A 72,089-nucleotide genomic window follows, 5' to 3' on the forward strand; every position below is an offset into this window, starting at 1 on the left:
TTTAAATTCCTCTATGAGTTTTGTTTAGTTTCCATTTACTTATCTATGTATTTGTTGTATATTGGGGTTGTGCTGCAGAGCATCATGGGGGTTTGTATGTGTTGAGATGATCACGTTCCAGATAAATGGTTGAACTGATTCCTGTCTCCTGTCTCATCATTATTGAATTGTTATACTGACGTGCTTATGAAACCAATGAGACATAACAAAAGATTGGCGCTGAGTAAGTCTGAATCTACAGGTACTATTCTGTCTGGAAGAACTGGGTTTTTACAACTGTTTAAAACTATTATTTTCTGTGGTCCAGTCTAGGCTAATGTTAGCACAGTGTATTGCTAGCAGAGGCAAGTGCATAGTCGAGCTAGCTAAGAGAGAGAGTTAACATCGTCATGGACGGCAGAAAAGGTCTCGAGACGGACGTCGGAGTGGGAAAACAACTTGATTAAAAAGGGAGGAATATACAGTGATTAAAGGAAAGGACATTTATTCAACTGTGAAGACAAACCTTTTAATTAAATCTGCTAAATGAGCGAATTTAGGAGGAAACGTCAGTGAGTGAAGTGAATGAAGATCATGTGACTGAGGAAAATATTGCTGTGGTTGAGGACAATATTGAAGTGAGTGACAATCAGGAGCCTATTGAGAAATGAAAAATGGCTGGAATTGTTGGAAACATTGGACAGTTTGATGAAAGTATTGAGCAGTGGAGCTCATATACAGAACAGTTTGAATATTTTGTTCTTGTAAATGACATGGATGAGGACAACATTGTGCCTCCATGTTTTAGTGTAATGGGGCCAAAGACATTTAATTTACTAGGCAGCCTGCTACAGCCAGACAGAACAGGTAATAAGACGTATTGGGATATTGTGGAGATAATTAAAGGACATTTCTCACCAGAACCACTAATTAATGCTGAAAGGTTCAGGTTCCACAGGAGACATCAGGAAAAGGGAGAATCAGTAACAATGTTTGCTGCTGCATTAAAGAAACTACCAGAACACTGAGTTTAATGCTGTTCTAAATGACATCATTAGAGACAGACTAGTATGTGGGCTACGGAGTGAAGCTACACAAAAGAGACTGTTGACTGAAAGTCATCTGACCTTGGCAAAGGACATTGAAATCAGTGTGTCCATGGAACTAGCTGCTAAAGAGGCTCACCAGTTGAGTTCATCAGGAATTTGTCATCTAACAATCCTAATGACCATTAAAATATGGATAGCTGAGAACTCTTTCTAAAAGGGTAAACAGGTTTACAAAACAGTTGTTTTAAATAAACACCACACACGCTCACACACACAACCCAAAGAACCAGTGGCTCTTGTGTAGAGAGAGGGAGAGAGAGAGAGAGAGAGAGAGAGAGAGAGAGAGAGAGAGAGAGAGAGAGAGAGAGAGAGAGAGAGAGAGAGAGAGAGAGAGAGAGAGAGAGAGAGAGAGAGAGAGAGCGAGAGAGAGAGAGAGAGAGAGAGAGAGAGATAGATAGAGAGATAGGGGAGGGATGGAGAAAGAGAGAGAGAGCTGTAATTCATTGAAGGTAAATACAATTTTCTTTCAAACCTTTTATTTTCTTCTAAATTGTTACTTCAGAAATGTAAGCATACATATACAAATTATTAATGTTCACTTTACAATATTGAATATTAAACTATGACACTAATGTTTACTACTAAACCTATGTATCATAAACATTATTATTACACAAAACTACACCGTACTGAACAATAAATGTATAATTATTATAATAATGTTTTTCTTAGAAAAAAAACAGAATCAGCATTTTTGATTCATGAAGGACACAACACACCTAGAATTGGTCTAGGAGACATGTTTTCTGGAGTTTTCTGTTGTTCATCTCTCTTGAGGTTTCTTGTCACTCGTAGTGTTCACAGGACAAGTCTAACACTTACTTATACTCAGGCAGACCTACCCAGAAATTACTTTTTCATTCTACAAGGGGTCACAAGCTCACTACACAGCAGCTCCATAAGTTCACTACAAAAATTCCCAACTGTTTCACATTTTTCAAACAGTTCAAACTGTAAGTTCAACTAGGTCAGTACACGACACATCAATCACCAGGCCAGTACTTTGTATTTCAAACATGTTGTAGAGGGTTCGTTACACAGTGCTGATATTCTCTTATTCTTAAACAAACTTTAAACTTTAGAAAATGACACAGACAACGGCTTCTGAGTATATGTAAAATATCCTTAGTTATGCAATTGCAGGCAGAAGTTAATACAGAGTCAACAGGATTTGTATAGCTCTTCATAAGGTCTGCAAATTGTCCAAAACAATCTCTGCTTTTCATCCAAGCACGCCCCTCCCTGGCAGATCAGGAGCCACCATGTTTTCTTCTTGTGGCTGTGTGGAAGCAACGAGAAATTGAAACAATCCAGGTCTATCTGTTCCTCCAGTTGATCTCTATCCCATGTCCTTGACTACACGCCCAGACCAGCTGCAGGGAGCTACCAGGTCTACCTGTTCCTCCAGTTGATCTCTATCCCATGTCCTTGACTACACGCCCAGACCAGCTGCAGGGAGCTGGAGGGAACCATCCTTACCAAAAGCACAGCATTGGTAGTTCAGAAATGTCTCTACTATTGATAAGCACATTCATTGTTAACTATTAATATTTAACAAATCAGGTAAATATGTGCTCTTTCTCTCACAGCATAATAGATCACATATTCCTCATCAATGTAATACATTTGATAAATAGTATTTATAGATGTGATTAGTAATAGAGTTATAGTCAGTAATACAGTCCAGTAACAGCTTATTTTTACAAAGTAAAACGTAAAAGAGAATTATATCAACCCGCAAAGCTCACGGTCATATTATTTACAGTAAACATGAGTGCCAAAGCTGATAAATAGTGCGTAAACAATTGGAAAGGTGAATTACATAAATAAATATCGGTGAAAAGATATCCATGAAAAGATATGAAAACCAGAGTAATTTATTGATTGTATGGGACCCTGTATTGTGGCCTTACCCGTGTTTTAACTCATGAATCAATCTCATGAATAATGCTTCAGTTCGGCTGGCGCTGAACTCTGCTAGCCAAACCCAACGAGTGTTCTAGTATACTCCCTTAAAAAGACCTTAAAAGACCTTCGCTTGAAAATCGTGAAAAAATAGAAAAAAAGAGGCAGTAGTCCTATTTGTCCCTTTTGAGATGCCGTAGCCAGTATACACTCAAAATCGTCTGAATTAATTAAGATAACTCAAGCAATCTTGGCAAAATGGGTAAAATTGCAGGACATTTGCTTTAAAACTGCAATAATTCTCTCTGCCCCATGGCAAAATATGTAGAATTGCATGAAATTGGTTATAAAATGGCTACATTTTCTCTCCACCCCAATGCAAAATGTGTATAACTGCAGAATACTTGCTTTAAGATTGCAATATTTTCTCTACACCACATGGCAAAATGTGTAAAAATAATTAGACCACCCACAACACCCACAATTCTTCATCATCATTACACCATTGTTCTAAATTAAATTCACCCTCTTCACCCTCCTCATCGTTGTCACGATCGTCTAGGAGCGACGGAGACCAAAGCGCAGCGTTTTGAGCGAACATGACTTTATTTAATAAAGCAACCACAAAAAAACAACAAAACAAATGACGATACGTGAAGTCCAAAAGTGACAATGACTGAACAGGAACATGGAACAATGGAACAAAAACCCACAAACACAAGGTGAAAACACACAGTTTAAATATGGCTCCCAATCAGAGATAACGAGCCGACAGCTGACACTCGTTACCTCCGATTGGGAGTCATTGAAAACAAACAAGGAAACACAACCACATAGACTACCCAACCAAACAGAACACAACGAAACGAACACACCCTAAACCCAACCTAACCAAAACAAAACCCCAACAAAACGAATACACCCTGGCTCAACTACAAGTCCCGGAGCCAGAGTGTGACAGTACCCCCCCCTAAAGGCGCGGACTGCGACCGCGCCTCAACTAGGGCTAACCAAGGGAGGGCTGGGTGGGCATACCTCTTCGGCGGTGGTTCAGGCTCTGGTCGTGATCCCCACCCCACCATAGTCACTACCCGCTTTCGTAGCCTCCTCCAACTGACCACCCTCCAAATTAACCCCACCGGATTAAGGGGCAGCACCGGACTAAGAAGCAGCACCGGACTAAGGGGCAGCACCGGACTAAGGGGCAGCACCGAGCTAAGGGGCAGCACCGGACTAAGGAGCAGCACCGGACTGAATGGCGGATCCTGGCTGGCTGGCTCTGGCGGATCCTGGCTGGCGGGCGGATCCCGGGCTGGACGGCTCTGGCGGATCCCGGCTGGACGGCTCTGGCGGATCCCGGCTTGGCGGATCCCGGCTGGACGGCTCTGGCGGATCCCGGCTGGACGGCTCTGGCGGATCCCGGCTGGACGGCTCTGGCGGATCCCGGCTGGACGGCTCTGGCGGATCCCGGCTGGACGGCTTTGGCGGATCCCGGCTGGACGGCTCTGGCGGATCCCGGCTGGACGGCTCTGGCGGATCCCGGCTGGACGGCTCTGGCGGATCCCGGCTGGACGGCTCTGGAGGATCCCGGCTGGACGGCTCATGGCTGGCTGACGGATCTGGCTGCTCATGGCTGGCTGACGGATCTGGCTGCTCATGGCTGGCTGACGGATCTGGCTGCTCATGGCTGGCGGACGGATCTGGCTGCTCATGGCTGGCTGACGGATCTGGCTGCTCATGGCTGGCTGACGGATCTGGCTGCTCATGGCTGGCTGACGGATCTGGCTGCTCATGGCTGGCTGACGGATCTGGCTGCTCATGGCTGGCTGGACGGCTCTGGCGGATCCCGGCTGGACGGCTCTGGCGGATCCCGGCTGGACGGCTCTGGCGGATCCCGGCTGGACGGCTCTGGCGGATCCTGTCTGGCGGAAGGCTCTGGCTGATCCTGTCTGGCGGAAGGCTCTGGCTGATCCTGTCTGGCGGAAGGCTCTGACTGCTCCTGTCTGGCGGAAGGCTCTAGCGGCTCCTTTCTGGCGGACGGCTCTGAAGGCTCATGGCAGACGGGCGGCTTTGCAGGCTCAGTACAGACGGGCAGTTCATGCAGCGCTTGGCAGACTGACAGTTCAGACGGCGTTGGGCAGACGGGCAGTTCAGGCGCCGTTGGGCAGACGGGCAGTTCAGGCGCCGTTGGGCAGACGGGCAGTTCAGGCGCCGTTGGGCAGACGGCAGACTCTGGCCGGCCGAGACGCACTATAGGCCTGGTGCGTGGTGCCGGAACTGGTGGTCCCGGGCTGAGGACACGCATCTCAGGGCTAGTGCGGGGAGCAGCAACAGGACGCACATAAGGCCTAGTGCGTGGTGCCGGAACTGGTGGTCCCGAGCTGAGGACACGCATCTCAGGGCTAGTGCGGGGAGCAGCAACAGGACGCACATAAGGCCTAGTGCGTGTTGCCGGAACTGGTGGTCCCGGGCTGAGGACGCGCACCGTAGGTTTGGTGCGAGTGGCAGGAACAGGCCGGGTCGGGCTGGCGACGTACACCGTAGGCTTAGTACGTGGAGCAGGAACCGGCCGGGCTGGACTGGCGACGCACACCGTGGGTCTGGTACGTGGAGCAGGAACAGGTCGGGCTGGGCTGGCCACGTACACCGTAGGCTTAGTACGTGGAGCAGGAACCGGCCGGGCTGGACTGGCGACGCACACCGTGGGCTTGATGCGTGGAGTAGGAACAGGCCGGTCCGTACTGGGAACACACACCACTGGCCTTAACCGGGGATCAGGAACGGGCCGGACCGGACTGGTAACACACCTCAGTCTCTTACGCCGTGCCTCAACTGCTTCCCTCCCTCTACTCGCCAATGGCTCCCGTAAACCGGTAGCCTTCTCTCCACGTCTCCCTGTGGCAGCCTCCTGCTGCCCAGCCGCCCAAGCCATGTGCCCCCCCCAAAAAACTTTTTGGGGTTTCCTCTCGTCCCTCCGACGATGGCCCTGCTGACGCCGTTGCTCCTCTCTCAGTCGCCTCTCCACTGTTTCACACCATGGCCGTCGATCCATCCCATCCAGGATTTCCTCCCAAGTCCAAGACCCTTTACCTTCCAAAATCTCCTCCCATGTCCAGACCCTTGGCTCCTGGACACGCCGCTTGGTCCTTTGGGGGTGGGTTTTTCTGTCACGATCGTCTAGGAGCGACGGAGACCAAAGCGCAGCGTTTTGAGCGAACATTACTTTATTTAATAAAGCAACCACGAAAAAACAACAAAACAAATGACGATACGTGAAGTCCAAAAGTGACAATGACTGAACAGGAACATGGAACAATGGAACAAAAACCCACAAACACAAGGTGAAAACACACAGTTTAAATATGGCTCCCAATCAGAGATAACGAGCCGACAGCTGACACTCGTTACCTCCGATTGGGAGTCATTGAAAACAAACAAGGAAACACAACCACATAGACTACCCAACCAAACAGAACACAACGAAACGAACACACCCTAAACCCAACCTAACCAAAACAAAACCCCAACAAAACGAATACACCCTGGCTCAACTACAAGTCCCGGAGCCAGAGTGTGACAATCGTTCAGTTCACCCTGCTGAAGACGTTGGAAGAACTGAGAGACCTATGGCGTGGGTGTTGTCCTTGGCCACCTGCTGACAAGGCTGACAAGATAGGACTCTTTTGTCCATTGTTATAGGATAAGAACAGCATTGATTGAAAACAAACGCCCAACACAAAATGGGTCATGCACAAGATTTTAGTCAGACCAAGCTATAACATTATATATTTACTACGACAGTACATTCAACCAAAAGCTAATATAACAAAGGCATCAGAGATTATTTATAATCTGTCACAGAAACTGGAATCCATCTCCCCAGATCAGTCAATAAATGCTTCTGGTATTGACTTATATGCTGCCCCTGTCTTCATGTTGTTGCTGGACATATCTTTTTTAAAATGTGTGTAGGTCACCTAAATCATCAGAAAAATTGCCCCTCCTGAGAATTTTTTCAGGAGCCGCCACTGTCTGCGGCACAATTCCAATACACAGCAAATACATAGATAAGTAAATGGACACTAAATAAAACTCATAGAGGAATTTAAATGTTCAGTTGTAGAAAGTAGGGCCATGGAATAGGGTCAGAAAGGTCAGTATGTTTGATAACTGGTTACAGAGGTGACATAACAAGCATAAGGTCCATTATAACACAGTGAAGTAGAGGTGGGAGCTAAAAGCAGACATGGACAGTGAGACGGTGTGAGGAGGTCAGGGGTGAAACACTAGATCAGGACAGGTAGAAATGGCAGGGCTAGAAATATACACAGAGACACATTCTGATCATGGCTCAGACCTGACCTGAGACACCCAAACAGAAGATGCCATAGCAAAGTCCTGTCCAGTAGGCTATATGGGATTTCCTTTCATCAAAATACAACACATGGAAATGTGTCCAGTGTGTGTGTGTCCAGTGTGTGTGTGTGTCCAGTGTGTGTGAGTGTGTGTGTCCAGTGTGTGTGTGTGTGTGTGTGTGTGTGTGTGTGTGTGTGTCCAGTGTGTGTGTGTGTGTCCAGTGTGTGTGTGTGTGTCCAGTGTGTGTGTCCAGGGTGTGTGTGTGTGTGTCCAGTGTGTGTCTCCAGTGTGTGTGTGTGTGTGTGTGTGTGTGTGTGTGTGTGTGTGTGTGTGTCCAGTGTGTGTGTGTGTCCTGTGTGTGTGTTTGTGTGTGTGTCAGGTGTGTGTGTGTCCAGTGTGTATGTGTGTGTGTCGTGTGTGTGTCCAGTGTGTATGTGTGTGTGTGTCGTGTGTGTGTTTGTCCAGTGTGTATCTGTGTGGGTCCAGTGTGAGTGTGTCCTGTGTGTGTGTGTGCGTGTCAGGGGTGTGTGTGTGTGTGTGTGTGTCCAATGTGTGTGTGTGTGTGTCCAGTGTGTGTGAGTGTGTGTGTGTCCAGTGTGTGTTTGTGTTTGTTTGTGTGTGTGTGTGTGTGTCCAGTGTGTGTGTCCTGTGTGTGTGTGTGTCAGGTGTGTGTGTGTGTGTGTGTCCAGTGTGTGTGTGTCCTGTGTTTGTGTGTGTGTGTGAAGGTGTGTGTGTGTGTGTGTCCAGTGTGTGTGAGTGTGTATGTCCAGTGTGTGTGTGTCAGGTGTGTGTGTGTGTGTCCAGTTTGTGTGAGTGTGTGTGTCCAGTGTGTGTGTCCTGTGTGTGTGTGTGTGTCAGGTGTGTGTGTGTCCAGTGTGTATGTGTGTGTCCTGTGTGTGTGTTTCCAGTGTGTATGTGTGTGTGTCCAATATGTATGAGTGTGTGTCCTGTGTGTGTGTGTTTGTCCAGTGTGTGTGTGTGTGTGTGTGTCCAGTGTGTGTGTGTCCTCTGTGTGTGTGTGTGTGTGTGTGTCCAGTGTGTGTGTGTCCAGTGTGTGTGTGTTCATTGTGTGTGTGTGTGTGTGTGTCCAATGTGTGTGTGTGTGTCCAGAGTGTGTGTGTGTCCATTGTGTGTGTGTGTCTAGTGTGTGTGTGATCAGTGTGTGTGTCCTGTGTGTGTGTGTGAGTGTGTGTGTCCAGTGTGTGTGTGTGTGTGTCCAGTGTGTGTGAGTGTGTGTGTCCAGTGTGTGTGTGTCCAGTCTGTGTGTCCTGTGTGTGTGTGTCAGGTGTGTGTGTGTCCAGTGTGTATGTGTGTGTCCTGTGTGTGTGTTTTAAGTGTGTATGTGTGTGTGTCCAGTGTGTATGAGTGTGTGTCCTGTGTGTGTGTGTTTGTCCAGTGTGTGTGTGTGTGTGTGTGTGTGTGTCCAGTGTGTTTGTCCTCTGTGTGTGTGTGTGTGTGTGTGTGTATCCAGTGTGTGTGTGTCCAGTGTGTGTGTGTTCAGTGTGTGTGTGTTCAGTGTGTGTGTGTGTCCAGAGTGTGTGTGTGTCCATTGTGTGTGTGTGTCCAGTGTGTGGGTGTGTTTGTCCAGTGTGTGTCCAGTGTGTGTGTGTGTGTGTGATCAGTGTGTGTGTTCTGTGTGTGTGTGTGTGTACAGTGTGTTGATCAAGTGTGTTTGTGTGTCCAGTGTGTGTGTGTGTGTGTACAGTGTTGATCAAGTGTGTTTGTGTGTCCAGTGTGTGTCAGTGTGTGTCCAGTGTGTGTGTGTGTGTGTGTCCAGTGTGTGTGTGTGTGTCCAGTGTTTGTGTGTGTCCAGTGTGTGTGTGTGTATCCAGTGTGTGTGTGTCCAGTGTGTGTGTGTTCAGTGTGTGTGTGTTCAGTGTGTGTGTGTGTCCAGTGTGTGGGTGTGTTTGTCCAGTGTGTGTCCAGTGTGTGTGTGTGTGTGTGATCAGTGTGTGTGTTCTGTGTGTGTGTGTGTGTACAGTGTGTTGATCAAGTGTGTTTGTGTGTCCAGTGTGTGTGTGTGTGTGTACAGTGTGTTGATCAAGTGTGTTTGTGTGTCCAGTGTGTGTCAGTGTGTGTCCAGTGTGTGTGTGTGTGTGTGTGTGTCCAGTGTGTGTGTGTGTGTCCAGTGTTTGTGTGTGTCCAGTGTGTGTGTGTGTCCAGTGTGTCAGTGTGTGTCTGTGTCCAGTGTGTGTGTGTGTGTCCAGTGTGTGTGTTTGTGTCCAGTGTGTGTGTCCACTGTATGTGTGTGTTCAGTCTGTGTGTGTGTGTCCAGTGTGTGTGTGTGTGTGTGTCAGTGTTACCATGGTTATTATTTACAGGGACACTGAGGAGTCATCATAAACCCTAAACCCTGGATAGAGGGGCTCAGTGAATGTGGAGTGGAATGTGTTCAGGTGGGTCAGTGTGTCAGAGGAGACTCTGTAGAAGGACAGAGTGCCGGCTGGCCAGTCCAGATACACTCCTACTCTGTGGGAGCTGGAGGAGGGGACGTCTATGGTAGTGGACTTATTATTGTGACAGGCAGAGTAAAGGTTGTCAGAGCAGAACAGACTCCAGGACTTGTCATTGTCTCCAATCCTACAGTCACTACCCCTTCCTCTCCTGCTGATTCCTTTATATGCCACTCCTATACCAGCCCCTCTCCCACTCCACTCTACCTCCCAGTAACAGCGCCCAGTCAGACCCTCTCTACACAGCACCTGTCCATAGACCTCAAATCTCTCTGGGTGATCAGGATACAGCTGCTCCTCTCTCCTCCATGTCACCTTTCTGTTCTCCTCAGACAGAGAGAGGCGTCTGTTTACTGTGTTTAGGTCCAGTGTGAGATCACAGACATCTGATGGATGAAACCAGACACAATATTAGAAATCATCAGCATTCACATTAGAATGTTAACTCACTTTTCACTAATTCATTTAATGTAGATGTTTCTAGGTATCAAAAGGAGAAGTTAAGGTAACTTGAGACTTGTTGAATGATCATATGTTATACTGTATGGTAATATAAAACACACTTATTCCCATTAATTACACACACACACACACACACATCCTGAACATACACACACACACACAATATTACAAATCATCATCATCCTGATCACAAACACACTGAACACACATACACACACACACACCTTCATGCATGCATGAACACATACGCACATTTCTAAAGTAACACAAAACACGCCACACACACACACACAGACACACACATTGTCAAAGCAACTCTTTGTAAACTTTGGTGTCCCTGATTTGTGCTTCTGTAGAACTACAGCTGATATTTAATATGACCAAGTAAGTAATGATGGTGGTCTTTGACTTTGACTTCACTTGAATTAAGACTTATTCTCAGTCATATTCTTCACAGCAGTCAACACTCACATTTTCTAAGTCCAGGTTTCATTGTGTTCTCTCCACCATGTTCCACACTGTAGCGGTAAGCAGAAGAACAGACAGTCATTGAGGGATACACCTGAACTCACACACACACACACTCACACACACACACACACACACACACACACACACACACACACACACACACACACACACACACACATACACACACACACATACACACACACACACACACACACACACACACACACACACACACATTCAGAATATAACTTTGTACAAGCGGTGGTAAGAATGTGTGAGTCCAGTGTGTGTGTCCAGTGTGTGTGTGTGTCTCCAGTGTGTGTGTGGTATGTGTGTGTGTCCAGTGTGTGTGTGTGTCCAGTTTGTGTGTGTGTGTGTGTCCTCTTTGTGTGTGCCCAGTGTGTGCGTGTGCCCAGTGTGTGTGTCCAGTGTGTGTGTGTTTGTGTGTGTGTGTTCAGATTGTGTGTGTGTGTCCTCTTCGTGTGTGTCCAGTGTGTGTGTGTGTGTCGTGTGTGTGTCCAGTGTGTGTGTGTCTGTGTCCAGTGTGTGTGTGTTTGTCTGTCAAGTGTGTGTGTGTGTGTGTGTCCAGTGTGAGTGAATGAGTGTGTGTGTGTGTCTAGTGTGTTTGTGTGTGTGTCCAGTGTGATTGTGTGTGTGTCCAGTGTGTGTGTGTGTCTAGTGTGAGTTTGTGTGTGTGTGTGTGTCCAGTGTGTGTGTGTTTCTAGTGTGAGTGTGTGTCCAGTGTGAGTGTGTGTGTGTGTGTGTGTCCAGTGTGTTTGTGTGTGTGTCCAGTGTGTTTGTGTGTTTGTCCAGTGTGAGTGTGTGTGTGTCCAGTGTGAGTGTGTGTGTGTGTGTGTTTGTGTCCAGTGTGTGTGTGTGTGTGTGAGTCCAGTATGTGTGTGTGTCCAGTGTGTTTGTGTGTGTGTGTGTGTGTCCAGTGTGAGTGTGTGTGTGTGTACTGATACACGTGCACACACACACACACACAAACACACTGGACACACACACACACACAGGACACACTGGACACACACACATACTGGACTCACACACACACACTGGACACAAACACACTGGACACACACACACACACAGGACACACTGGACACACACACATACTGGACTCACACACACACACACACACACATACATACACACAGGACCCACACACACACACACACAAAGGACCCACACACACACACATTGGACACACACACACACACACACACAGACTGGACACACACACACACACAAACACACACACACAGTCTTTATATAACTTAGTCAAACACAAACACATACACACACACACACACACTGGACACACAAACACATACACACACACACACACACTGGACACACACTCACACACACACACACACACACACACACACACACACAGTCTTTATATAACTTAGTCCAAGTGGTGGTCAGAATGTTTGTCTTAACTAGCCTGATAACTCCAACATGTCTGATATGAACATTGACATAAACCCTCTACATACTTGAGTTTCTCCAGTCTGCAGTGTGGATCCTCCAGTCCAGCAGAGAGCAGTCTGACTCCTGAGTCTCCTGGGTGATTGTAGCTCAGGTCCAGCTCTCTCAGGTGTGAGGGGTTTGACTTCAGAGCTGAGACCAGAGAAGCACAGCCTTCCTCTGTGACTAGACAGCCTGACAGCCTGCAAAGAGTCAAATCATATTAAAATCACACTGCTATTCTTTGGTGGTCAAAATAGTGGCAGTATATTTTTTCAACATATTCAGATATATCATTGTCCTGAAACCTGCCATATATATTTATAAAGGGATGTATCATTATTAACAATGACAAATGATCAAAGTACTGCTTGTAGATAGAAAAATGTATATTACGAATATTTGTGTAGACTGACCAGACCAGTTTAAAAAGCAGTATCAGTCAAAAGACAGACAGTGAGGTATCAGATTTAGATTGTATTGAGTATACAGTCCACACCATATCTAGTTTGACAGTGAAGCTAACATTTTAAATGTGGCTCTATGCTCATTTTGGATTGGAGATCAAATGTTTCATATGAGATGACAGTATATAATGTAACCTTTTATTTGAGGGTATTTTAATAAATATCTGTTTCACCATTTAGAAATGAAAGCACTTTATGTATCTAGTCCCCCCATTTGAAGAAGTCATAAATATTCTGACCAGTTCACTTATAGTGTATTAAAGTAGTCAAAAGTTGAGTATTTGGTCCCAAACTCGTTGGTTGCATTTGCAGTTTGTTTTGGTTGTGTTTGGGTTATGTTTTGTCCAATAGTAACTGAATGGTGGATGATGACTGGAGTAATTTTCTGTCTAAGTGAGTAGATAACATGTTTCTAAACACTACTAAATTAATCCTGGTGATGCCATGATTAAGAAAAATTATGAATTAATTATTAATAATAATTAGTGAGAGAGTTACAGAGGCTACAACAAAACATGCTAACCTCTCACCATTAACATCAAATAAAAGGTGACATTCTGTAATGTCGCCTAATATGAAACATTATATCTCAAATCCAAAATGCTAGAGCATAGCACCAAATGTAAAACTGTAAGCTTCACTGTCCAAACACATATGGTGTGGACTATGTGTGCCTGGTAAACACATGTGGATCTGGTGAACAGTTATCACTTGTTGACCAACTACAGGAATACTGACCTCAGAGTCTCCAGTTTACAGTGGGGATTCCCCAGTCCAGCAGAGAGCAGCTTCACTCCTGAATCCTTCAGGTCATTGTTACTCAGATCCAGCTCTCTCAGGTGTGAGGGGTTTGAACTGAGAGCTGAGGCCAACAGTTCACAGGATGTGTCTGTGAGTTTACAGCCAGTGAGTCTGTCAACAGAGTAAATACCATGAGGGACAGGTTGTATTAAAATGTTACATTTAGCTTTTCCTGCTTACACTGTTACCCCTGCACTAATAATGTGAACACTGTGTATAGATGTCTCAATGCTACAACTTTTCTGATCCGTTTGTATTACAGTTTGTTTAAGACTTTTCAGCTGATAGAAAGTTTAGTCAGCCAATGAAAATATTGTTGTTCTTACATACAGTAAAGTTTGGTCTGAGGGATAGTCACATGAGTACTTACAGAGCCAGTCAGCCAATAGAAATGCTGCTGTAACTACAATGTATTTTGGTGTGGGATATTTCCATCAATACATACAGAGCTTTCCTGCAGCCTCTCACAGCTGGGAGCAGTCTCCTACGACCCTCCTCTGATGTCTTGTATACCTTCGGGTCAAACACATCCAGAACCTCCTCTGATATCTGTAGCATGTAGGCCAGGTCTGAACACTGAGAAAGTGTGAGTTTTTTGGATCTCTTCTCTGACCTCAAGTACGCTTGGATTTCCTCCTGTACTGAATGGTCTTTCATCTCTATCAGACAGTGGAAGAGATTGATGCACCTCTCAGGGGAGATGTTCTTCCTCTGCATCAGCTTAAGGGATCGGATTGTTTTCTGGACGCTGTCTGGACTGCTTTCTGTCTGTGTCACCAGACCTCGTAGGAGTTTCTGATTGGACTCCAGTGACATGCCATGAAGGAAGCGGACAAAGAGGTCCAGGTGTCCGTTCTTGCTCTCCAAGGCTTTATCCACGGTACTCTTCAGCAGCTCATGCAAGGTTAGCTCTTCAGATGCAGCTCTAGACATTCTCTTGAGGAAGGGCTTCAGTGCATCCATGTTCTTGGTTGTGTAACAATGGTACATGTAGACAGCTGAGAGAAACTCCTGAATGCTCAGATGAACAAAGCAGTACACCACTCTCTGAAATAACACAGACTCTTCTTTAAAGATTTGTGTGCACACTCCTGAGTACACTGAGGCTTCTTTGACATCAATGCCACACTCTTTCAGGTCTTCTTCATAGAACATGAGATTACCCTTCTCCAGATTTTCAAATGCCAGCTTCCCCAGCTTCAGAAGAATTTCCTTATCTGACTCCATGAGCTCCTGTTGATCCATCTCATCTCTTCCATGATATTTCTGGTTCTTCAGGCTGGTCTGAATGAGCAGGAAGTGTATTGCCATCTCAGTCAGAGTCGTGGGCATCTCTCTCCTCTTGTCTGTACTCAACATGTGCTCAAGGACTATTGCAGAAATCCAACAGAACACTGGCATGTGGCACATGATGTGGAGGCTCCTTGATGTCTTTATGTGTGAGATGATTCTGCTGGCCAGGTCCTCATCACTGAATCTCTTCCTGAAGTACTCCTCCTTCTGTGGGTCATTGAACCCTCGTACCTCTGTCACCTGGTCAACACACTTAGGGGGGATCTGATTGGTTGCTGCTGGTCGGGAGGTTATCCATAGGAGAGCAGAGGGAAGCAGATTCCCCTTGATGAGGTTTGTCAGCAGAACATCGACAGACGATGTCTGGGTGACATCAGACACCTTTTCATTGTGCTGGAAATCCAATGGAAGTCTGCTTTCATCCAAACCATCAAAGATGAAGATAGCTTTACAGGCAGTGAGTTTCTTTGCATTGCCTATGTCTAGTTCTGTGTGGAAGCCATTTAAAAGTCTGAGAAGACTGTACTGGAGATCTTTAATCAAGTTCAGCTCCCGGAAAGGAAGCACAAATATGATATCCACATCTTGGTTCGCCTTCTCTTCAGCCCAGTCTAGGATGAACTTCTGCACAGAGACTGTTTTTCCGATGCCAGCGATGCCCTTGGTCAGCACAGTTCTGATGCTTCTCTCTTGGCCTGGTAAGGGTTTAAAGATGTCATTGCAGTGGATTGCTGTGTCATGTGAGGTTGGTGTCCTGGATGCTGTCTCTAGCTGCCACACCTCATGTTCATTGTTAACCCCTTCACTCTCTCCTTCTGTGATGTAGAGCTCTGTGTAAATCCTGTTGAGGGGAGTTTGGTTCCCTGCTATTTCCATGCCTTCTATCACACATTCATACCTCCTTTTCAGACTGTCTTTATGGTTTACTATAGCTCTCTGCAGGCTGTCATCCACTACAAGGGAAGAAGAACAATGATGTGTATCAGAAACATTCATTGACAGGATGAAAAGTGGGCCTTCCACAACTACAGTAACTTCTATTATCTCATAATATTGTAGTTAACTACTGTAAATCATATTAAGGTCTTGACTTGGCCCACGTGTGCAAGTGGTCTTACTGTTTTCAGAGCCTCGTGTTTTATTGGGTTGACTCAGGTGCTGTAGTACAGGCCGTGTTCTGGATCTCTTTCTACACTGAGGACAGTCATAGTCTCCTGAAGGAGCAGGTTTCTCCCAGTATCTGGTGATGCACTGTCTGCAGAACCTGTGTCCACAGGTGATAGAGACGGGATCCCTCAGCACCTGCTGACACACTGCACACCTGGACTGATCCTCTGGCAGAGTAGACCATCCACTACAGAGGTAAAGGAGAGAGAGAGAGATTGTAGATGTTAATACTGATCCTCTAACAGAGTAGACCTTCCACTACAGAGATAAAGGAGAGAGAGATTGTAGATGTTAATACTGTTCATAGACAGACAGCTGGGAACAGTATACTCTGCTCTCTGAGTGTGGTAGTAGCCTCTGGAAAGGATAACATGTCCACAGTGGTATTACTAAACTATATGAACTCAGAAGGTTGTAGAAACATGTCCACAGTGGTATTACTAAACTATATGAACTCAGAAGGTTGTAGAAACATGTCCACAGTGGTATTACTAAACTATATGAACTCAGAAGGTTGTAGAAACATGTCCACAGTGGTATTACTAAACTATATGAACTCAGAAGGTTGTAGAAACATGTCCACAGTGGTATTACTAAACTATATGAACTCAGGTTGTAGAAACATGTCCACAGTGGTATTACTAAACTATATGAACTCAGAAGGTTGTAGAAACATGTCCACAGTGGTATTACTAAACTATATGAACTCAGAAGGTTGTAGAAACATGTCCACAGTGGTATTACTAAACTATATGAACTCAGAAGGTTGTAGAAACATGTCCACAGTGGTATTACTAAACTATATGAACTCTGAAGGTTGTAGAAACATGTCCACAGTGGTATTACTAAACTATATGAACTCAGAAGGTTGTAGAAACATGTCCACAGTGGTATTACTAAACTATATGAACTCAGAAGGTTGTAGAAACATGTCCACAGTGGTATTACTAAACTATATGAACTCAGAAGGTTGTAGAAACATGTCCACAGTGGTATTACTAAACTATATGAACTCAGAAGGTTGTAGAAACATGTCCACAGTGGTATTACTAAACTATATGAACTCAGATTGTAGAAATCTTCAAAAGTATAGAATGTACACACTAAGAAAAGAGGGTTCCGCAAGGGTTCTTTGGGAAGGTGATGGTTCTATGTGGAACCATAATGACTCAAAGAACCCTTCAAGCCATTCAATGGTTCTTTGCAGTTCACAAAAAGGGTTATTTGCGTTTTAGTGATAATTAAAATGTAGAGGCAGTGGCTCATTAGAATATTTTGCGGAGTGGTTTGTTCAAAGCTCTTTTTGTGTAACAGTGAGTGAGTGCCATTGACGTTTATCTAATGTGTTGTGTTCTGCAATGACTGTTAATACACAAAGTTATGTAGGACTATGGCCAGTGACGGTGTCTTGTGAATGACTCACGTATGGCCTTGTCAATTGAGAACGGTTGACTAAGTCAGTGGTTCTCAATTCTCTCCTCAGTGATCTAGTGATGTTACGTTTCATACTGAAGCTCCAAGGCATGCGTTGAAATCGCTAAGCAGCTAACTTCGAATCAGTGTTCCGATAAGTGTATCACTTTATCAGAAGTACGTCATCAATGATGTCCGAAGCTTTGTTTAATCACATGCTTTTTCAAACCGTGTGTTGCAAAATGCGAGATCCCACTGATTTCACCGTGGTTCCAATGCTTTCTTCGATTAAGCTGCTTTCAAACACCGACCACTACGGGATATCATACTTATACATTTAGTTAGGATTTTGTACAAGTAATTTCACCTGACTGGTGTCTTAGCTGGTAGAGTAGGGAACTATGGAACATTCCAGGATGTGGGGGTATGAGTTCGAATCCCGTTGAAGAGACACTATTTAGAAAATAGTTTTGCGAAACCACACTTTCTGCACTGTTCAAATCATTTGTTTTATTTAGTATAGTATAAGCTTCTCTCTTAAGCATCCTCAATAATGCCATAGATTCCATTTTTGAAAAATAGTCAACTTGAAGGCAGAAAAATAAGCATGTGTCACGCCCTGACTCTGGGGACTCGTATTTGTTGAGTCAGGGTGTGTATATTCATTGTGGTGATGTTCTATGTTGCATTTTCTATGTTTAGATCTAGTATGTGTAGATCTATGTTGGCCGGTGTGGTTCCCAATCAGAGGCAGCTGTAGCTCGTTGTCTCTGATTGGGGCCCATACTTAGGCAGCCTATTGGCACTAGTGGGTTGTGGGATCTTGTTCCGTGTTATGGTATGGTATGGTATGGTATGGTATGGTATGGTATGGTATGGTATGGTATGGTATGGTATGGTATGGTATGGTATGGTATGGTATGGTATGTTGTGTTGTGTTGTGCTGTGCTGCCTTGGACTTCACGTTACGTTTGTTTATTGTTTTGTCGTTGTGTTTATTCGTTAATAAACATGCATGCATATCACGCTGCGCCTTGGTCCGTCCCGTCTATAAACGATCATGACAGAAGATCCCACCAAACGAGGACCAAGCAACGTGTTCAGGAGCAAATGCCGGGAATTCAACAGGAGGTTACATTAGTAGATGTCCTCCTCGGTTGGGGGAGAAATACGGAGGAGGAGGCCGTCCGTTACCGGAAGGCGATGAAGGAGGATGCCCAGGTAGGAGAGGAGAAACGGCGCCAACAGTGCCGATGACGGAGACCCGAGAGGCAACCCAAGAACATTTTTGGGGGGGGGGCACACGGTGTGGACGACGAGGCAGCAGGAGGCCGTTAAAGGGCGGATCTGCAGGTTAGGAGAGGAGGCCACCATGTTACGGGGGCTAATGGTTCAGAGGGAGCAGGAGTTATTCGGTCAGAGGGAGGAGCTACAGGGGGCAAAAAGGAAGAAGGAAGGTGTAGAGGCACGGCGAGAGGAGCTGGTTAGGTTGCAGAAGGAGCGGGGGTTAATAAAGGAACCCAGTCCCGCTCCTCGCACCAAGCAAGTGGTGCGTGTCGCCAGTCCGGTCCGGCCCGTTCCTGCTCCCCGCACTAAGCCAGTGGTGCGTGTTCCCAGTACGGCCTGACCCGTTCCTGCTCCCCGCACTAAGCCAGCGGTGCGTGTTCCCAGTACGGTCCGGCCCGTTCCTGCTCCTTGCATCAAGCCAGTGGTGCGCGTCGCCAGCCCGGTCCGGCCTGTTCCTGTCCCTCGCACCAAACCAGTGGTGCGCGTCGCCAGCCCGGCCCGGCCTGTTCCTGTCCCTCGCACCAAGCCAGTGGTGCCCGTCGCCAGCCCGGTCCGGTCTGTTCCTGTCCGTCGCACCAAGCCAGTGGTGCGCGTCGCCAGCCCGGCCCGGCATGTTCCTGCCCCTCGCACCAAGCCAGTGGTGCGTGTCGCCGGCCCGGCCCGGCCTGTTCCTGCCCCTCGCACCAAGCCAGTGGTGCGCGTCGCCAGCCCGGCCCGGCCTGTTCCTGTCCCTCGCACCAAGCCAGTGGTGCGCGTCGCCAGCCGGCCCGGCCTGTTCCTGTCCCTCGCACCAAGCCAGTGGTGCGCGTCGCCAGCCCAGCCCGGCCTGTTCCTGTCCCTCGCACCAAACCAGTGGTGCGCGTCGCCAGCCCGGTCCGGCCTGTTCCTGCTCCTCGCACCAAGCCAGTGGTGCGTGTGTCCAGTACGGCACGGCCCGTGCCTGTCCCACCGGTGCCTAATCCAGCTCCGGTTAGCTGCTCAACTCCGGAGCCAGAGAAATCCGCTCCACCGTCGTCGGGTCCAGCTCCGGTCAGCGGCTCCAGTCCAGACCCAGACGTCAGCCCCTCTCCAGGTTCGGGGTCTCCCACACCAGGGTCCAGACAGGGCTTGGTACTTCGTGGGAGGAAGGAGAGGGGAAGCAGCGCGCCGAGGTCCAGACCAGACCAGGGGTGCAACAGGGAGGCGGAGAGTAAGTGGTCGTCACGCCCTGAGCCGGATCCGCCTCCGAGGTGGAATGCCCACCTGGCCCCTACCCTGTTATGTTTATGTTGTGCGGTCGGAGTCCGCACCTTTGGGGGGGGGGGTACTGTCACACCCTGACTCTGGGGACTCGTATTTGTTGAGTTAGGGTGTGTATTTTCTGTGTAGTAATTTCTATGTTGCATTTTCTATGTTCAGATCTAGATCGTGTAGATCACTAGTTGGTTGTGGGATCTTGTTCTGTGTTAAGGTATGGTATGGTATGGTATGGTATGGTATGGTATGGTATGGTATGGTATGGTATGTTGTGCTGCCTTGGACTTCACGTATCGTTTGTTTATTGTTTTATCGTTGTGTTTATTCGTTAATAAACATGTATGCATATCACGCTGCGCCTGGTTCCGTCCCGTCTATAAACGATCGTGACAGCATGATGTAAAGATGTGAACTGACTGGAGGCTATTAAAGCCAACGACTTACCGCTAAAGAGTTTTGATCAAATCAGTGGAGAAAAAATGACCTTTATCTGATAATCACACATTGCTATTTATTGCTGACCAGCAGATGTCACTAATGTGCATTGTGAATGAATAAAGAAGCTCAGAGCAATTAACCTAATTGACACAATTGGCTGGAAAGCCTCATTAGCAAACTAAGTTTCCTGAAGCAATCACTACAGTGACCCACAGCAGTTTGAGAGCTAGCACATCTGATGCAACTTGTCACGGCAGGTAGCTTAGCATTAAGAGCCAGTAACTGAAATGTCGCTGGTTTGAATCCCCGAGCCGACTAGGTGAAAAATCAGCCAATGTGCCCTTGAGCAAGGCACTTCACCCTAATTGCCCTATGTTGCTCTGCATAAGAGCGTCTGCTAAAATGTTAAATATAACACCTATGGAATTTTAACAATATAGTATGGCTAACCAGAATACAAAAAAAACCTGTAATGTAAAATTTAGATGGATAAATCCTTCCTTCTGTCACTACAGATTTAGATGGAGAACTCCTTCCTTCTGTCACTACAGATTTAGATGGAGAACTCCTTCCTTCTGTCACTACAGATTTAGATGGATAACTCCTTCCTTCTGTCACTACAGATTTAGATGGAGAACTCCTTCCTTCTGTCACTACAGATTTAGATGGAGAACTGCTTCCTTCTGTCACTACAGATTTAGATGGAGAACTCCTTCCTTCTGTCACTACAGATTTAGATGGAGAACTCCTTCCTTCTGTCACTACAGATTTAGATGGATAACTCCTTCCTTCTGTCACTACAGATTTAGATGGATAACTCCTTCCTTCTGTCACTACAGATTTAGATGGAGAACTGCTTCCTTCTGTCACTACAGATTTAGATGGAGAACTCCTTCCTTCTGTCACTACAGATTTAGATGGAGAACTCCTTCCTTCTGTCACTACAGATTTAGATGGAGAACTGCTTCCTTCTGTCACTACAGATTTAGATGGAGAACTGCTTCCTTCTGTCACTACAGATTTAGATGGAGAACTCCTTCCTTCTGTCACTACAGATTTAGATGGAGAACTCCTTCCTTCTGTCACTACAGATTTAGATGGAGAACTTCCTTCTGTCACTACAGATTTAGATAGAGAACTGCTTCCTTCTGTCACTACAGATTTAGATGGAGAACTCCTTCCTTCTGTCACTACAGATTTAGATGGAGAACTCCTTCCTTCTGTCACTACAGATTTAGATGGAGAACTGCTTCCTTCTGTCACTACAGATTTAGATGGAGAACTCCTTCCTTCTGTCACTACAGATTTAGATGGAGAACTCCTTCCTTCTGTCACTACAGATTTAGATGGATAACTCCTTCCTTCTGTCACTACAGATTTAGATGGAGAACTCCTTCCTTCTGTCACTACAGATTTAGATGGAGAACTCCTTCCTTCTGTCACTACAGATTTAGATGGAAAACTCCTTCCTTCTGTCACTACAGATTTAGATGGAGAACTCCTTCCTTCTGTCACTACAGATTTGGGTAAAACAGCTTTTCATTTCTTTGCACCTCACTTATGGAACAATCTTCAAAATACCGTACAGTTTGATGCATGGGGGCCTTTCGGTCAATTCAGATTGTTAGTAGAGGACCTCTTCACTGAGGAATGTGGTTGATTTTTATCATGGGGTTTTTTATCATGGTTTTTTTTGTATTTTTCTTTTTGTGTTTCCTCCTGCCTTGATTGTAGCATCTGTCAGTCTAACTTGTATTGTGTAATTGCTGTAATTACTTGTAGTGTAATTGCTGTAATTCATTGTATTGTGTAATTGCTGTAATTACTTTTATTGTGTTCTTGCTTGGTCTTGTCATGCAGGCCTCCATTTAAAAAGACCTTGGTCTCAATCAGACTACCTTGCCTTAAATAAAGGTTAAAAGGTGCAATATGTAACTTTTTGGGTGACCCGACCAAATTCATATAGAAATGTAAGATCTGGCATTCAAAGCAAGTCTAGGAAGCGGTAGATCTGTTCTATGTGCGCTATTTCTTTGCTTCCCGGTCTTAAGTTTCGGTTTTGCGTCTTTTAATTTCGGTTTTGTACACCAGTTGAAAATACAATATTTTTGTTTATGGAAAATATATTTCATATCGGTTTTGATGATACAATGATTCTCTACACTATACTTGCTTGTTTTGTCACATAAACTGAAATAACGTGAACAATTAGAATTTTAGCAACCAGCAACTGGCAGAGCGATTTTTGCAAAACATATGATGTTTTGATTTAGTATCAAGGCGATTGGATTTGTCTCGTTTCCACAAGAGCTACTGTATCTGTGTTATATCAATACAATAATATGTATCTGTAACAACAAGGGCCATGACTGATATCTTGGTTGGCTATACTCTCTACTACGGGGGGGGAATAAATAAACCACTATGAAACAACATGTTAAAATATACACTGATTGGACAAAACACACAAAGCCCCCTCCTGCTTTACAGTATATACTCAGATACACAAAATACATCTGGTTTCAGATCTAGAATATTTTCATCTTCAATAGTATCAGATACACAAAATACATATTTGTTCAGATCTTGAAGATTCTCCTCTTCAATAGTAATATAAAAAATTCTGACCAGTACTTACCTAGGGTCAAAGGTCACTGGTCCATCCTTAAAATGTATAGGACGATCCAAAGATAAGTCACTCTTCATGGACAGATGACTGGGTACTGGAGAGACTGATCTCAGAGTTTGGTTGGAGATTCTGGAAAACATAATAAATCCCCATGAAACTACATTTTAAAATATATCAAAACTATATTTCAAGAGATAAAATACATTACATGAAGCAATAAAAGATATGCCATTACATAAAGCAAAAAACATACACTGAGTATACAAAACATTAAGAACACCTTCCTAATATTGAGTTGCACCTCCCTTCTCTTTTGCCCTCAGAACAGCCTCAACTCGTCAGGGCATGGACTCTACAAGGTGTCGAAAGCGTCCCACAGGGATGCTGGCCCATGTTGACTCCAATGCGGCCCACAGTTGTGTCAAAATGGCTGGATGTCCTTTGGGTAGTGGACCATTCTTGATACACACAGGAAACTTTTGAGCGTGAACAACCCAGCAGCGTTGCAGTTCTTGACAAAAACCTGTGTGCCTGGTACCTACTACAATACCCCGTTCAAAGGCATACCCTGTCCATTCACCCTCTGAATGGCACATTTACACAATCCATGTCTCATTTGTCTCCAGGCTTAAAAATCCTTCATTAACCTCTCTCCTCCCCTTCATCTACACTGATTGAAGTTGATTTAACAAGTTACATAAATAAGAGATCATATCTTTCACCTAGATTCACCTTATCAATCTATGTCATGGAAAAAGCAGGTGTTCATAATGTTTTCTACACTCAGTGTATTAAAATATATTACATAAACAACTAATTATAAGCAGATGCTTTACAGTATATACTCAGATACACAAAATACATCTGGTTTCAGATCTAGAAGATTCTCATCTTCAATAGTAATATGATACATTTTTACCTAGGGTCAAAGGTCACTGGTCCATCACTAAAATGTATAGGACGATCCATAGAGAAGTCACTCTTCATGGACAGATGACTGGGTACTGGAGAGACTGATCTCCGAATTTGGTTGGAGATTCTGGAAAACATAATAAATCCCCATGAAACTACATTTTAAAATATATCAAAACTATATTTCAAGAGATAAAATACATTACATGAAGCAATAAAAGATATGCCATTACATAAAGCAAAAAACATACACTGAGTATACAAAACATTAAGAACACCTTCCTAATATTGAGTTGCACCTCCCCTCTCTTTTGCCCTCAGAACAGCCTCAACTCGTCAGGGCATGGACTCTACAAGGTGTCGAAAGCCTCCCACAGGGATGCTGGCCCATGTTGACTCCAATGCATCCCACATTTGTGTCAAAATGGCTGGATGTCCTTTGGGTAGTGGACCATTCTTGATACATACAGGAAACTTTTGAGCGTGAAAAACCCAGCAGCATTGCAGTTCTTGACAAAAACCTGTGTGCCTGGTACCTACTACCATACCCCGTTCAAAGACACTTAAATATTTTGTCTTGCCTATTCACCATCTGAATGGCACATTTACACAATCCATGTCTCAATTGTTTCAAGGCTTAAAAATCATTAATTAACCTCTCTCCTCCCCTTCATCTCCACTGATTGAAGTTGATTTAACAACTTACATAAATAAGAGATCATATCTTTCACCTGGATTCACCTTATCAATCTATGTCATGGAAAAAGCAGGTGTTCATAATGTTTTCTACACTCAGTGTATTAAAATATATGACATAAACAACTAATTATAAGCAGATGCTTTACAGTATACAGTGGGGGAAAAAATTATTTAGTCAGCCACCAATTGTGCAAGTTCTCCCACTTAAAAAGATGAGAGAGGCCTGTAATTTTCATCACAGGTACACGTCAACTATGACAGACAAATTGAGGATAAAAAATCCAGAAAATCACATTGTAGGATTTTTAAGGAATTTATTTGCAAATTATGGTGGAAAATAAGTATTTGGTCACCTACAAACAAGCAAGATATATGGCTCTCACAGACCCGTAACTTCTTCTTTAAGAGACTCCTCTGTCCTCCTCTCGTTACCTGTATTAATGGCATCTGTTTGAACTTGTTATAAGTATAAATGACACCTGTCCACAACCTCAAACAGTCACACTCCAAACTCCACTATGGCCAAGACCAAAGAGCTGTCAAAGGACACCAGAAACAAAATTGTAGACCTGCACCAGGCTGGGAAGACTGAATCTGCAATAGGTAAGCAGCTTGGTTTTAAGAAATCAACTGTGGGAGCAATTATTAGGAAATGGAAGACATACAAGACCACTGATAATCTCCCTCGATCTGGGGCTCCACGCAAGATCTCACCCCGTGGGGTCAAAATGATCACAAGAACGGTGAGCAAAAATCCCAGAACCACACGGGGGGACCTAGTGAATGACCTGCAGAGAGCTGGGACCAAAGTAACAAAGCCTACCATAAGTAACACACTACGCCGCCAGGGACTCAAATCCTGCAGTGCAAGACGTGTCCCCCTGCTTAAGCCAGTACATGTCCAGGCCCGTCTGAAGTTTGCTAGAGTGCATTTGGATGATCCAGAAGAGGATTGGGAGAATGTCATATGGTCAGATGAAACCAAAATAGAAAGTTTTGGTAAAAACTCAACACGTCGTGTTTGGAGGACAAAGAATGCTGAGTTGCATCCAAAGAACACCATACCTACTGTGAAGCATGGGGGTGGAAACATCATGCTTTGGGGCTGTTTTTCTGCAAAGGGACCAGGACGACTGATCCATGTAAAGGAAAGAATGAATGGGGCCATGTATCGTGAGATTTTGAGTGAAAACCTCCTTCCATCAGCAAGGGCATTGAAGATGAAACGTGGCTGGGTCTTTCAGCATGACAATGATCCCAACTCGTCGGGGCATGGACTCTACAAGGTGTCGAAAGCGTCCCACAGGGATGCTGGCCCATGTTGACGCCAATGCGTCCCACAGTTGTGTCAAAATGGCTGGATGTGCTTTGGGTAGAGGACCATTCTTGATACACACAGGAAACTTTTGAGCGTGAACAACCCAGCAGCGTTGCAGTTCTTGACAAAAACCTGTGTGCCTGGTACCTATTACCATACCCCATTCAAAGGCACTTAAATATTTTGTCTTGCCTATTCACCCTCTGAATGGCACATTTACACAATCCATGTCTCAATTGTCTCAAGGCTTAAAAATCATTCATTAACCTGTCTCCTCCCCTTCATCTACACTGTTTGAAGTTGATTTAACAAGTTACATAAATAAGAGATCATATCTTTCACCTAGATTCACCTTATCAATCTATGTCATGGAAAAAGCAGGTGTTCATAATGTTTTGTACACTCAGTGTATTAAAATATATGACATAAACAACAAATCATAAACAGATGCTTTACAGTATATACTCAGATACACAAAATACATCTGGTTTCAGATCTTGAAGATTCTCATCTTCAATAGTAATATGATACATTTTTACCTAGGGTCAAAGGTCACTGGTCCATCATTAAAATGTATAGGACGATCCATAGAGAAGTCACTCTTCATGGACAGATGACTGGGTACTGGAGAGACTGATCTCAGAGTTTGGTTGGAGATTCTGGAAAACATAATAAATCCCCATGAAACTACATTTTAAAATATATCAAAACTATATTTCAATAGATAAAATACATTACATGAAGCAATAAAATATATGCCATTACATAAAGCAAAAAACATACACTGAGTATACAAAACATTAAGAACACCTTCCTAATATTGAGTTGCACCTCCCCTCTCTTTTGCCCTCAGAACAGCCTCAACTCGTCGGGGCATGGACTCTACAAGGTGTCGAAAGCGTCCCACAGGGATGCTGGCCCATGTTGACTCCAATTAGTCCCACAGTTGTGTCAAAATGGCTGGAAATTTATTTTGTGTGGTGGACCATTCTTGAAGCACACAGGAAACTTTTGAGCGTGAAAAACCCAGCAGCGTTGCAGTTCTTGACAAAAACCTGTGTGCCTGGTACCTACTACCATACCCCGTTCAAAGACACTTAAATATTTTGTCTTGCCCATTCACCATCTGAATGGCACATTTACACAATCCATGTCTCAATTGTCTCAAGGCTTAAAAATCCTTCATTAACCTCTCTCCTCCCCTTCATCTACACTGCTTGAAGTTGATTTAACAAGTTACATAAATAAGAGATCATATCTTTCACCTGGATTCACCTTATCAATCTATGTCATGGAAAAAGCAGGTGTTCATAATGTTTTGTACACTCAGTGTATTAAAATATATGACATAAACAACTAATTATAAGCAGATGCTTTACAGTATATACTCAGATACACAAAATACATCTGGTTTCAGATCTAGAAGATTCTCCTCTTCAATAGTAATATCATAAATTCTGACCAGTAACTTACCTAGGGTCAAAGGTCACTGGTCCATCACTAAAATGTATAGGACGATCCATAGAGAAGTCACTCTTCATGGACAGATGACTGGGTACTGGAGAGACTGATCTCAGAGTTTGGTTGGAGATTCTGGAAAACATAATAAATCCCCATGAAACTACATTTTAAAATATATCAAAATTATATCTCAATAGATAAAATACATTACATGAAGCAATAAAATATATGCCATTACATAAAGCAACAAACATACACTGAGTATACAAAACATTAAGAGCACCTTCCTAATATTGAGTTGCACCTCCCCTCTCTTTTGCCCTCAGAACAGCCTCAACTCTTCGGGGCATGGACTCTACAAGGTGTCGAAAGCGTCCCACAGGGATGCTGGCCCATGTTGACTCCAATGCGTCCCACAGTTGTGTCAAAATGGCTGGATGTCCTTTGGGTAGTGGACCACTCTTGATACACACAGGTAACATTTGAGCGTGAACAACCCAGCAGCGTTGCAGTTCTTGACAAAAACCTGTGTGCCTGGTACCTACTACCATACTCTGTTCAAAGACACTTAAATATTTTGTCTTGCCCATTCACCCTCTGAATGGCACACATACACAATCCATGTCTCAATTGTCTCAAGGCTTAAAAATCCTTCATTAACCTGTCTCCTCCCCTTCATCTACACTGATTGAAGTTGATTTAACAAGTGACATCAATAAGAGATCATATCTTTCACCTGGATTCACCTGTCAATCTATGTCATTGAAAAAGCAGGTGTTCATAATGTTTTGTACACTCAGTGTATATAAAGCATTAAAATATATACCATTACATAAAGCATTAAATTATGTGACATTACACAAAGCATTTAAATATATGCCATTACATAAAGCAACAAACAAACAGTGTAAAAAACATGAAGAACACCCTCCTAATATTGAGTTGCAACCCCCCCCTACCAGTCTCCTCCCCTGCATCTACACTGACTGAAGTGGATTTAACAAGTGGAACTTACTTGTAACATGGTCACATTGTAACATGGTCACATTGGCCTACTGATTCACTTCCTCATCTCAGTTCCACTTTAATCCTTAAGAGTCTATTCATGCACATACTTTATAATATGTCCATATATAGTTATAATCTGTTCTAGGAACATCTACCCAAAATATTACACCTTCTTTATTACTTCACCAAACAGACACTACATGATCAAAAGTATGTGGACACCTGCTGGTTCAACATCTCATTACACCTGCTGGTCCAACATCTCATTACACCTGCTGGTCCAACATCTCATTACACCTGCTGGTCCAACATCTCATTACACCTGCTGGCCAACATCTCATTACACCTGCTGGTCCAACATCTCATTACACCTGCTGGTCCAACATCTCATTACACCTGCTGGTCCAACATCTCATTACACCTGCTGGTCCAACATCTCATTACACCTGCTGGTCCAACATCTCATTACACCTGCTGGTCCAACATCTCATTACACCTGCTGGTCCAACATCTCATTACACCTGCTGGTCCAACATCTCATTACACCTGCTGGTCCAACATCTCATTACACCTGCTGGTCCAACATCTCATTACACCTGCTGGTCCAACATCTCATTACACCTGCTGGTCCAACATCTCATTACACCTGCTGGTCCAACATCTCATTACACCTCCTGGTCCAACATCTCATCCAAAATCATGGCCATTAATATGGAGTTGGTTCCCCCTTTGCTGCTATACCAGCCTCCACTCTTCTGGGAAGGATTTCCACTAGATGTTGGAACATTGTGCGGGGACTTGCTTCCATTCCGTGGTCCTCTGTAGCTCAACTGGTAGAGCACGACGCTTGTAACGCCAAGGTAGTGGGTTCGATCCCCGGGACCACCCATACACAAAAATGTATGCACGCATGACTGTAAGTCGCTTTGGATAAAAGCGTCTGCTAAATGGCATATTATTATTATAAGATAATTAGTGAGGTCGGGCACTGATGTTGGGTGATTAGGCCTGGCTCGCAGTAGGCATTCCAAAGGTGTTCGATGGGGTTGAGGTCAGGGCTCTGTGCAGGCCAGTCAAGTTCTTCCAGTTCAAACAATTTCTGTATGGACCGTGCTTTGTGCACAGAATAGTCTAGAATGTCATTGTATGCGGTAGCGTTAAGATTTCCCTTCACTGGAACTAAGGGGCCTAGCCCGAACCACGAAAAACAGCCCCAGACCATTATTTCTCCTCCACCAAACTTTACAGTTGGCACTATGCATTAGGGCAGGTAGCGTTATCCTGGCATCCGCCAAACCCAGATTTGTCCGTCGGACTGCCAGATGGTGAAGCGTGATTCATCACTCCAGAGATCGTGTTTCCACTGCTCCAGAGTCCAATGGCGGCGAGCTTGTTGGAAATGTTGCAACCTATGACCGTGCCACGTTGAAAGTCACTGAGCTCTTCAGTAAAGCCATTCTACTACTAATGTTTGTCTATGGAGATTGCATGGCTGTGTGCTCGATTTTATACACCTGTCAGCAACGGGTGCGACTGAAATAGCCGAATCCACTAATTTGATGGGGTGTCCACATACTTTTGTATATATAGTGTATGTGTAAAAATAAATACATATATACAGTACCAGTCAAAGGTTTGGACACAGCTACTCATTTAAGGGTTTTTCTTAATTTTTACTATTTTCTACATTGTAGAATAATAGTGAAGACATCAAAACTATGAAATAACACACATGGAATCATGTAGTAACCAAAAAAGTATTAAACAAATCAAAAAATATTTTATATTTGAGATTCTTCAAAGTAGCCACCCTTTGCCTTGATGACAGCTTTGCACAATCTTGAGCAATTTCCAAACGCCTGAAGGTACCACGTTCATCTGTACAAACAATCGTACGCAAGTATAAACACCATGGGACCATGCAGCTGTCATACCGCTCAGGAAGGAGACGCGTCCTGTCTCCTAGAGATGAACGTACTTTGGTGCGAAAAGTGAAAATCAATCCCAGAACAACAGCAAAGGACTTTGTGAAGATGCTGGAGGAAACGCGTACAAAAGTATCTATATCCACAGTAAAACGAGTCCTATATCGACATAACCTGAAAGGCCGCTCAGCAAGGAAGAAGCCACTGCTCCAAAACCGCCATAAAAAAGCCAGACTACGGTTTGCATCTGCACATGGGGACGAAGATCATACTTTTTGGAGAAATGTCCTCTGGTCTGATGAAACAAAAATTGAACTGTTTGGCCATAATGACCATCGTTATGTTTGGAGGAAAAAGGGTGTTGCTTGCAAGCCAAAGAACACCATCCCAACCGTGAAGCACAGGGGTGGCAGCATTATGCTGTTGGGGTGCTTTGCTGCAGGCGGGACTGGTGCACTTCACAAAATAGATGGCATCATGAGGAATGAAAATTATGTGGATATTTTGAAGCAACATCTCAAGACATCAGTCAGGAAGTTAAAGCTTGGTCACAAATGGGTCTTCCAAAGGGACAATGACCCCAAGCATACTTCCAAAGTTGTGGCAAAATGGCTTAAGGACAACAAAGTCAAGGTATTGGAGTGGCCATCACAAAGCCCTGACCTCAATCCTATAGAAAATTTGTGGGCAGAACTGAAAAAGCGTGTGCGAGCAAGGAGGCCTATAAACCTGACTCAGTTACACCAGCTCTGTCAGGAGGAATGGGCCAAAATTCACCCAACTTATTGTGGGAAGCTTGTGGAAGGCTACCCGAAACGTTTGACCCAAGTTAAACAATTTAAAGGCAACACTACCAAATACTAATTGAGTGTATGTAAACTTTTGACCCACTGGGAATGTGATGAAAGACATTTCACATTCTTAAAATAAAGTGGTGATCCTAACTGACCTAAGACAGGGAATTCTTACTAGGATTAAATGTCAGGAATTGTGAAAAACTGAGTTTAAATGTATTTGGCTAAGGTGTATGTAAACTTCAGACCAACTGTAGATTGTAATATGTATTTTTCTGGCTTGTCTTCCCCAGTGATTTGACCCACGCACTCCTACTGCTTATTATGTGACTTGTTAAGCGCATTTCTACTCCTGAAACTTTTCAGGCTTGCCATAACAAAGGGGTTGAATACTTACTGATTCAAGACATTTCAGCTTTTCATTTTTAATTACATTTGTAAAGACTTCGTAAAACATAATTCCATTTTGACATTATGGGGTATTGTGTGTAGGCCAGTGACCAAATAAATCTGAATTTTATGCATTTTAAATTCAGGCTTTAACATAACAAAATGTGGAAAAAGTCAAGGGGTGTGAACACTTTCTGAAGGCACTTTATATACCTAAAATCCGGCAAATTGAGAGCTCTCCACTAAAGTTTTACAAACAATAAAAACCTTGGCGCGCCCGAAAATATTATTAAAAAGTTTGGTCCTTGGACACAGAGGGGTTAAACACTAAAGTTACCGTCCATCTAGTGAAGAGGAGAACCGGACAGAGGGATGGTAGGTAGCCAGCATCCGTCAACCAGAGAGGGAGAAGCCCTCCACGGTATTTAACAGGTGGAAGAAACAACCCGGGAGCTCCATCGGTCCACAAGAAATGCAGGCAGCCGGTGATGATGTAGTGGTAGCTAGGATAACTAGGATGCTGCTGGTAGAGTAGCTAGCTTAGCTAGCTGTACCGAATAGCTTAGCTAGCTAGCAGTTCGTTCGTCTGTCCCTCGAGGATGATGACGAATCCGGTGAACCACACAAGATGAAACAAGGATAGCGAGTGAAAAGGATCTGGCTACACTCATACTGTCATTGACCATTACGCAAAAAGCAAATTGAACAATAAACTTCGGTGTCTCAACACTGTAACGAACTCCGTCGTTATTCCCCAAGATCACCTCAGACCACTCTGCGCGTAACTGGACAATATGTTTGGCGCCAAACCGTACATGGACGCGGACAGTTCTGTACGGGGACGCGGATAGTTTCAGAACGCGGACATGAGCACTGCCACACAATAAACTAAACCCAGTCTTTAAAGTCGGGTACATTAGTAATATTCTTTTTTTATTATGTCAAACAAAAAAAAATCGTTTTTTAAAACAAGATTTGAGATCTGGGCACGTATCCAAAAAGCGTCTCAGAGTAGAAAAATTGGTCCTCTCTCTCCCCAGACAGACTCATTTAATACTGGGTCGTTACAATATTTTGAGATCTGGGCCCATATCCAAAAGCGTCTCAGAGTAGAAAATGTGTCGTATAAGTGCTGAGAATAAAGCCATTTTAGTCCTACTCTTATGGGTATAAATTAAAGCTATGCATGAAGCCTCTTTATTCATAAGTGTCCCACCTAGTTTGCAGATATTTAGGACACCTCATGAGCTGTACTAACCAGTTAAGAGGTACCAGCAGGTGTCTTGATAATAGAAACATGCAGTGAGTCAGTGGTTCCTGTGCAACATGTAATTGCTTTGGAGCAGTGGCGACCTGTCATTCAGGGCAGAGCCCCACCTGTTTAGCAGATGCTCTTACCCAGAGCGATTTACAGTAAGTGCATTCATCTTAAGATAGCTAGGTGAGACAACCAGATAATACAGTCAAATATACAGGATACGAACATTCAATTTCAGCTAAACAATGGATATATAGCGTTTTGCAATAAAAATAATACACATCTAAAATCTATTAATTAAACATCTGAGAACAGTAATATTGAAGGTACCCTTAAGCAACCATTTCTGATTAAAAAACATGTGAAAAATTGTGGAAATAGCATTTAGGAAATACATTCTTAATAATTCTTAAACAAAATTGTAATCTCACCTCTTAGCTTTGGTGTCATGTTCCCCAGAGAGACTCATTTTAGAGGCAGGGACCCCCTCCTCTCTCTCCCCAGAGAGACTTGTTTTAGAGGCAGGGCCCCCCTCCTCTCTCTCCCCAGAGAGACTCATTTTAGAGAACTGACCCCTAAACAGAGATCCAACATTCTGACATTCTTGAATGTCAATTATTATCATTTATTAATCATCTCTTATAAAACATTTACTAACAGACATATCGAAACAGTCAGGTGAATTAATGCAATCACATGAATATGTAGTTGTGACATCTCTTCACCATGGCCATGTCACACACTTATTTGTATTCATTAAAAGTTGCCATTTATTATTTTTAAATATGTTATTTTCTAAACGTATCTGAGAATGTAGACAGAAGGGCTAAAACAGGCTTGATTGATCTGGGGGGGATCAGTGATCTATACAGAAAGGTTTTTTGCAACAATTAAGAGATTTTTTATTATTTAAAGTAGGCTAGGTTATAATGTATAACAGTAATGTTTTGTGTAAAGCAGATCAAGGTCTATACCTCAGCCAGTGGTGACCCGTCATTCAGGGCAGGTGGCCTTTCCTGTTTTGCATGTTATTGTGGCATTAATACGTGTCACATATCAGTTTGCTAACAATGTAAAAAATATATACACTACCGGTCAAAAGTTTTAGAACAGATTCAAGGGTTTGTCTTTATTTTTACTATTTTCTACATTGTAGAATAATAGTGAAGACATCAAAACTATGAAACAACACATATAGAATCATGTAGTAACCAAAAAAGTGTTAAACAAATCTAAATATATTTTATATTTGAGATTCTTCAAATAGCCACCCTTTGCCTTGATGACAGCTTTGCACACTCTTGGCATTCTCTCAACCAGCGACCCGTCATTAAGGGCAGGTGGCCTTTCCTGTTTTGCATGTTATTTTAGCATTAATACATGTCACAAATCAGTTTGCAAAAAATGCAAAAAAAATCATTATATCATTGAGTTAATATAGCCGCATACAAACATGGTCTCTTTTTTACTTTCTTGAGTAAGGCAGCTCCAAAATGCAGGTGTTTCAGCCTAGCTCAGTGCTTTCTGTGATGGTGGGGCAAGCCAGAAGAAAATACAGAGCGTTGCTTCGTGATTGGCTCAGTGTTCTGTCACTCATGGGGACACTACGTCACCGCCAAGTCTAAGGGTAGAGCTAGAAAATTCAAGCCCCTTCGGTGCTGCCACAGAGTTACATTAGAAGTGCCCATCCAAGAAGGTCATTGGCCAACAGATAAAATGACGTCAAATCACATTATATCTACAGTAGCTTTGATTGAACTGATCAGGTCAACATCATACTTTCAAAATCTTAGCCAGCAGTCATCATCACGAATCAGGTCGACAATCTACAGGCAAATCCTTTTTAATCCTTGTCATATGAAGAGAAATAATGAAGAGACATGATAGGACAGCTGTTGGGACTCTGCTGTTGGGACTCTGCTGTCGGGACTCTGCTGTCGGGACTCTGCTGTTGGGACTCTGCTGTTGGGACTCTGCTTTATGTAGGCCCTAACAGTTTGTGGGCACCGTTTGTCACCGTTATAGTGCAATGAATGTATTGTTTAGTGTTGTGTTGTGGAGTGGCTTTGCTGGCATGCATCCCCCTTTATTTATGTTTTGCCCCACCAAGATTGACATGCTAAAATCACCACTGACCTCAGCTATAGCCTAGATGACCAGCCTAAACCTGTTCAGATCAGTTCCCATAACGTTACAGACCTAACAGTAGCAGAACAGAGCTTGTAGCCTAGGCATGGTATTTTACACACCATTTCAAACGGAGACCATCAGGTTTGTCAGCATGATAAGTGATCATAGCTCAAACCTACTCTGACTATTGAATATCTGAAGTCGACCTAACCTTGTAATAGTTTGTAGTTTAGCCTAGACTTACCAGGGTCTGCTCGTCTTTCCTACATATCAACACATTTATCCTACTTCTAATGTTACAGAGAAATATGTGCAACAGTTTCAACAGCCATTGAGTAACTGCGTAGGCTACACACTTACTTTCACGTTCATATGAAGAAATCACATAACTTCTTACAGTCGCTGGTGCAGCCGCCTGTTCTCTTGCAGATGAAGTAGCTTTTATAGGCGACTCATTCAATCAGCCTAAACAACAGTAAATAAAAAATGTCAAATGGTCAAAAGTCAATCCTGATATAGCCATGTACATCAAAGAGAGGTGTATTGCTACAGATGTAGGATCTTAATTTGAGCCAGTTTGCTACAGCAGGAAAATAATCCTGCAGCAACAGGACATTTGAATTATTATGTGGATTATAATTAATGAACAATTCTTTTAATAGAAAAGTGGAATTGATCATCTTCAGAAACCTTTTTTAAAGCTTAAATAGACTCAAATACACTACACGTTTCAGTTCTCCTGCAACTGGGTGATCACATTAAGATCCTACATCTGTAGAGAGATTATGTCTTCATCTAAATAAGGCAGTTTGAGTTATTAGCAATAACGTTGCAACTCTCAGCTGCTGTAAACCTATGTGATTGGATGTTATAGACCCCCATCTGAACAGTTTCTTTCCCCATGCTGTAGCCCTCACCAACTGGCCATCTGGCCCATAGAGACTAAAGGACTATACACTCTATGCTGCACACCACATCAAGCCATCTCTGAACTGTACACTACCATCTGGTCCATAGAGACTAAAGGACTATACACTCTACGCTGCTCACCACATCAAGCCATCTCTGAACTGTACACTAAATAACTGAACTATACTGCATTAGCACTCTGTTCATCTCTCTTAGACATATTTATACTGGTACTGTATATGTATACCCACTGTACTGTATATCTGTATACCAACTGTATACCCACTGTACTGTATATCTGTATACCAACTGTATTCCCACTGTACTGTATATCTGTATATCAACTGTATTCCCACTGTACTGTATATCTGTATACCAACTGTATTCCCACTGTACTGTATATCTGTATACCAACTGTATTCCCACTGTACTGTATATCTGTATATCAACTGTATTCCCACTGTACTGTATATCTGTATACCAACTGTATTCCCACTGTACTGTATATCTGTATATCAACTGTATTCCCACTGTACTGTATATCTGTATACCAACTGTATTCCCACTGTACTGTATATCTGTATACCAACTGTATTCCCACTGTACTGTATATCTGTATATCAACTGTATTCCCACTGTACTGTATATCTGTATACCAACTGTATTCCCACTGTACTGTATATCTGTATATCAACTGTATTCCCACTGTACTGTATATCTGTATACCAACTGTATTCCCACTGTACTGTATATCTGTATACCAACTGTATTCCCACTGTAGTGTATATCTGTATATCCACTGTTCATTATCTTATAGCTCTATGCTCACTCTTCCTAGTTGTGCATAATGTTGTACAGACATTTGTGTAAACTCATCTGTCTGTATTCTGTCTCTAAATGTTGTCTGTCACTATCACCATGTAGAATTATGTGTACAGATGTAGGATCTTAATTTGATCACCCCCCACTGCAGAATAACTTTCCAGCAATACAGGAAATGTAAAACTTGTAGTGTATTTGAGGTTTTAAAAGGCTTATGAAGTTTGTAATTTCCAGTTAGAAATGCCAGACTTGAGTTCCGCTTAATAAAAATGTATCAACCGCTACAAAAATGTCCATTAATTATAATTCACATAATAATTCACATTTCCTGTTGCTGCAGGAATATTTTCCTGCTGTAGCAAACTGGCTCAAATTAAGATCCTACATATGTATGTGCAAATGTACTTGGCGAATAAAGGTGATTCTGATTCTGCAAAGGTTGAGTCTTGAATATTGATATATTGAATTTGACTTGCCCATGTTCAGTTATCACTATTTTGTATGATTAGACTGACACAAACCTGTCTCAGTAGAAGTAGACTGTTAGGTCTGAGTGTTTTACTTCCATTCACTGTACTAAAATTACACCAGACATTTAATTTCTCTACACACTTTACAATCATTCCTGGCAGGATTCTCACCTTGTAGCCTGAATTCACAACCAGAACATGTCAAGTCATTGAGATATCTACTGTTCTGCTGAGAGAGCACCTTCGTGATGACTAGCGCTCTGTATATTCTTATGGGTGAGGCCTGAGCTGGAATGTGAAGCTAACTGAAGCTAACTTTAGAAAACCAGTATATCTAGCTTGCATCATAGTCCACCCCTCAGGCTAAGTTCAGGTTACAGCATGAGGCAGGCATCAACAGCCGAGTTGTAGGCTACAACCTGGGTTGTATTCATTAGTTTACACCACAGCCAACAGTTTTAAAATGTTGCATAAACAGTTTACTCCAAACGCTGTACAACGTGACCTAAACGGTTTCCGTTGCCAAATGTTTTGCTACGGTGGGCACTAATGAACACACACAACCTGTTTTGAGGAAGTGTAAGTTGTTGTTAGTCTTTCCACAGTATTTATTTGTATCTCTTTCACACAACATACCTTCCTGAGTGAAAAGAGCTAACAGTAGATTAGAAAGAGAAAATGTTGTTGCTTGTTGTGTTCTGTTTTGAGAAGACACGTCTATAGACCTATGATACAGTACACTCTTAGAAAAAAGAGTTCCAAAAGGGTCCTCTGGCTGTCCCCACAGGAGAACACTTTTGGGATCCAGGTAGAACCCTTCTGGCTTCCATGTAGAACCCTCTGTGGAAAGGATTCTTCATGGAACCCAAAAGGGTTCTACCTAGGACCAAAAAGGGTTCTACAAAGGGTTCTCCTATGGGGACAGCCAAAGAACCCTTTTAGATTCTAGATAGTGTAGGAGCGATCACCCTGGGGCACACAGATGGAAACAGAACGAATTCACATTCCGCATCTAATTTATATTGAAAACATTTTAAGGAGAGTAGGCCTATTATAACACTGTCCACAAAACATATCATCAACTATATGAATACACATAACAATATCATCAACTATATTAATACATATAACAATATCATCAACTATATTAATACACATAACAATATCATCAACTATATTAATACACATAACAATATCATCAACTATATTAATACACATAACAATCGTCGTCTTACCTTTTATATGTCTCTCAATAGAAGCAGAGTCTAGAATGATCATTCGGTGGTGGAAAGTTCCTTTAGTTTGTTCTGCTCATTTCCATATCAGGTTCTACCTGTTCTCTCTCCCACTCCCTGTCTCTTTATAGCTCTTACAATGTGCCTTGGCATACATTCTACAAGTGTCTGGAACTCCAAATGTAGTTCTGATTTAGTGTTCCAAATGAAAACAATTTGATTAAACAGGTTAATATGGTTAAATTACATCAAGACTGAATAATGCTGTGACTGAAAGTTACTTTTGTTTGCTGAACCTATTTACATATCAGGTTCTTCCCTCTCAATCTCATTCTCACTCACTCACACTCTCTCTCTCTCTCTCTCACTCTCACTCACTCACACTCACACGCACACTCTCACACATACACACACACACACACACACACACACACACACACACACACACACACACACACACACACACACACACACACACAGCCAACCAATGGAACAAATAACTAATTGACTAAATAAAACAGACATGTACAGAAACATATCGTTGGCTCAAAAGTTCCAAGAAATATTATATTTTATTATTAACTGACTTATAAAATAAACTTTAATTTGAGGCATTAGAATGTATGTAAGAGACATGACTGTGTGAAATCTATGTCAATGTGGAGCAGATGTATTGCAGTGATGAGTGACATACACCTCCAGGTAACTGCCAAAATAAAGGAGACACCAACATAGTGTCTTAACAGGGCGTTTTGCCACCAGGAGCCGCCAGAACAATGCTCCTTGGTGTAGATGTGTCTTGGCATACATTCTACAAGTGTCTGGAACTCTATTGGAGGGATGTGACATCATTCTTCCACAAGAAATTCCATCATTTGGTGTTTTGTTGATGGTGGTGGAAAACGTTGTTTCAGGCGCCACTCCAGAATCTCCCATAAGTGTTCAATTGGGTTGAAACCTGGTGACTGAGACGGCCATGGCACATTGTGAAACATCGGCAAGTTGAGCAGTTTTCGTCACTGAAGCTCCTGCCAACAATCACCAATCGTTAAGCTCTTCCCGAGCAGGTTTGCAGTCTCTCCTGGTTGCAGCTCCTCTCTCCCCAGGGGTAACAGCTCCTCTCTCCTGGTTGCAGCCCCTCTCTCCCCAGGGGTAACAGCTCCTCTCTCCCCAGGGGTAACAGCTCCTCTCTCCCCAGGGGTAGCAGCTCCTCTCTCCCCAGGGGTAACAGCTCCTCTCTCCCCAGGGGTAACAGCTCCTCTCTCCCCAGGGGTAGCAGCTAATCTCTCTCCCCAGGGGTAACAGCTCCTCTCTCCCCAGGGGTAGCAGCTCCTGTCTCCCCAGGGGTAGCAGCTCCTCTCTCCCCAGGGGTAACAGCTCCTCTCTCCCCAGGGGTAACAGCTCCTCTCTCTCCAGGGTTAGAAGGTCCTCTCTCCCCTAGGATTTGAAGACATTGGAGGCTTAGCCCATAGCCAGTAGGAGGGTCCGGGAAGGAATTTCAACAGCTAAATCCATGAATACATCTACAGTGTATTGCCAAAAACCACTCAACATCTTCAAACATAGACTCTGACCTGTCCAATGAGCCAAACTGATTAAAGAATCCCACAGTACCTAAACTCTCTCTCTCTCTCTCTCTCTCTCTCTCTCTCTCTCTCTCTCTCTCTCTCTCTCTCTCTCTCTCTCTCTCTCTCTCTCTCTCTCTCTCTCTCTCTCTCTCTCTCTCTCTCTCTCTCTCTCTCTCTCTCTCTCTCTCTCTCTCTCTCTCTCTCTCTCTCTCTCTCTCTCTCTCTCACACACACACGCAGACACAGCCAACCAATGGAACAAATAACAAATTGACTAAATAAAACAGACATGTACAGAAACATATCATACACGCAGTGCAGTAATTAGAATCCCTATATCAGCTTTTAGTGATAGTCTACTGTGTGTTCTCCCCTCCTCTGTCTCTCTCCATCACTTTCTCTGTGTCGTCTATTGATGTCTCTCGTCTTGTCTGGTGTCTCTCTCCATCATATCCTATTCTTCTGTTGCTGTCTCTGTGTCTTGTCTGGTGTCTCTCTCCATCATATCCTATTCTTCTGTTACTGTCTCTGTGTCTTGTCTGGTGTCTCTCTCCATCAGATCCTATTCTTCTGTTGCTGTCTTTGTGTCTTGTCTGGTGTCTCTCTCCATCATATCATATTCTTCTGTTGCTGTCTCTGTGTCTTGTCTGGTGTCTCTCTCCATCATATCCTATTCTTCTGTTGCTGTCTCTGTCTTGTCTGGTGTCTCTCTCCATCATATCCTATTCTTCTGTTGCTGTCTCTGTGTCTTGTCTGGTGTCTCTCTCCATCATATCATATTCTTCTGTTGCTGTCTCTGTGTCTTGTCTGGTGTGTCTCTCTCCATCATATCATATTCTTCTGTTGCTGTCTCTGTGTCTTGTCTGGTGTGTCTCTCTCCATCATATCCTATTCTTCTGTTGCTGTCTCTGTGTCTTGTCTGGTGTCTCTCTCCATCATATCCTGTTCTTCTGTTGCTGTCTCTGTGTCTTGTCTGGTGTCTCTATCCATCATATCCTATTCTCCTGTTGCTGTCTTTGTGTCTTGTCTGGTGTTTCTCTTTAGTTTTCCAATCCAAAGCGATCAAGGGGATACTGGGGCAGCTTAACAATGTTTTGGACCTCTATAGGGCTGTTGGGGTGACTGTATCACTGCCACACCGGCAGTCATTAGTCATGACCGCAGTCATCAGTCATCAGTCATCAGTCATGACCGCAGTCATCAGTCATCAGTCATCAGTCATCAGACCATAAGTCATCAGTCATCAGTCATCAGTCATGACCGCAGTCATCAGTCATCAGTCATCAGTCATCAGACCATAAGTCATCAGTCATGACCACAGTCATCAGTCATCAGTCATCAGTCATGACCGCAGTCAAATTCCACAAGACTGTTGAGTCATGGTAATCTCTTCTGATGCATCATGCAGCCCATATATGTTTTAATTTCTAAGACATTCTAGGGTAGAGAAGAGTATTATTAGTATTATTGTTAATAATAATAGTACTGGGGCCGAGTGAAGAGAAAAAATAACAAACAGAGAAAGGTGGGATTATAAATTGTTATTAAAATGGTTCTTGGATTATATAAATTATTTTAAAAATGGTTCTTGGATTATAAATTATTATTAAAATGGTTATTGGATTATAAATTATTTAAAAAATGGTTCTTGGATTATAAATTATTATTAAAATGGTTATTGGATTATAAATTATTATTAAAATGGTTATTGGATTATAAATTATTATTAAAATGGTTTTTGGATTATAAATTATTATTAGAATGGTTATTGGATTATAAATTATTATTAAAATGGTTCTTGGATTATAAATTATTATTAAAATGGTTATTGGAGTATAAAATATTATTAAAATGGTTCTTGGATTATAAATTATTATTAAAATGGTTATTGGATTATACATTATTATTAAAATGGTTCTTGGATTATAAATTATTATTAACATGGTTCTTGGATTATAAATTATTATTTAAATGGTTATTGGATTATAAATTATTATTAAAATGGTTATTGGATTATGAATTATTATTAAAATGGTTATTGGATTATAAATTATTATTAAAATGGTTCTTGGATTATAAATTATTATTAAAATGGTTCTTGGATTATAAATTATTATTAAAATGGTTATTGGATTATAAATTATTATTAAAATGGTTCTTGGATTATAAATTATTATTAAAATGGTTATTGGATTATACATTATTATTAAAATGGTTCTTGGATTATAAATTATTATTAACATGGTTATTGGATTATAAATTATTATTAAAATGGTTCTTGGATTATAAATTATTATTAAAATGGTTATTGGATTATAAATTATTATTAAAATGGTTCTTGGATTAGAAATTATTATTAAAATGGTTCTTGGATTAGAAATTATTATTAAAATGGTTATTGGATTATACATTATTATTAAAATGGTTCTTGGATTAGAAATTATTATTAAAATGGTTATTGGATTATAAATTATTATTAAAATGGTTCTTGGATTATAAATTATTATCAAAATGGTTCTTGGATTATAAATTATTATTAAAATGGTTCTTGGATTATTATTTCTTGCAGGTTTGTATCATTCACAGCTGAAGTTTCCAAATAACTGTTTCGAATTATCAATTTTATGCTCAACATAGCTACTTCATATGCGCATATGCTCCGGAATGGGAAAAATATCCTTTCTATTTTATTCAACTAAATTCAATGATATTCTTCTTACTATAAAATCATATAATATAAAATAATGTCCCAGGACTCATAAGCATAGGCCTGTCTTGTCTGCTTAATGAACAAGCCTACAGCCTATGGCCTGGAGCATAGAGAGATAACATACAGTAGGACACTCATATTCTGTTCTTCTGAAATACATTTTCTTCATATCATGTTTATTTAGAGCTGCCTAAAATAAATAATGGATTTATTGTATATATTAAATTGATTTATTCGACTTTTTAAATATAGGTTTTCCAAAGGTGCGCATCAGCGGCTTGTATGCAGCTTGTATGCAGTGGAGGCCTGGAGATGGTAAATGTGTTTATGTTAATTAACGGTAAATTACTGTGAGACCGACAGGCTTTTACATGACAATAACCGGCTGACACAATGTAATGACAGCCTCAGCCCAAGGCCTGTGTCTGGGTCAACTAAATCATCCTCCTCCCTACCATTTGCCCCTGGCTGCTGCTGTTCTAAGGGATCCACTGGCCTGCTGTTGTCATCTGTCCTCCTCCTTGGATCATCTGAAAGGTAGAAAGGTTGAGGTGCAACATGTCATTAGTTAGTTTTAAAGGGCGACTGCACTTCCTGATTTGGCCTCGTCGTTTTAGATTGGGTTCGTTTAGAAATGTTAGCGGCCATGACTGAATTCAAACGTGAGTTGGTTTTGGGGTGTGGTTTGATGTGGGTGTCTCTTGTGTGTGTTAACAGGTTCCCAAATGTCACCTGACTGGCTTTGGATAGCCTATATCAGGGGCTAGTTAGGGACATGTCACCTGACTGCCTTTGGATAGCCTATATCAGGGGCTAGTTAGGGACATGTCACCTGACTGGCTTTGGATAGCCTATATCAGGGTCTAGTTAGGGACATGTCACCTGACTGGCTTTGGATAGCCTATATCAGGGTCTACATTTTACATTTACATTTTAGTCATTTAGCAGACGCTCTTATCCAGAGCGACTTACAGGTCTAGTTAGGGACATGTCACCTGACTGCCTTTGGATAGCCTATATCAGGGTCTAGTTAGGGACATGTCACCTGACTGGCTTTGGATAGCCTATATCAGGGTCTAGTTAGGGACATGTCACCTGACTGGCTTTGGAGAGCCTATATCAGGGTCTAGTTAGGGACATGTCACCTGACTGCCTTTGGATAGCCTATATCAGGGTCTAGTTAGGGACCGGCAATAAATTACACAATGAAAATGAGACAATAGTGTCATATCTTTACGTTTTCTCGTTAAATTCTTTCAATATTTGTAAATGAACAATAGTGTCATTGTCTCATTTAAACATTCATTTGTATATGAATTTCAAAAATGTATAGTTGATTTGATTTTTAAGTAATTTAAGCTATTTGGAGCTATTGACATTTTTACATATCGTCCCATGAACATTGTGTAATTTACCGATGGTCCCTAACTAGCCGCATAGAGATATCTAAAGTCAACTCAAATGTACCACAGACATTAGGACCGGGTGGCGTGCAGCTTCACTCCAAATGGATGATTACTTGTGTGCTGCCAGCCGTCATCTGCCAGCCTCTTTACATTCTGTAGTCAACTTTGACAGAAGAATGAATGTTTCTCACTCATTTCGATCCCACAGAGGCTGTTTTCTAAATGAGAAGTGTGTTTTTTTTAGGTGCAGTTCCTCTTTAAAGTTTCTGTATACTGACAGGACCAAGGCAACTCAACTATAAAGGCATAACAGCGCAACACAACTCCACACATGACAGATACGAAGCTACATAGCCCTAAATCTACATTTAAAAAGTCTAATAAATCCATTCAATATAGCCTACACCATCACAATAACTCCAGTATGAAAATGTATGTGTTGAGTCTCGGCCCTTTTGCTATCATGCTGTGAGAACAAGGAGATCCGCTGACACTGTACTTTGATCATAGAGGTTTATTCATAAAGTATTTCAGCATCGATTTACAGATTTACCTGCAGGCATCCGGAGAACAGCCGACCCAAATTCTAAAATGCTATTCTCACCGTCCTTTGTCCCAAAACCATAGTACATATCCTAGGTAATCTGATATGGGTGTTTTCCCCTACAGACCACTCCCAGGAGTTCACACAACAGACTTCCTCTGTTTTTAGGGTGCCCTTCTAAACTGCTCCCCAGATGTCTTCCTGGGCTAAATCAATATTCTCTAAGCTACCATTTGTAAACATTAACAAAGTCATAAATTCCTTAGATACCACATATGCATTCACTAACTGTAAGTCGCTCTGGATAAGAGCGTCTGCTAAATGACTAAAATGTACAATTATTTATTTTAGACAGGTCTAAAGAAACATGACATTAAGAAAATGTAGCCTATTTCAGAAGAACACACTAAGAATTAGAGGTTCAATTAGGAAAAGTTTAAATGTAAAAAAGGTTCTTACATTTGGAGAGTTCCTCTGGGAACGTTTCCTGATCAATGGGTTCATATTTGAATCTTTCTGATCATAAATGGTTCTTGGAGGAACCTGAAGGTGAAAAGGTTCCTTTCAATATGCTGACGGCCTCTTAATATCAATAGGTTCCACATGACTACTACCACCCATATCTACATTCCATTCCAGGAACGGTCGTTGAGACAGACTGGTAGCTCCACAACAACACTTGTTGGAAAACAACAACAGTTTCTCCAAATGTACACAAAAAAACTCCTGCTAAGTGGTAGTCCCTGTTCTCCTGCATTCTTTAGGGAGAAGAACATTTAGCAAAGTTTTGATAGCTAGCTGGCTAATTTGAGCTAATTTTGACCCCATTGATTCTTGCATGAACCCCCCCCAAACCCAAACCAGAGTTTAAAGCAGCACTCAGTTTTTTGACGGCTGTATGGGCGCAGGCCCCCCACCTGCCCAGCCCCCGACTGGGTTTGATTGAATTAAAAGACAGTTTCCTTCGCTCCCGCCTGCCGAACACCTCCCCTCGCCGTCGTTAACAGAACAGTGGTAAAACAGTGCCCAACAGGCAGGGGGCGAAGGACACTGTCTACAGGTGTACAGCTAGCTAGCTACTGTTGTCGCCCTCGCCCCTTCTTCTTCGGCGGCTGGCATCCAACCTTATTGGGAGCTGAGAAACCGGTTAGTAAATCACCTGGTTACTGTGTTCAGTACAATGTTTGTGTTGTATTGTCAAGTTGAAGGTACTCTGTATTAAGGGAAGTTACATTCTGTGTACCTCTGTGTTCATCCTGTGCAGTGCAGTCAAGATGAGCCATCCAAGATGTCCACCCTCAGCACAAAAGGTGTGTATACAATCTTTAATTTATAATCCCAGTCCACATATAATGTGATCAATCCCTCTATATGCTACTCAATGCTAAGTCGTTTTCTCTCAATACAATCTCAGGGTTGGATCATTGCTGCTCTGTCTGAATATCTGGTGACTGACTGCCCATGGTTTTCACTAATTGTCCCAGTTCACCACTTCCATAAGGTCTGTAAAGTCAGTCTATTTCCAGCCTGCAGTCATTTGATCCTAGATTTGCTGTTTTCCTTTTCACTGTATGTATTTTCCAATGACAGCCTGTGTTGTGTTATCAGCAAGAAAACATTCTGATAAGTGTCATGTTATTATAGGAAGTGACAGTGATTTGGAACTTTTGCAGTTACCTTTTGGTAATTTGACTAGAACATTTCTGATAAAGAAATATTTTCTTTGAGTTCAGGTCTGGTGATTCCCTCCATTGGACGACATGATGTGAATGTCCCCATTCCCTGCTGACCTTGGTGATCAAGAGAACCTCCCCCTTACTTCCCCTACAAACTCACTGGGTCACTCAGGTCTTCCACTGCTGGACATCTCATTATCCAACCCACTGGGTCACTCAGGTCTTCCACTGCTGGACATCTCATCATCCAACCCACTGGGTCACTCAGGTCTTCCACTGCTGGACATCTCATCATCCAACCCACTGGGTCACTCAGGTCTTCCACTGCTGGACATCTCATCATCCAACCCACTGGGTCACTCAGGTCTTCCACTGCTGGACATCTCATCATCCAACCCACTGGGTCACTCAGGTCTTCCACTGCTGGACATCTCATCATCCAACCCACTGGGTCACTCAGGTCTTCCACTGCTGGACATCTCATCATCCAACCCACTGGGTCACTCAGGTCTTCCACTGCTGGACATCTCATCATCCAACCCACTGGGTCACTCAGGTCTTCCACTGCTGGACATCTCATCATCCAACCCACTGGGTCACTCAGGTCTTCCACTGCTGGGCATCTCATTATCCCCAAACCCAACCTTCAACGTTTTGGCAACAGGACATTCTCCAGGGCAGCACCCAGACAATGGAACTCCCTGCCTCCATCTGTCTGTGGCAGTTGGTAACCAATGGTTATTTAATTGGTTTAAACTTAAAATGTTAACTTTGACCATAGCATACTTTGCTGTCACACCTCGCATGCAAATAAATTTTTCATATTGTGTGGAGTCGGGTGAATAATGGATGTGCCCGAATCAAATCTTTCCAAGAGAGGTGTGGCATCAAAGTAATGCGGTGACCACTTCAAGGTCGTAGGCTTTCATAATATAATATCTATAGAATATATGAATAATATCCATTCATTTAAATAAAGTGTTAACCACAAAGTATGGGCTTGTTGTTTTGTTTTGGATTCATTGTTTCATGTTTATTCGTGTTTCATGTTTCATGTTTAATATTGACAGATGTGTCATATCAATAAGCTGATTAAACAACATGATCATTACACAGGTGCACTTTGTGCTGGGGACAATAAAACGGCACTCTAAAATGTGCAGTTTTGTCACACAACACAACGCCACAGATGTATCAAATTTTGAGGGAGCATGCAATTGGCATCCTGATTGCATGAATGTCCACCAGAGCTGTTGAATGAGAATTGAATGTTGAATGTACATTTCACTACCATAAGCCGCCTCCAACATTGTTTTAGAGAATTTGGCAGTACGTCCAACCGGCCTCACAACCGCAGACCACGTGTAATCACGTCAGCCCAGGACCTCCACATCCAGCTTCTTCACCTGTGGGATCGTCTGAAACCAGTCACCCGGACAGCTGATGAAACTGTGGGTTTGCATAACCAAATAATTTCTGCACAAACTGTCAGAAACAGTCTCAGGGAAGCTCATCTGCGTACTCGTCGTCCTCACCAGGGTCTTGACCTTACTGCAGTTCGGTGTCATAAACGACTGCATCGGGCAAATACTCACCTTCGATGGCCACTGGCACGCTGGAGAAGTGTGCTCTTCACAGATTAATCCGGTTTCAACTGTACTGGCGTCGTGTGGGCAGCAGCCTGATCAACTCTATGCGAAGGAGATGTGTCGCGCTGCATGAGGCAATTTACATTTTAATTAGGCCTACATGAAACATGAAACAACAATATTAAACATGAAACATCAAACAACAATAATAAACATGAAAGCAATAAATCCAAAACAAAACAACAAGCCCATACTTTGTGGTTAACACTTTTTTTAAATGAATGAATATTATATATTCTATAGAAATTATATTATGAAAGCCTACGACCTTGAAGTGGTCATCACGTTACTTTGATGCCACACCTCATTCATGGAGGAACCAATGAGGTCAAAACGTTAGCTAGCTACACCAGGTAGAAAAATGTGCCAGCTAGCTAGCAAAACTGTCGTTGACATTCTTCTCCCTAAAGAAGGCAGGAGAACAGGGACTGTCACTAAGCAGGTTTCTTTTTGTGTACATTTCTAGAAACTGTTGTTGTTTTCCAGTGATTGTTGTCGTGTAGCGACCAGTCTGTCTCCAAGGCCGTTCCTGGAATGGAATGTTGATGTGGGTGGTAGCAGTTGTGCAGGAGCCATTGATAAGAAGAGGGCGCCAGCATGAATGTGTTCATGAGTGTGTTCTTCTGAAGTAGGCTACATTTTCTTCATGTCATGAGTCTGTATACCTGTCTAAAATAAATACATAGAGTTATTGTGATGGTGTAGGCTATATTCAATGGGATTTATTAGACTTTTGCAAATGTAGATGTTCCAAAGGTCCGCATCAGTGGCTTGTAGGCTATGGGTGGAAGCCAGGAGATGGTAAACGTGTTTATGTTAGTTAAGGACAATAAGCATGAGACCGGCAGTTATCTGAATGACAATCACCGGCTAACAGAACGTCATGACCACCACAGTCCTCTGTAACATCAATAAGGGATCATAGCTTTCACCTGGATTCACCTGGTTAGTCTAGGTCATGGAAAGAGCAGGTATCCCTAATGTTTTGTACACACAGTGTATATCATGTGTACATAATAAATAAAACAACTTGAACTTAAAAGTGAAGGTGTAGGGCAGCCAGAAAGGGAGGGGAAAAGATGGACAGATTTGTGGTTAGATTGTAGGTGAACAAAACATTGAAAATACATAGTCTTAAGTTATGTCCTCAAATGTTATGGAATCTAAAAATATCACATTAGCTGGTAGAACTGACGAATGAAATGAAAATGAATCTTAGAGATCTTATAACTTATTCCATTCTACAAGTCTCATGTCTCTTTATATTCATATACCCTAGGGCATTGGTGCCCAGGACGTCGATCACTGTCGACCGGTCGATCGCAAACTTCTTTCTAGTGGGCCGCATAAAAGTTTTCAAAATGTATGCACTAAAAATAGATATTTTGTCAATTCACAGCGTTACCATCGAGTCTGCTTAAAAATAATGAGGTCCACATTTCTGAAGCACCGTATGCTTTTCTTACAGGTTAGCTTCTTTGGTGAATATTACTCCACAGCCAAAATATTAAAAAAACTGCTTGATTGACCTGTAACAGACCTGTAATAGACCTGTAACAGACCTGTAACAGACCTGTAACAGACCTGTAATAGACCTGTAATAGACCTGTAATAGAACTGTAATAGACCTGTAACAGACCTGTAATAGACCTGTAACAGACCTGTAATAGACCTGTAACAGACCTGTAACAGACCTGTAATAGACCTGTAATAGACCTGTAATATACCTGTAACATACCTGTAATATACCTGTAACAGACCTGTAATAGACCTGTAATAGACCTGTAATAGACCTGTAATATATCTGTAATAGACCTGTAATAGACCTGTAACAGACCTGTAAAAGACCTGTAATAGATCTGTAATAGACCTGTAATAGACCTGTAATAGACCTGTAACAGACCTGTAACAGACCTGTAATAGACCTGTAATAGACCTGTAATAGACCTGTAACAGACCTGTAATAGACCTGTAATAGACATGTTATAGACCTGTAACAGACCTGTAATAGACCTGTAATAGACCTGTAATAGACCTGTTATAGACCTGTAATAGACCTGTAATAGACCTGTAATAGACCTGTAACAGACCTGTAACAGACCTGTAATAGACCTGTAATAGACCTGTAATAGACATGTTATAGACCTGTAATAGACCTGTAACAGACCTGTAATAGACCTGTAACAGACCTGTAATAGACCTGTAATAGACCTGTAATAGACCTGTAATAGACCTGTAATAGACCTGTAATAGACCTGTAATAGACCTGTAATAGACATGTTATAGACATGTTATAGACCTGTAATAGACCTGTAATAGACCTGTAACAGACCTGTAATAGACCTGTAATAGACATGTTATAGACCTGTAATAGACCTGTAACAGACCTGTAATAGACCTGTAACAGACCTGTAATAGACCTGTAACAGACCTGTAACAGACCTGTAATAGACCTGTAACAGACCTGTAATAGACCTGTAACAGACCTGTAATAGACCTGTAACAGACCTGTAATAGACCTGTAACAGACCTGTAACAGACCTGTAATAGACCTGTAATAGACCTGTAATAGACCTGTAATAGACCTGTAACAGACCTGTAATAGACCTGTAATAGACCTGTAATAGACCTGTAATAGACCTGTAACAGACCTGTAATAGACCTGTAATAGACCTGTAATAGACCTGTAATAGACCTGTAATAGACCTGTAATAGAACTGTAACAGACCTGTAATAGACCTGTAGCAGACCTGTAATAGACCTGTAGCAGTATAGTCTTTGTTGTTCCAATGGTAGTTGTTTTTTTACTACGTTTCTTTCTATGAAGTTGTGGTTACATGTTTAATATGAGTGCTGGACCAAGCACCAAGAAACAGAAAATCTACCACTTTCACAGTGAGTAGGAGGAAGAACATTTTTTCACCACAACAAATTCAAAATGTGTGTGTCTGATCTGCCATTCAAACATAGCTCTTGCTAAGAAGGGAAATGTCGAGAGGCATTTCAAAACTGTTCACAAGAAATATGAGCTAAAAGTGAACTATGTAAGAGAAAAGTAAAAGAGTTTCAACTAGCTGCCCTACAATCGATCTTTACAAGGCCCAGCTCAAAGAGTCTCAACTAGCTGCCCAACAATCGATCTTTACAAGGCTCAGCTCAAAGAGTCTCAACTAGCTGCCCAACAATCAATCTTTACAAGGCCCAGCTCAAAGAGTCTCAACTAGCTGCCCAACAATCAATCTTTACAAGGCCCAGCTCAAAGAGTCTCAACTAGCTGCCCAACAATCAATCTTTACAAGGCCCAGCTCAAAGAGTCTCAACTAGCTGCCCTACAATCGATCTTTATAAGGCCCAGCTCAAAGAGTCTCAACTAGCTGCCCAACAATCGATCTTCACAAGGCCCAGCTCAAAGAGTCTCAACTAGCTGCCCAACAATCGATCTTCACAAGGCCCAGCTCAAAGAGTCTCAACTCTTTGGGGGGGGGGTTAGACCGTGTTAGGAAGAGGGTGGATAAAGTAGATCCTATGTAACTAAAGTGTGGGCACCCCTGCCCTAGGGGCTATGGAGCTTCTTGTCTGTCATGTTTGGAGTTGTGTTGCGCTGTTATGCATACACTTTATTTTTTTTCTCCAGTTGAGTTGCCCTGGTCATGTCAGTATACAGTAACTTTAAAGATCAACTGCACCTTAAAGCCAACTTCTCATTTGGAAAACAGCCTCTGTGGCATCGATATGAGTCAGAAACATTTATTATTCTACTGTCAAAATTAACTTTAAAGTGTAAATAGGATAATTTTGGTCATAAAGTCAGTCTTGTCCAAAACTGAGTGTTATGAGACTTGTGGTCGTGACTGCGTCACAACGTAAATGAAGGTTTCCCACATATCCACAGCTGGCAGCAAACAAGTAATCATCAGTTCAGGGTGCAGCTGCATGCGACCCGATAGTAATGCCTGTGGTAAGTTTGGGTTGACTTTGAATATCCCTATGGAGCTAGTTAGGGACCATCAGTAAATTACACAATCAATACAATATGTAAAAATTAAAATAGCTCCAAATTTCAATTACTTAAACATCTCAAATCAACTATACATTTTAGAAATTCATATACAAATATTGAAAGAATTTAACAAGAAAACATAAAGATATGCAATATGAAACTATTGTCTCATTTTCATTGTGTCATTTATTGACGGTCCCTGACTGTCCAAAGTCGCAGACCAGCCGGCTGATGCTAATTGGATAAATAGTTTGGGAACCTGCAAACACACACGAGACTAGCATTTATTAATTAACCAAATCTAAAATGAGTCCAAATCAGGAAGTGCAGTCGCCCTTTAAAACTAACTAATGACATGTTGCACCTCAACCTTTCTACCTTTCAGATGATCCAAGGAGGAGGACAGATGACAACAGCAGGCCAGTGGATCCCTTAGAACAGCAGCAGCCAGGGGCAAATGGTAGGGAGGAGGATGATTTAGGTGACCCAGACACATGCCAAGGGCTGCAATACATACAAGCTGCATACAGTGCCTTGCAAAAGTATTCATCCCCCTTGGCGTTTTTCCTATTTTGTTGCATTACAATCTGTAATTTAAATGGATTTGTATTTGGATTTCATGTATTGGACATACACAAAATTGGTGAAGTGAAATGAAAAAATTACTTGTTTCAATAAATTCAAAAAAATAAATTACGGAAAAGTGGTGCATGCATATGTATTCACCCCTTTGCTATGAAGCCCCTAAATAAGATCTGGTGCAACCAAATACCTTCAGAAGTCACATAATTAGTTAAATGAAATCCACCTGTGTGCAATCTAAGTGTCACATGATCTGTCACATGATCTCAGTATATATATATACACCTGTTCTGAATGACCCCAGAGTCTGCAACACCACTAAGCAAGGGGCACCACCAAACAAGCGGCACCATGAAGACCAAGGAGCTCTCCAAACAGGTCAGGGACAAAGTTGTGGAGAAGTACAGATCAGGGTTGGGTTATAAAAAAAAAACAGAAACTTTGAACATCCCACGGAGAGAGACTACTCTCCCAGGCAGCTCTCGAGACCAGGTTTCTTTCTGATTGTATCTTTCACTATGAATGGCCTGGCACTGTCCATCCGTCCCCAGTAGATGGCGCTCTCCGTCCATCATAAGTCTGGCGCCTGAGGGCGTAGACAGGAAAACAGACACTTTCCATTTTGCCTACTCACAAATTGGTTTAGAACGTCAACGGTTGGAATATCAACAAAAACTCCATCGGGAGTACAATAAATTATAGCCTTAAGTTTAAAATCAAATCTCTACATGTTCAACATTTCAATGGTTCTATTTAATAGGTCATAGGTTTTGTTTCGAAATGTATTACCAAGACGGAGGAAATCCCATAAGCATTTATAGTTATTATTAGTTAGGGGTAAGTCAATTCCCATACTTTTACCAAATGTGAACATATGGCAATATTTTTCTTAGACTATTTCCCAGAGCCTTTAGACAGTCATACAATGCTTTAACCTTATCTTTATCAAATGATCCATAAAGGGACCAACTCAGAATACTTTTCTCACCCCTTATGTACGTCTACGTTTGGGTGTGCAAGTTTGTAAAACAATTATTATTTCCATGATAACTTTATAAAATCTCCAGTAATCGATTATACACACATACAATTTCTAACTTTTTCCCCATATCTTCACAGAAGCCATATATCGGAACCCCTAGATAACATTATATATCGGAACCCCTAGATAACATTATATATCGGAACCCCTAGATAACATTATATATCGGAACCCCTAGATAACATTATATATCGGAACCCCTAGATAACATTATATATCGGAACCCCTAGATAACATTATATATTGAAACGTATTATTCAATCAGCTTACTAGGCAAATTCCAATCTCTTATTATCAACATTTCAATCTTATTATGCAATGATTGGTTCAGTAGTCTTCAGGCTTGGTGTCCTAAGAGTTCAGTTCTCCTCACATTTCCACCTAATCTGTCACGGTTCTCTCTTCGATACCCACACTCATTTTATTGGTTATTAATCTGATCCTTTACAGTCTAAGAAATAACAACCCACACTCTCCTCATTCACACGGGAGACTATTCCTCCTGTCAAAAAGGTTAGTCATTCACATATATTCTCTCATACTTGCATGTTCAACACACCCAGGCCCGGCACCACCAGGGGGCAGAAGAGGGCAATGCCCCCTTAGTTGGAATATTGTGCCCCCTCGGTTTTGTATCCCTATTCTGTCCCACAATCTGCCCCCTCCGTCACGCCCAACCCATTTGTTGTGTATGCTTCATTCATGCAACTCCCTTGCACGCATCATACGTACGTCATACACATTTTACCGGTTGAAAAAAACTTCACAGTAGAAGGGCGGGTCAATTTGACCGTTTAGGTTTACTTTCTAAGTTACTTACTACGAAAAAACTAAACATTCACCGCTCAGCTGGATGGAATGTAGCTAATGTAAACAGTTTGGTAGGTAGCTGATAGTATGATGGATATTAGAAAATGGCTTCGCCAGGGCACAACGGCAGCATCGGATCAAAGCGGGGGGGAGGAGGAGAAGCCTGCCATAGAGAGGCCAAAGGCAATGCTGCTGGTCGACGCTAATCACCGAAGCCAAGGCTGCTGAGCCGACGCTAATCACCGAGGCCAAGGCTGCTGAGCCGACGCTAATCACCGAGGCCAAGGCCGCTGGTCCGACGCTAATCACCGAGGCCAAGGCCGCTGAGCCGACGCTATTCACCGAGGCCAAGGCCGCTGGGCCGACGCTATTCACCGAGGCCAAGGCCACTGGGCCGACGCTAATCACCGAGGCCAAGGCCACTGGGCCGACGCTAATCACCGAGGCCAAGGCCACTGGGCCGACACTAATCACCGAGGCCAAGGCCACTGGGCCGACGCTAATCACCGAGGCCAAGGCCGCTGGGCCGACGCTATTCACCGAGGCCAAGGCTGCTGAGCCGACGCTAATCACCGAGGCCAAGGCCGCCGAGCCCAGCAGCAAAGGCAGCTGCGCAACTGTCTTGCAGCCTGGTGACATAGGAGGTAACCAACCCGGCCTGCAGCCTGGTGACATAGGAGGTAACCAACCCCCGGCCTAAAGCCTGGTGACATAGGAGGTAACCAACCCGGCCTGCAGCCTGGTGACATAGGAGGTAACCAACCCGAGGAGGGGCCTGCAGCCTGGTGACATAGGAGGTAACCAACCCGGCCTGCAGCCTGGTGACATAGGAGGTAACCAACCCGAAGGAGGGGCCTTCAGCCTGGTGCCATAGGAGGTAACCAACCCGAGGAGGGGCCTTCAGCCTGGTGACATAGGAGGTAACCAACCCGAGGAGGGGCCTGCAGCCTGGTGACATAGGAGGTAACCAACCCGGCCTGCAGCCTGGTGACATAGGAGGTAACCAACCCGAAGGAGGGGCCTGCAGCCTGGTGCCATAGGAGGTAACCAACCCGAAGGAGGGGCCTGCAGCCTGGTGCCATAGGAGGTAACCAACCCGGCCTGCAGCCTGGTGCCATAGGAGGTAACCAACCCGGCCTGCAGGGTGGTGCCATAGGAGGTAACCAACCCGAGGGAGGGGCCTGCAGCCTGGTGCCATAGGAGGTAACCAACCCGGCCTGCAGCCTGGTGCCATAGGAGGTAACCAACCCGGCCTGCAGCCTGGTGCCATAGGAGGTAACCAACCCGAGGAGGGGCCTGCAGCCTGGTGCCATAGGAGGTAACCAACCCGGCCTGCAGCCTGGTGCCATAGGAGGTAACCAACCCGAAGGAGGGGCCTGCAGCCTGGTGCCATAGGAGGTAACCAACCCGGCCTGCAGCCTGGTGCCATAGGAGGTAACCAACCCGGCCTGCAGGGTGGTGCCATAGGAGGTAACCAACCCGAGGGAGGGGCCTGCAGCCTGGTGCCATAGGAGGTAACCAACCCGGCCTGCAGCCTGGTGCCATAGGAGGTAACCAACCCGGCCTGCAGCCTGGTGCCATAGGAGGTAACCAACCCGAGGAGGGGCCTGCAGCCTGGTGCCATAGGAGGTAACCAACCCGGCCTGCAGCCTGGTGCCATAGGAGGTAACCAACCCGGCCTGCAGCCGCCAAGACCGAACCTAGCAGCAGCACCTCCAGGATATTACAAGCATGACGACCTCGGTGATGAGGAGCCAGCGCAGGTTTGTCTGGGGAAATACCCAACCTGCCTGTACTGTGGGAGAAAACTGACATTTTGTAGCACGTGGTTCAAAGGCAGAGAGTGACTGCTGCAAGCCAGATGCAGTTTGATGAGTTATGGGAGAGATACAAGCACATTCAGTGAGCACAGACGGAGCATGTTGCACAGGAGGAAAGAGCAGCTGATTCAACTGACATTTGAGAGGGATCTTACAAGCAAATTCCGTGGGGAGTGGAAGGAGAGACTGCTGAGGAGGTTCAACACAGCATCAAGGCGGCTGCAACTCTTTTGAATCTGGGTAAGAACAGGCAGCCTGGCTGGGCTTGTATTATTTAGTTATTTGCTAGCTTTTGGAAATGCGTGGCAAACGTCAGAAATAGGCGTAGATGTGATTTTCTTTATTGGCGTGGCTGCCAAGTCTGCTGCTTGATTTCTGTGATTGGATTGGAAATGTTTGGTTTATAATATCATGGGATTGTTTTTAATGTTGTTTTATAATCTCTCTCTCTCTCTCTCTCTCTCTCTCTCTCTCTCTCTCTCTCTCTCTCTCTCTCTCTCTCTCTCTCTCTCTCTCTCTCTCTCTCTCTCTCTCTCTCTCTCACACACACACACGCAGTGCAGTAATTAGAATCTATATAGCAGCGTTAAGTAATACAGTCTACTGTGTGCTCTCCCTTCCTCTGTCTTCCTCGTCTTGTCTAGTGTGTCTCTCTCCATCATATCCTATTCTTCTGTTGCTGTCTCTGTGTCTTGTCTGGTGTCTCTCTCCATCATATCCTATTCTTCTGTTGCTGTCTCTGTGTCTTGTCTGGTGTCTCTCTCCATCATATCATATTCTTCTGTTGCTGTCTCTGTGTCTTGTCTGGTGTCTCTCTCCATCATATCCTATTCTTCTGTTGCTGTCTCTGTGTCTTGTCTGGTGTCTCTCTCCATCATATCATATTCTTCTGTTGCTGTCTCTGTGTCTTGTCTGGTGTCTCTCTCCATCATATCCTATTCTTCTGTTGCTGTCTCTGTGTCTTGTCTGGTGTCTCTCTCCATCATATCATATTCTCCTGTTGCTGTCTCTGTGTCTTGTCTGGTGTTTCTCTTTAGTTTTGCAATCCAAAATGATAAAGGGGATACTGGGGTAGCTTAACAATGTTTTGGACCTCTATAAGGCTGTTGGGGTGACTGTATCACTGCCACCCCGGCAGTCATCAGTCATGACCGCAGTCATCAGTCATCAGTCATCAGTCATCAGTCATCAGTCATGACCGCAGTCATCAGTCATCAGTCATCAGTCATCAGTTATGACCGCAGTCATCAGTCATCAGTCATCAGTCATCAGTCATCAGTCATCAGTCATGACCGCAGTCATCAGTCATCAGTCATCAGTCCATCAGTCATCAGTCATCAGTCATGACCGCAGTCATCAGTCATGACCGCAGTCATCAGTCATCAGTCATCAGTCATCAGTCATCAGTCATCAGTCATCAGTCATGACCGCAGTCATCAGCCATCAGTCATCAGTCATCAGTCATCAGTCCATCAGTCATCAGTCATCAGTCATCAGTCATCAGTCATGACCGCAGTCAAATTCCACAAGACTGTTGAGTGATCTCTTCTGATGCATCATGCAGCCCATATATGTTTTGATTTCTAAGACATTCTAGGGTAGAGAAGAGTATTATTAGTATTATTATTAATAATAATAGTATCGGGCCGAGTGAAGAGAAACAATAACAAACAGAGAAAGGTGGGATTATAAATTATTATTAAAATGGTTCTTGGATTATAAATTATTATTAACATGGTTCTTGGATTATAAATTATTATTAACATGGTTCTTGGATTATACATTATTATTAAAATGGTTCTTGGATTATAAATTATTATTTAAATGGTTCTTGGATTATAAATTATTATTTAAATGGTTCTTGGATTATACATTATTATTAAAATGGTTATTGGATTATAAATTATTATTAACATGGTTCTTGGATTATAAATTATTATTTTAATGGTTCTTGGATTATAAATTATTATTTAAATGGTTCTTGGATTATAAATTATTATTAAAATGGTTCTTGGATTATGATTATTTGCAGGTTAGTATCATTCACAGCTGAAGTGTCCAAATAACTGTTTCAAATGATCATAGCTACTTCATATGCGCACATGCTCCGGAATGGGAAAAATGTCCTTTCTATTTTATTCAGCTAAATTCAATGATATTCTTCTTACTATAAAATCATATAATATAAAATAATGGCCCAGGACTCATAAGCATAGGCCTGTCTTGTCTGCTTAATGAACAAGCCAACAGCCTATGGCCTGGAGCATAGAGAGATAACATACAGTAGGCCACTCATATTCTGTTCTTCTGAAATACATGTTCTTCATATCATGTTTATTTAGATCTGCCTAAAATAAATAATGGATTGATTGTATATATTAAATTGATTAATTTAAATATAGGTTTTCCTGAAGGCGAGCATCAGCGGCTTGTATGCGGCTTGTATGCAGTGGAGGCCTGGAGATGCTAAATGTGTTTATGTTAATTAACGGTAAATTACTGTGAGACCGACAGTCTTTTACATGACAATAACCGGCTGACACAATGTAGTGACAGCCTCAGCCCAAGGCCTGTGTCTGGGTCACCTAAATCATCCTCCTCCCTACCATTTGCCCCTGGCTGCTGCTGTTCTAAGGGATCCACTGGCCTGCTGTTGTCATCTGTCCTCCTCCTTGGATCATCTGAAAGGTAGAAAGGTTGAGGCGCAACATGTCATTAGTTAGTTTTAAAGGGCGACTGCGCTTCCTGATTTGGCCTCGCTTTAGATTGGGTTCGTTTAGAAATATTAGCGGCCATGACTGAATTCAAACGTGAGTTGGTTTTGGGGTGTGGTTTGATGTGGGTGTCTCTTGTGTGGGTTTACAGGTTCCCAAATGTCACCTGACTGCCTTTGGATAGCCTATATCAGGGTCTAGTTAGGGACATGTCACCTGACTGGCTTTGGATAGCCTATATCAGGGTCTAGTTAGGGACATGTCACCTGACTGCCTTTGGATAGCCTATATCAGGGTCTAGTTAGGGACATGTCACCTGACTGGCTTTGGATAGCCTATATCAGGGTCTAGTTAGGGACCGGCAATAAATTACACAATGAAAATAAGACAATAGTTTCATATCTTTACATTTTCTCTTTAAATTCTTTCAATATTTGTATATGAACAATAGTGTCATTGTCTCATTTAGAAATTCATTTGTATATGAATTTCTAAAATGTATAGTTCATTAGATTTTTAAGTAATTTAAGCTATTTGGAGCTATTGACATTTTTACATATCGTCCCATGAACATTGTGTAATTTACCGATGGTCCCTAACTAGCCCCATAGAGATATCTAAAGTCAACTCAAATGTACCACAGACATTAGGACCGGGTGGCGTGCAGCTTCACCCCAAATGGATGATTACTTGTGTGCTGCCAGCCGTCATCTGCCAGCCTCTTTACATTCTGTAGTAAATTTTGACAGAAGAATGAATGTTTCTCACTCATTTCGGTCCCACAGAGGCTGTTTTCTAAATGAGAAGTGTAGTTTTTTTAGGTGCAGTTCCTCTTTAAAGTTTCTGTATACTGACAGGACCAAGGCAACTCAACTATAAAGGCATAACAGCGCAACACAACTCCAATCATGACAGATACGAAGCTACATGGCCCCCAGGGTATATGAATATAAACACGAGACAAAACAAATGAGCCTGTAGAATGGAATAAGTTATAAAACCTCTATGATTCATTTCATTTCGTCAGCTAATGTGAGATTTTTAGATTAAATAATATTTGAGGACACATTACTTAAGGGCCTGTGTATTTTCAAAGTTATGTTCACCTACAATCTAACCACAAATCTGTCCATCTTTTCCCCTCCCTTTCTGGCTGCCCTCCTCCTTCCCTTCTAAGTTCAAGTGTGTTTGTTTATTATAGACACATGATATACACTGTGTGTACAAAACATTAGGAATACCTGCTCTTTCCATGACATAGACTGACCAGGTGAATCCAGGTGAAAGCTATGATCCCTTATTGATGTCACGGAGGACTCTGCTCTGGATATGATCCCTGTAAGTCGCTCTGGATAAATGACAAAAAAAATAAATAAATGTCACCTAAAGCTGTGTCGGTCATGATATTTTGTCAGCCGGTGATTGTCATTCAGATAACTGCCGGTCTGACGGTAATTAACCCTTAATTAACATCAACACGTTTACCATCTCCTGGATTCCACCCATAGCCTGCAAGCCACTGATGTGGACCTTTGGAACATCTACATTTAAAAAGTATAATAAATCCATTCAATAGCCTACACCATCACAATAACTCCAGTATGAAAATGTATGCATTCACTAACTGTAAGTCGCTCTGGATAAGAGCATCTGCTAAATGACGTAAATGTAAAATTATTTATTTTAGACAGGTCTAAAGAAACGTGACATTAAGAAAATGTAGCCTATTTCAGAAGAACACACTAAGAATTAGGGGTTCAATTAATCAACTCTGCACCGGTACCCCCCTGTATATATAGCCTCCCTACTGTTATTTTATTTTACTTCTGCTCTATTTTTCTCAACACTTTTTTTGTTGTTGTTTTATTTTTACTTTTTTGTAAAAAAGACATGCACTGTTGGTTAAGGGCTGTAAGTAAGCATTTCACTGTAATGTCTGCACCTGTTGTATTCGGTGCATGTGGCCAATACATTTTGATTTGATTTGATTTGATTTGATCAGGAAAGTTGAAATGTAAAAAAGGTTCTTACATTTGGAGAGTTCCTCTGGGAACCTTTCCTAATCAATGGGTTCATATTTGAACCTTTCTTATCATAAATGGTTCTTGGAGGAACCTGAAGGTGAAAAGGTTCCTGGAGGAACCTTTCAATGTGCTGACGGCCTCTTAATATCAATAGGTTCCACATGACCACTACCACCCATATCAACAGTTTCTCCAAATGTACACAAAAAACTCCTGCTAAGTGGTAGTCCCAGTTCTCCTGCATTCTTTAGGGAGAAGAACATCTAGCAAAGTTTTGTTAGCTAGCTGGCTAATTTTAGCTAATTTTGACCCCTTTGGTTCTTGCATGAACAAACCCCCACCACCACCCCTTCCCCCCCAAACCCCAACCAGAGTTTAAACCAGAACTCAGTTTTTTGACGGCTGTATGGGCGCAGGCCCCCCACCTGCCCAGCCCCCCACTGGGTTTGATTGAATTAAAAGACAGTGTCCTTCGCTCCCGCCTGCCGAACACCTCCCCTCGCCGTCGTTAACAGAACAGTGGTAAAACAGTGCCCAACAGGCAGGGGGCGAAGGACACTGTCTACAGGTGTACAGCTAGCTAGCTACTGTTGTCGCCCTCGCCCCTTCTTCTTCGGCGGCTGGCATCCAACCTTATTGTGCCATCCAAGATCTCCACCCTCAGCACAAAAGGTGTGTATACAATCTTTAAAATATAATCCCTGCCCACATATAATGTGATCAATCCCTCTATATGCTACTCAATGCTAAGTCGTTTTCTCTCAATACAATCTCAGGGTTGGATCATTGCTGCTCTGTCTGAATATCAGGTGACTGACTGCCCATGGTTTTCAATAATTGTCCCAGTTCACCACTTCCATAAGGTCTGTAAAGTCAGTCTATTTCCAGCCTGCAGTCATTTGATCCTAGATTTGCTGTTTTCCTTTTCACTGTATGTATTTTCCAATGACAGCCTGTGTTGTGATATCAGCAAGAAAACATTCTTGCTGATATATACAAATAGAAATCCTATATGGAATGTGTTAAGAGATAGATGGAAGGTGTTGAATGGAGTTGAAGGATGGGACTAATAACAACTAACAACAAATAATAACAAGATAACTAATAATGTAAGCATAATGTGTCCATAATAAGTATATAGGTTGTATGTTGGGAGCTTTTGGGAAAGAACACAGTTAGAAAGATATGGCATATAGAAGCAAACCGGATGGACATCATGAAAATGATCGGAGAGGTTGAGAGTAGAAGAAGTTCAGGAGCAAAAACAAACAAAATATAATTATTGTAAAATTGACTGTGTCCATAAAATGTATATAGTAAGTATAAGCTGGAAGTAGAGGCCTAAGCATTGTTGTTCACTAGTTTACTCCAATTAGGGAAGGGGTTGGAAAGTAATAAAGGGGAATATATTTTTTTAAAGGATATGTACTGTATGTATGTACAGTGAGGGAAAAAGTATTTGATCCCCTGCTGATTTTGTACGTTTGCCCACTGACAAATAAATTATCAGTCTATAATTGTAATGGTACAGTGAGGGAAAAAAGTATTTGAAAGTATTTGCTCACATGGTGGTTTGTCTAAATGTATCTGACTTTAGGTCAGTTTTTTAGGTTCAGAAGGTAAAGATTGTGTTAGGCTGTGTCAGGAGCACTAGTGGTAGTGCTGCCGCTCCCAGATCACACATTGCCCTATATAAGTATATACTGTAGCAAGCTGAACCCAACACCTACCAATTACCACCTTCTGATCTCTTGGTGGAATGGATAAGGTGTTGGCTTGATAGTCGCTGGACCCAGGTTCGAGTCCCGGTTGAAGCTATCCCTTAATTCGTTACATTGGTGTCAGAAGTGGGATAGTGCCTGTGAGGCCATCAAAGAGGCATGTACACATGAGAGACTTGCTATAAAGAAGTGTGGGGGCATGCTCTCCCCAAGGAAGGGGGTAATGTAGCGACCTTAATCCAACACCTAGCCACATCATCGAGAGGTTTGGACCTCTTGGCGTAGCGCTTGTTGGGTTCTGACTTCTAAACATGAAATAGACTTATTCATGTCACTGAGGGAGAGAGGGGAATGTATAACGTTTCCATTCTGTCAGGATATGTTATTGTTAGTCATCAGGGATCCTATTGGAGGAGAAGAGACACAGTCTGGTACAAGTCAACATGACAGCCGTGAGTTGGGGAGGAGTGAGCAATTTGGGCAGAGGTCAGGTTAGATGAAGTGAGGAAGAACATATATCACTAATCTTCTGGATAGCAACAGAGGTGTATTGGCTGTTCAGATGTGGAAGGAGGGGCTCAGCATAGGAGAAAGGGTTAAATACCAGTGCTTGTGTGAATATGTTCTTTGTCTTATGCAGCTGTATGATCCAATGGGTGAATAAACTTGGTTTGAGCTTTACTAAATGTCCCTGAGTTTTACTAGGTTCATTTAGAACCTAACACGCTTAAGGTGTTGGCTTGACAGTTGATGGACCCAGGTTCAAAACCCGTTTGGGGCTACCCCCTGAATTCACTACAATATATTTCTTTGCCTACGGGCAGGGAGACCTGGGTTTGAGACGAAAGGGGAATTACACCGTTGCTGTTTGCAAAAAAACACTACATTGGTGGAAGCAGTGGAATGGTGCATTGGGAGAGGTGTGCACATTTCATGGGTGGGATCTGTACCCAGGTGTCCCATGGGAAAAAACAGTTTCTTGACCATTAGACCAAGAGGTAATGCCCACTTGACCTGAGGGTGACACTGATTTTGAAGGCAGGAGTACCTCATTACCAGATCATGAGAGAGACTCGTGTTTTCTCCACACATGGGATAGTGTAAAAGGAACTTTGCCTAGGAAGCCCATGCTAGAAGTGTTAGGAGGTAGAAGTTAGAGAATTAGTCCAGTAACTGAAAGGTCACTGGTTTGAGTCCTGAGCCAGACAACAAAACGTGGGATTTGATCTGAACTGGCAGATCTGTGACCAACCCCTTCAGAAAGACAAATTCCCTTTGTTCCCTGTAACATGGACTAATAAAGTTGTACTGTGCTGTGCTGTGCTGCACTTTATTTAACTAAGCTTGTGATGAAATTGTGTGATGTTACTAATTGCTGCTTTTGAAATTACACATTGTTGTTTTCTTACCAGGACACTGTCCTACGGCCGTAGACAGAACTGGCTCTCAAGAGAAGACAGGCTATGTGCACACTGCCCACAAAGTGAGGTGGAAACTGAGCTGCACTTCCTAACCTCCTGCCAAATGTATGACCATATTAGAGATACATATAGAGAGAGAGAGAGAGAGAGAGAGAGAGAGAGAGAGAGAGAGAGAGAGAGAGAGAGAGAGAGAGAGAGAGAGAGAGAGAGAGAGAGAGAGAGAGAGAGAGAGAGAGAGAGAGAGAGAGAGAGAGAGATTCAGTGCTATTCTATTTCTCCTCTGAATGAAGGACTGGAGACACTCTGAGATTAAAAAGCAGAAAAGAAAGAGAAGGCGGAGTCACAGTGACGGAGTGTCCCTCAGACAACAATGTGACAGCCAATAGGGCTTTAGGAGGAGGGAGATATGCTTCTATTGGGCTATTGTCGGTGGAAATGAGTTTGTGACACCAGGTTATATTGAAATTCTACTTGATTAGCACCTACTAGGCGTAAGGCGATGTTAGCCTTTAGGCTCACATGTCAACAAGAGCAGGAAAGGACAGGGGACAGCAGAGAAGGATAATACCAGATGGAGAAAGTGCTGTGTCAGTGACACAAATTACCATCCAATAAAAACATCTGCTTTTCTCCATACCGTCATGACTGTAGCAGATATTTCAAAACGTTAAAAACAAGTCATTTAAATGACTCTTAATACACATTTCCATCAGAACCACCAGAACTCATAGCTATAAAGCAGTTGGATACAAAGCTTACCTCATGCTTCAGATCGATAGTGAAGTCAGTCTTGAGTGGGTCCTCTTTCACTTTGTTTGAGAGCCTGGAACATCAAATCACTGTCTATTGGAATTCAAATCAAATCAAATCAAATCAAAATCAAATTTTATTGGTCACATGCGCCGAATACAACAGGTGCAGACATTACAGTGAAATGCTTACTTACAGCCCTTAACCAACAGTGCATTTATTTTAAACAAAAAAAGTAAAAATAAAACAACAACAAAAAAAATTGTTGAGAAAAAAAGAGCAGAAGTAAAATAAAGTGACAGTAGGGAGGCTATATATACAGTAAAATAAAGTGACAGTAGGGAGGCTATATATACAGGGGGGTACCGTTGCAGAGTCAACGTGCGGGGGCACCGGCTAGTTGAGGTAGTTGAGGTAATATGTACATGTGGGTAGAGTTAAAGTGACTATGCATAAATTCATAGTTAGAACTGAATACAATGATTATTACTTTCCCTCGACCACTAGGAATGTTGATGATAGACTGAAACAAACAGTATAACAAAAGGTTTTGTCCAGCAGAGCACATTACTGCTGAGATGTGGTTGCTATGCAGGTTTCTAATGACCACTAGGGAAAAAACAAGGTCTATGTTAGAAGGGATAGAATAGGCTTAAAGGACGACAGATGGAGACCAGGGTTACAGGAGGGTAGAAGGAGACTAGTTTTAACGGAAGGTAGATGGAGAGTAGGGTTACAGGAGGGTGGAAGGAGACTAGTTTTAACAGAAGGTAGATGGAGAGTAGGGTTAAAGGAGGGTAGAAGGAGACTAGTTTTAACGGAAGGTAGATGGAGACCAGGGTTAAAGGAGGGTAGAAGGAGACTAGTTTTAACAGAAGGTAGATGGAGACCAGGGTTACAGGAGGGTTGAAGGAGACTAGTTTTAACAGAAGGTAGATGGAGACCAGGGTTAAAGGAGGGTAGAAGGAGACTAGTTTTAACGGAAGGTAGATGGAGACCAGGGTTACAGGAGGGTAGAAGGAGACTAGTTTTAACGGAAGGTAGATGGAGACCAGGGTTAAAGGAGGGTAGAAGGAGACTAGTTTTAACGGAAGGTAGATGGAGACTAGGGTTAAAGGAGGGTAGAAGGAGACTAGTTTTAACGGAAGGTAGATGGAGACCAGGGTTAAAGGAGGGTAGAAGGAGACTAGTTTTAACGGAAGGTAGATGGAGACCAGGGTTACAGGAGGGTTGAAGGAGACTAGTTTTAATGGAAGGTCGATGGAGAGTAGGGTTAAAGGAGGGTTGAAGGAGACTAGTTTTTCTACGGAAGGTAGATGGAGACCAGGGTTAAAGGAGGGTTGAAGGAGACTAGTTTTAACGGAAGGTAGATGGAGAGTAGAGTTAAAGGAGGGTTGAAGGAGACTAGTTTTAACGGAAGGTAGATGTGAGACCAGGGTTACAGGAGGGTTGAAGGAGACTAGTTTTAACAGAAGGTAGATGGAGACCAGGGTTACAGGAGGGTTGAAGGAGACTAGTTTTAACGGAAGGTAGATGGAGAGTAGGGTTAAAGGAGGGTTGAAGGAGACTAGTTTTAACGGAAGGTAGATGGAGACCAGGGTTAAAGGAGGGTTGAAGGAGACTAGTTTTAACAGAAGGTAGATGGAGAGTAGGGTTAAAGGAGGGTAGAAGGAGACTAGTTTTAACGGAAGGTAGATGGAGAGTAGGGTTAAAGGAGGGTTGAAGGAGACTAGTTTTAACAGAAGGTAGATGGAGAGTAGGGTTACAGGAGGGTAGAAGGAGACTAGTTTTAACAGAAGGTAGATGGAGACCAGGGTTAAAGGAGGGTAGAAGGAGACTAGTTTTAATGGAAGGTAGATGGAGACCAGGGTTAAAGGAGGGTTGAAGGAGACTATTTTTAACGGAAGGTAGATGGAGACCAGGGTTACAGGAGGGTAGAAGGAGACTAGTTTTAACGGAAGGTAGATGGAGAGTAAGGTTAAAGGAGGGTAGAAGGAGACTAGTTTTAACGGAAGGTAGATGGAGACCAGGGTTAAAGGAGAGTTGAAGGAGACTATTTTTAACGGAAGGTAGATGGAGACCAGGGTTACAGGAGGGTAGAAGGAGACTAGTTTTAACGGAAGGTAGATGGAGACCAGGGTTAAAGGAGGGTTGAAGGAGACTAGTTTTAACGGAAGGTAGATGGAGACCAGGGTTAAAGGAGGGTTGAAGGAGACTAGTTTTAACGGAAGGTAGATGGAGAGTAGGGTTAAAGGAGGGTAGAAGGAGACTAGTTTTAACGGAAGGTAGATGGAGACCAGGGTTAAAGGAGAGTTGAAGGAGACTAGTTTTAACAGAAGGTAGATGGAGAGTAGGGTTACAGGAGGGTAGAAGGAGACTAGTTTTAACGTTTTGTAGATGGAGAGTAGGGTTAAAGGAGGGTTGAAGGAGACTAGTTTTAACAGAAGGTAGATCGAGAGTAGGGTTAAAGGAGGGTAGAAGGAGACTAGTTTTAACGGAAGGTAGATGGAGAGTAGGGTTAAAGGAGGGTAGAAGGAGACTAGTTTTAACAGAAGGTAGATGGAGAGTAGGGTTAAAGGAGGGTTGAAGGAGACTAGTTTTAACACAAGGTAGATGGAGACCAGGGTTAAAGGAGGGTTGAAGGAGACTAGTTTTAACGGAAGGTAGATGGAGAGTAGGGTTAAATGAGGGTTGAAGGAGACTAGTTTTAACAGAAGGTAGATGGAGAGTAGGGTTACAGGAGGGTAGAAGGAGACTAGTTTTAACAGAAGGTAGATGGAGACCAGGGTTAAAGGAGGGTAGAAGGAGACTAGTTTTAACAGAAGGTAGATGGAGACCAGGGTTAAAGGAGGGTAGAAGGAGATTAGTTTTAACAGAAGGTAGATGGAGACCAGGGTTAAAGGAGGGTTGAAGGAGACTAGTTTTAACACAAGGTAGATGGAGACCAGGGTTAAAGGAGGGTTGAAGGAGACTAGTTTTAACGGAAGGTAGATGGAGAGTAGGGTTAAAGGAGGGTAGAAGGAGACTAGTTTTAACGGAAGGGAGATGGAGACCAGGGTTACAGGAGGGTTGAAGGAGACTAGTTTTAACAGAAGGTAGATGGAGACCAGGGTTAAAGGAGGGTTGAAGGAGACTAGTTTTAACGGAAGGTAGATGGAGACCAGGGTTAAAGGAGGGTTGAAGGAGACTAGTTTTAACGGAAGGTAGATGGAGACCAGGGTTACAGGAGGGTAGAAGAAGACTAGTTTTAACGGAAGATAGATGGAGACCAGGGTTAAAGGAGGGTTGAAGGAGACTAGTTTTAACGGAAGGTAGATGGAGACCAGGGTTACAGGAGGGTAGAAGGAGAATAGTTTTAACAGAAGGTAGATGGAGACCAGGGTTAAAGGAGGGTAGAAGGAGACTAGTTTTAACGGAAGGTAGATGGAGAGTAGGGTTAAAGGAGGGTAGAAGGAGACTAGTTTTAACGGAAGGTAGATGGAGACCAGGGTTACAGGAGGGTAGAAGGAGACTAGTTTTAACGGAAGGTAGATGGAGAGTAGGGTTAAAGGAGGGTTGAAGGAGACTAGTTTTAACGGAAGGTAGATGGAGACCAGGGTTAAAGGAGGGTTGAAGGAGACTAGTTTTAACAGAAGGTAGATTGAGAGTAGGGTTAAAGGAGGGTAGAAGGAGACTAGTTTTAACGGAAGGTAGATGGAGAGTAGGGTTAAAGGAGGGTTGAAGGAGACTAGTTTTAACAGAAGGTAGATGGAGAGTAGGGTTACAGGAGGGTAGAAGGAGACTAGTTTTAACAGAAGGTAGATGGAGACCAGGGTTAAAGGAGGGTAGAAGGAGACTAGTTTTAATGGAAGGTAGATGGAGACCAGGGTTAAAGGAGGGTTGAAGGAGACTATTTTTAACGGAAGGTAGATGGAGACCAGGGTTACAGGAGGGTAGAAGGAGACTAGTTTTAACGGAAGGTAGATGGAGAGTAAGGTTAAAGGAGGGTAGAAGGAGACTAGTTTTAACGGAAGGTAGATGGAGACCAGGGTTAAAGGAGAGTTGAAGGAGACTATTTTTAACGGAAGGTAGATGGAGACCAGGGTTACAGGAGGGTAGAAGGAGACTAGTTTTAACGGAAGGTAGATGGAGACCAGGGTTAAAGGAGGGTTGAAGGAGACTAGTTTTAACGGAAGGTAGATGGAGACCAGGGTTAAAGGAGGGTTGAAGGAGACTAGTTTTAACGGAAGGTAGATGGAGAGTAGGGTTAAAGGAGGGTAGAAGGAGACTAGTTTTAACGGAAGGTAGATTGAGACCAGGGTTAAAGGAGAGTTGAAGGAGACTAGTTTTAACAGAAGGTAGATGGAGAGTAGGGTTACAGGAGGGTAGAAGGAGACTAGTTTTAACGTTTTGTAGATGGAGAGTAGGGTTAAAGGAGGGTTGAAGGAGACTAGTTTTAACAGAAGGTAGATCGAGAGTAGGGTTAAAGGAGGGTAGAAGGAGACTAGTTTTAACGGAAGGTAGATGGAGAGTAGGGTTAAAGGAGGGTAGAAGGAGATTAGTTTTAACAGAAGGTAGATGGAGAGTAGGGTTAAAGGAGGGTTGAAGGAGACTAGTTTTAACACAAGGTAGATGGAGACCAGGGTTAAAGGAGGGTTGAAGGAGACTAGTTTTAACGGAAGGTAGATGGAGAGTAGGGTTAAATGAGGGTTGAAGGAGACTAGTTTTAACAGAAGGTAGATGGAGAGTAGGGTTACAGGAGGGTAGAAGGAGACTAGTTTTAACAGAAGGTAGATGGAGACCAGGGTTAAAGGAGGGTAGAAGGAGACTAGTTTTAACAGAAGGTAGATGGAGACCAGGGTTAAAGGAGGGTAGAAGGAGATTAGTTTTAACAGAAGGTAGATGGAGACCAGGGTTAAAGGAGGGTTGAAGGAGACTAGTTTTAACACAAGGTAGATGGAGACCAGGGTTAAAGGAGGGTTGAAGGAGACTAGTTTTAACGGAAGGTAGATGGAGAGTAGGGTTAAAGGAGGGTAGAAGGAGACTAGTTTTAACGGAAGGGAGATGGAGACCAGGGTTACAGGAGGGTTGAAGGAGACTAGTTTTAACAGAAGGTAGATGGAGACCAGGGTTAAAGGAGGGTTGAAGGAGACTAGTTTTAACGGAAGGTAGATGGAGACCAGGGTTAAAGGAGGGTTGAAGGAGACTAGTTTTAACGGAAGGTAGATGGAGACCAGGGTTACAGGAGGGTAGAAGAAGACTAGTTTTAACGGAAGATAGATGGAGACCAGGGTTAAAGGAGGGTTGAAGGAGACTAGTTTTAACGGAAGGTAGATGGAGACCAGGGTTACAGGAGGGTAGAAGGAGAATAGTTTTAACAGAAGGTAGATGGAGACCAGGGTTAAAGGAGGGTAGAAGGAGACTAGTTTTAACGGAAGGTAGATGGAGAGTAGGGTTAAAGGAGGGTAGAAGGAGACTAGTTTTAACGGAAGGTAGATGGAGACCAGGGTTAAAGGAGGGTAGAAGGAGACTAGTTTTAACGGAAGGTAGATGGAGAGTAGGGTTAAAGGAGGGTTGAAGGAGACTAGTTTTAACGGAAGGTAGATGGAGACCAGGGTTACAGGAGGGTTGAAGGAGACTAGTTTTAACGGAAGATAGATGGAGACCAGGGTTAAAGGAGGGTTGAAGGAGACTAGTTTTAACGGAAGTTAGATGGAGAGTAGGGTTAAAGGAGGGTAGAAGGAGACTAGTTTTAACGGAAGGTAGATGGAGACCAGGGTTAAAGGAGGGTAGAAGGAGACTAGTTTTAACGGAAGGTAGATGGAGAGTAGGGTTAAAGGAGGGTTGAAGGAGACTAGTTTTAACGGAAGGTAGATGGAGACCAGGGTTACAGGAGGGTAGAAGGAGACTAGTTTTAACGGAAGATAGATGGAGACCAGGGTTAAAGGAGGGTTGAAGGAGACTAGTTTTAACGGAAGGTAGATGGAGAGTAGGGTTAAAGGAGGGTAGAAGGAGACTAGTTTTAACGGAAGATAGATGGAGACCAGGGTTAAAGGAGGGTTGAAGGAGACTAGTTTTAACGGAAGGTAGATGGAGACCAGGGTTACAGGAGGGTAGAAGGAGACTAGTTTTAACGGAAGATAGATGGAGACCAGGGTTAAAGGAGGGTTGAAGGAGACTAGTTTTAACGGAAGGTAGATGGAGAGTAGGGTTAAAGGAGGGTAGAAGGAGACTAGTTTTAACAGAAGGTAGATGGAGAGTAAGGTTAAAGGAGGGTAGAAGGAGACTAGTTTTAACAGAAGGTAGATGGAGAGTAGGGTTAAAGGAGGGTTGAAGGAGACTAGTTTTAACATAAGGTAGATGGAGACAGGGTTAAAGGAGGGTAGAAGGAGACTAGTTTTAACGGAAGGTAGATGGAGACCAGGGTTAAAGGAGGGTTGATGGAGACTAGTTTTAACGGAAGGTAGATGGAGACCAGGGTTAAAGGAGGGTTGATGGAGACTAGTTTTAACGGAAGGTAGATGGAGACGAGGGTTAAAGGAGGGTAGAAGGAGACTAGTTTTAACGGAAGGTAGATGGAGACCAGGGTTAAAGGAGGGTTGAAGGAGACTAGTTTTAACAGAAGGCAGATGGAGACCAGGGTTAAAGGAGGGTTGAAGGAGACTAGTTTTAACGGAAGGTAGATGGAGACCAGGGTTAAAGGAGGGTAGAAGGAGACTAGTTTTAACGGAAGGTAGATGGAGACCGGGGTTAAAGGAGGGTTGAAGGAGACTAGTTTTAACGGAAGGTAGATGGAGACCAGGGTTAAAGGACGGTAGAAGGAGACTAGTTTTACCGGAAGGTAGATGGAGAGTAGTGTTAAAGGAGGGTTGAAGGAGACTAGTTTTAACGGAAGGTCGATGGAGAGTAGGGTTTTGAGGGCGTGAACTGGTATGGTAAGATTACCTAGTGGGGACAGTAACTGAAAGGTTGCTGGTTCGAATACCTGAGCCGTCAAGGTAAAGATCTGTCTGTGCCCTTAAGCAAGGCACTTACACCTGATTTGCTCCAGTGGAGGTGTCTCCATGGCGATAGGAGGGACAGGAGGCAGACTAAGGGCAAGGGAAGCCACCTGAACTACTGCCCTACAAAGGCAAAGAGCAGTCTACGCAAACAGTGAATCTGAGAAAAATGGCTTTAAAGTTTGTTTTTTTGGTCCATGCATATCAACCATGACCACTGATCTGACCTATGACACCTTAAATGCTGATACTGCACTCAGCCTTTGTATGACCTTAAACAGCTGTATGGATCATGCAGAAGCAAAGTGCAGTATGTAGAAATCTAAATGTGTTTATCCCGCTTTCTTGTTGTTTTTCTGTTTGATGGAAACAGTTGGAGTGTTGTAACTATATTCCAAC

At 42.9% G+C, this 72,089-nt stretch overlaps 1 protein-coding gene and 1 long non-coding RNA gene across 2 annotated transcripts; both read right to left on the minus strand.

Annotated features, from left to right (window-relative positions):
* Positions 1-9,613: 9,613 nt before the first annotated feature.
* Positions 9,614-16,053, minus strand: LOC311140671 (NLR family CARD domain-containing protein 3-like). The gene is made up of 5 exons (XM_084175843.1): positions 15,891-16,053; positions 13,925-15,725; positions 13,404-13,590; positions 10,736-10,778; positions 9,614-10,188 (listed from the first exon to the last, which is right to left on the minus strand). Coding segments are annotated over exons 1-5 (2,556 nt in total). The 5' UTR covers positions 15,892-16,053; the 3' UTR covers positions 9,614-9,664.
* Positions 16,054-22,998: 6,945 nt separating this feature from the next.
* LOC311142468 lies at positions 22,999-27,462 on the minus strand. Its single transcript, XR_014614318.1, has 4 exons — positions 27,345-27,462; positions 26,411-26,530; positions 23,862-23,981; positions 22,999-23,071 (listed from the first exon to the last, which is right to left on the minus strand). It is a non-coding gene; the product is annotated as an uncharacterized lncRNA (long non-coding RNA).
* Positions 27,463-72,089: the final 44,627 nt, after the last annotated feature.

Source organism: Coregonus lavaretus, assembly GCF_964263955.1.
Source record: "Coregonus lavaretus genome assembly, chromosome: 2".
NCBI classification, from domain to species: Eukaryota; Metazoa; Chordata; class Actinopteri; order Salmoniformes; family Salmonidae; genus Coregonus; species Coregonus lavaretus.

What these genes read in the sequence shown, in the direction of transcription:
- LOC311140671 (XM_084175843.1), bottom strand. An exon ending in AGAGGCTGCAGGAAAGCTCT is followed by an intron (nt 13,591 to 13,924) that starts GTATGTATTGAT and finishes CTCTGTTGACAG; the next exon opens with ACTCACTGGCTGTAAACTCA. An exon ending in GAAACCTGGACTTAGAAAAT is followed by an intron (nt 10,189 to 10,735) that starts GTGAGTGTTGAC and finishes TTCATCCATCAG; the next exon opens with ATGTCTGTGATCTCACACTG.